Source organism: Macaca nemestrina, chromosome 11 (assembly GCF_043159975.1).
Source record: "Macaca nemestrina isolate mMacNem1 chromosome 11, mMacNem.hap1, whole genome shotgun sequence".
NCBI lineage: Eukaryota > Metazoa > Chordata > Mammalia > Primates > Cercopithecidae > Macaca > Macaca nemestrina.
The window spans coordinates 36,990,018-37,062,106 of NC_092135.1; the positions used below are offsets into that span (position 1 = coordinate 36,990,018).

The 72,089-nt window shown below is 37.5% G+C and overlaps 2 long non-coding RNA genes across 2 annotated transcripts; both read right to left on the reverse strand.

Annotated features, from left to right (window-relative positions):
- Window positions 1–15,608: 15,608 nt before the first annotated feature.
- Window positions 15,609–25,010, reverse strand: LOC105492601 (uncharacterized). The gene is made up of 4 exons (XR_011609725.1): window positions 24,903–25,010; window positions 20,329–20,524; window positions 17,673–17,760; window positions 15,609–17,111 (listed from the first exon to the last, which is right to left on the reverse strand). It is a non-coding gene; the product is annotated as an uncharacterized lncRNA (long non-coding RNA).
- A 13,740-nt stretch (window positions 25,011–38,750) lies between these two features.
- LOC139356964 (uncharacterized) lies at window positions 38,751–42,085 on the reverse strand. The gene is made up of 3 exons (XR_011609532.1): window positions 41,873–42,085; window positions 39,576–39,648; window positions 38,751–38,929 (listed from the first exon to the last, which is right to left on the reverse strand). It is a non-coding gene; the product is annotated as an uncharacterized lncRNA (long non-coding RNA).
- Between the last annotated feature and the right edge of the window lie 30,004 nt (window positions 42,086–72,089).

Sequence of the window (72,089 nt, forward strand, 5' to 3'; positions counted from 1 at the left end):
GAAGTGGATTTGTGAATTTTTATTATGTTTATTGTATTTGTTGCTGTGTTTCTTTGCCAGTCACATAAAAAGTGGTTGTCTTGCTCAGTTATAAATGCTACTTATTGTGACAAATAGCTCATTGAATGACTTCCTTCCATTTTGTAAATTTTCAGAAATTGAATTCTACCAGTTTCTTATCATTTTCATGTTATTATATAATAGGAAAGTGGAATAAAATAATCAATACTTATATAATACTTACTTTTATATTCAGAGAAATTGAATATTTGTCTTAAGAGCTGCAGTTTCCTACCACTGATTTGCTATTAATGACATATTACCAAAGATATTAAACTAAGATCTCAATATTAAGTGCTTTTTTCTTTATTAATAAAATGAATAAGTATAAAGTGAATATATCATTTAATGTAATGAATTTTAGAATATATTCTTTTATAAGGAATGCTTATAACAATATACAAGCTTAGCTGTTACAGGCAAGTTCTATATAAGGTTTCTCTATAAATGATTTATCCATTTTTTAAATATCATACTTTTAGCAACATCAACAAAAAAATTATTAAACTGTAGTGTTCTTGAGATTATGCTATAAGTTACCAAACCATGTTACCTTATTATAATTTAACGTCATAATTTTGGTGGTTCACAAAAGAAACACTCGTAAAAATTATCAGTAATAGATGTGTAGAATTTTGGCAGCTTTTCCCAACAAATTGGTTTTCAAGGAAATCAAGAGGCATGTTGCTGCTCTACATTCACATTTAAAGGATCATTTTCACAGTAAACGTGTGTGATTTTACAATTTACATTAAATTACTTTCATTTTTGAGGAAAAAAAGGAAGATAGAAATATTATATATGAGTACTTATAAGAGGGCAAGTAAACCAGAGATAAAGTCACAGTACTACAATGAGTGAAAAGAAACAGGCCTGAGTGTGCTTTTAAATTGGGTATTGTGAGATAGAAAGTATTTGTGAATGTGGTGAGAAAATGAGAAAGGAATTAAAGATGAATTGAAGACTTTGAACGTGGGCAATCGGCCAAGTGTCTCTGCTGTTGGAGTAATTAGGGATACGTGATTAATAGCAAATGGAGGGAGTCAGTGAAGGATATTTGTGTTTAGTCTCCTAGCTACTGAGATACATAAGATGGATGCACCTTCAGTCAAAAGGACTGAGAGGCACAGATAGATTTTCAGTTCCTGGAGAGTAGTGACCATGTACATTTCACCATTTTTTCACTCTGAGCCTAATGCATACAGAGTATATGTAAATATTTGTGTAATGATTGAAGGAGACACACACAGGCAGGCAAACACACACACATTACACAATTTATGTATATCATATATATCAAACACATATATTATACAACATATCATGTATCTATATCCATATGTACATTGTACTACAGTATTTAAAATTAAAGGCATTGAATGTGACTTTGAGATCATAGGTGAAATCAAGGGAAGTATGAAGATGAGAGTAAATTCCTAGAGGTGACTAAGTAATGAAAGTATAACAGTGAAATAGGAAGAAGTGGATTATTAACCTGATGAACAATTCAGGTTTTTTATTAAAAGGCGACAATTTGAGAAAACTCTTCTAAGGACTAGTTTGGCCTAAGACTGATGATGTTTAATGCAGCAGTCATTGTCCACATGTGGCTATTTAGCACATGGAATAAAGTCAGTCAAACTGAGACATGCTGTAACTTTAAAATATATACAAAAATATGAAGTTAGTAACAAAATATGCAATATCTCATTTATGACTTATATTTACATTATATTAAGTATGACATTTAAAACTAATTTCACCTATTTCTTTTTTACTTTTAATGGGGCTACTAGAAAATTTCAAAATTCAAAGGTAATTTATGCTTCTGGCTGACATAGAAAGTACAGGCTGAGAAGTGTCTTGAAGCTTCTCTTCTGATATTGAAAACTTCCATAAATACGACAGGAGTTAGAAAATGTTTTTAGATTAATAGATTTATAATCCTACTGAGTATATTTTTGTCCTGCAAGAATGTATTTTATTTCTCATTTATAGAAATAAAATCAAATTTATTAGTGTTAATAACTTGATTTGTTTCCCCTATGCCATGAAAATCTAAAATACAGTGATAACAAATATTTATGATAGCTTTTCATTAAAATGATTTAACCTAGGAAAATGTTAAAAGTAATCTTAAAATAATAATAATTTGGGGTTGTTCAGTCGAGAAAAAATATGTTTAAAAGGAAGCAAATGAATTTAGAGCAACTCACTGCTAATAAAAATCAATTGAACACTGAAAATATTTAAGATTTGTTGACAGCTATCACCTCAAAGGGTCCAGTGAATGAATTTAAATTATTTTCCCCAGAAGATCACCTGAGTTCTTTCAATTGATAAAATAATAAACATAAAATATTGTTTCATTACAGTGAACATTAATACTAAGCTGGGGATTAGGTAATCTAATAACTATTCATAGCTTAATTTGCTATGACTCACCATTTCATTCCACTCTATTGAAGTTTCTACACTCAAGTAACCAACCCTGAATGCTACCTCCTACCCACTGAATCATTGTGATGGTTAATACTGAGTGTCAACTTGATTGGATTGAAGGATACAAAGTATTGATAATGAGTATGTCTGTGAGGATGTTGCCAAAAGAGATTAACATTTGAATCAGTGGGCTGGGGAAGACCCACCAACCCTTAATCTGGTGGGCACCATTTAATAAGCTGCCAGCGAATGTAAAGCAGGCAGAAAAATGTGAAAAGGCAAGACTGGCCTAGCCTTCCAGCCTACATCTTTCTCCTCTTTGGATGCTTCCTGCCCTTGAACATCAGACTCCAAAGTTCTTCAGCTTTGAGACTTGGACTGGCTCTCCTTGCTCTTCAAGTTTTCAGACAGCCTACTGTGGGAACTTGAGATCATGCAAGTTAATACTTAACAAACTTCCATATATATGTATGCGTGCGTGTGTATCCTATTAGTTCTGTCCCTCTAGAGAACTTTGACTAATACAGATTTTGGTATTGGGAGTGGTTCTAGAGGAACAGAATATTAAGGATGGGGTTCTTTCACTGGTTTTGGGGTTTCTGGAGTTGGCTGCTTAATATGATTAGACCCCAAAATGCTAAGGACTCTACTTCTAATAGTTTGAAAAACACCGATAGTCCTTGGCATGAACTGTTCAGAGTTATGCAAAATAAGTGCATCTGACATTCCTGATTCACCACTCTGCTTGTGAGAGGCAAGGTGTTAAGTGGCTCTATACATAATACCTTTGATCATATGTGGAGAACCAAGGAACATAACGAAGGTGGTTGGTTGCTCCTAAATTCAGTGGACAAAGTGATGAACGAAAATGATGAACTCGGGGATTCTGTCTCCTGTCTTCACCAGCAAATACTGAACCTCAAATCTCTAAGATTGCCTTGAGAGAGAGTCTTGTCTTCTGTAGAGAAAAAGCTGAAATTGCGGAAAGACAGACACAAACTCTTATCATGAGAGTGGCTAATCTGTAATGAAAGGTGCATCCTCAACAGATGTCTACTGTTAAAGTGAGGGCATTGATTGGAAAAGAATGGAACCCTGCAACTTGGAATGGGGACATATAGGAGGACCCTGCTGAAACTGGGGACATTGAGTGTGTAAAGTCTGATGAAATTTTTTTTTTGCCAAAAGGAACAGTTTCCCCATCCCCAGTAGTAGCAGCATCCCTTCCCCAACCCATGCTGCCATCAGTCTTTCTACCTTAGTCTGAGGAGATAAACCCTGTGCTTCCTGAGGAAACATTGATGGCCTCCCCTCACACACAGTTGCCTTGCAAAATAATGTTGATTCTTTTCAGGTGCCACCCACAACACCGCTGTTTGCTTCTAGACCTATAGCTAGACTAAAGTCCTGGTGGGCCTCTAGAGGTAAGGCTGAGAGTGTGACCCATGAGGAGGTATGCTGCACTTGAAAAGAATTGCTTGAGTTTTCTGGAGTATATAAACAGAAATCTGGAGAACAGTCATGGGAATGGATATTAAGGGTGTGGGATAATGAGGGAAGGAACATAGAGTTAGATCAGGCTGAATGTATTGATTTGGGCCTGCTAAGTAAGGACTGTGCTTTTATTGTTGCAGCTCTGGGAGTTAAAAAAGGTTCTAATAGTTTATTTGCTTGGTGAGTAGAAATATGGATTAAAAGATGGCCCACTGTGAGCAAGGCCTGATCTTCCTTGGTTTAATGTAGAGGAAGGGATCCAAAGGCTTAGGGAGAACGGGATGGTGGAGTGGATTAGGCACTTTAGACCTACTCATCCCAGCTGGGAGGGTCCAGAAGATATACCCTTGACCAATGACTTGTGAAATAGATTTGTGAGGGCAGCACCTGCATCTTTGAAAAGCCCTGTAATTGCTCTTCTCTGTATGTCAGAGCTAACAGTGGGAACCACAGTCACTCAACCACAAAATTTAAACACAATAGAAAAACTAGGATCCTGAGGTGGCAGGGGCCAAGTGGTGCCACTCAACTGTGAACAGCAAGGTTGGCGTGACTACTGTAATGGATAGCAGAGACAAAGCAGCAATCAGAATAGTCTTACTAGTGTAGAACTCTGGCAGTGGCTAATAAATCACAATGTTCCTAGAAGTGAAATTGATAGGAAGCCTACTGCATTCCTACTTAATTTATATAAGGAAAAAACTTCTAGGTCAAATGGACAAAAGACTAATTTGAATTCTAAAAACAGAATCATAGCCCCTCCATCCATTTCCAGACTTGAGCCAGTTTACAGACCCAAAACCCCTTGAATGAAGAGGAGGCTGAGTCTCCTAGAGGAAGGACCCCACTACATTACTGACAATTTATGCAGTGAATCTTTTCCCTATCCTTCTCCAAGGAGACCTCTGGCCTTTTACCAGGGTAATTGTGCAGTGGGGAAAGGGAAATGATCAGACATTTCAAGAATTATTGGACATTGGCTCTGAGCTGACGTTGATTCCAGGAAACCCAAAATGTCATTGTGGTCCTCCAGTTGAAGTAGTGGCTTATGGAGTTCAGGTAATTAATGGAGTTTTAGCCCAGGTCCCACTTACAGTGGGTCCCTGGACTCATCCTGCATTCATTTTCCCAGTGCAAGGGTGCATAATTGGCATAGACGTACCTTGCAGCTGGCAGAACCCCCACATTGTCTCTCTGACTGGTAGGGTGATGGTCTTTATGGTCAGAAACGCCAGATGGAAGCCATTAGAGCTGTCTCTACCAAGAAAAATAGTAAATAACAGGTCAGGTGCAGTGGCTCATGCCTGTAATCCCAGCACTTTGGGAGGCCGAGGTGGGTGGATCACGAGGTCAGGAGATGGAGACCATCCTGGCTAACATGGTGAAACTCCATCTAAAAAATTAACCGGGCATGGTGGCAGGCACTTGTAGTCCCAGCTACTCAGGAGGCTGAATCAGGAAAATGACATGAACCCAGGAGGGAGAGCTTGCAGTGAGCCGAGATCACACCACTGCACTCCAGCCTGGGCAACAGAGTAAGACTCTGTCTCAAAAAAAAAAAAAAAAAAAAAAAAAAAAAAAAAAAAAAAAAAAAAAAAGGAAAAAAGAACAAAACTAAATAACGATATTGCATCCCTTCAGTGATTGCAGAGATTAGTGCCACCGTCAAGGACTTGAAAGACACAGGGATGGTGATTCCCACCACATCTTCATTCAACTCTCCCAGCTGGCCTGTGCAGAAGACAGATACATCTTGGAGAATGACAATGGATTACTGTAAGCTTAACCAAGTGGTGATTCCAATTGCAGCTGTTATACCAGATATGGTTTCATTGCTTGAGCAAAGTAACACATCTCTCTGTCCCTGGTATGCAGCCACTGACTTGGCAAATGTCTTTTTCTCCATTCCTGTCCATAAGGCCCACCAGAAGCAATTTGCCTTCAGCTGGCAAGGCCAGCAATATACCTTCATTGTCCTACCTCAAGAGTGTGTCACCTCTCCAGCTTTGTGTCATAATCTTATTCAGAGAGACCTTGACCTCTTTTTGCTTCTGCAAGATATCACACTGGTCTGTTATACTGATGGCATTATGCTGATTGGATCCAGTGAGCAAGAAGTAGCAAATACACTGGCCTTATTGGTGAGACATTTGCTTGCCAGAGGATGGGAAATAAATCCTACTAAAATTCAGGGAACTTCTACCTCAGTAGATTTTCTAGGGGTCCGGTGATGTGAGGCCTGTCGATATATTCCTTCTAAGGTGAGGAATTCCTTCTAAGGTTCTACAAGGGTTTGTAGGCCCCTCCTACAACCCAGAAAGAGGCACATTGCCCAGTGAACCTATTTGGATTTTGGAGGTAACACTTTCCTCACTTGGGTATGGTACTCCATCCCATCGAGTGACCTGAAAGGTTGCCAGTTTCGAGTGGGGTCAGAAAAGAAGGCTCTGCAATAGGTTCAGGCTGCTGTGTAAGCTGCTCTTCCACTTGGGCCATATGACCCAGCAGATACAATGGTGCTTGGGATGTCAGTGGCAGATAGGGATGCTGTTTGGAGCCTTTGGCAGGCCCCCATAGGTGAATCACAGGGGCGGCCTCTAGGATTTTAGAGCAAGGTCCTGCCATCTTCTACAGATAACTACTCTCCTTTTGAGAGACAGCTCTTGGCCTGTTATCGGGCTTTGGTGGTAACCGAACGTTTGACTGTGGGTCATCAAGTCACCATGCGACCTGAACTGCCTATCATGAACTAGGTGCTTTCTGAACCATCTAGCCATAAAGTGGGTTGTGCAAACCATCATGCCATCATCAAATGGAAGTGGTATATCCGAGATCAGGCTCAAGCAGGTCCTGAAGGCACAAGTAAGTTACACGAGGAAGCAGTTCAAATGCCCATGGTCTCCACTCCTGCCACCCTGCCTTCTCTTCCACAGCCTGCACTAATGGCCTCATGGGGAGTTCCTTATGATCAGTTGACAGAGAAAGAGAAGATCAGGGCCTGGTTCACAGATGGTTCTGCACGATATACAGGCACCACCAGAAAGTGGACAGCTACAGCACTATAGCCCTTTTTTAGATCATCCCTGAAGGACAGTGGTGAAGGAAAATCTTCCCAGTAGGCAGAACTTCGAGTAGTGCACCTGGTTGTGCACTTTGCATGGAAGGAGAAATAGTCAGATGTGCCAGTATATACTGATTCATGGACTGTAGCCAATGATTTGGCTGGATGGTCACGGACTTGGAAAAAGCATGATTGGGAAATTGGTGACCAAGAAATTTGGGAAAGAGGTATGTGGATGGACCTCTCAGAATGTTCAAAAACCATGAAGATATTTGTTCCATGTGAATGCTCACCAATGGGTGACCTCAGCAGAGAAGCATTTTAATAACCAAGTGGATAGGATGATCTGTTCTGTGGACCCCACTCATCCTCTTTCCCCAGCTACCCCTGTCATTACCCAATGGGCCTATGAACAAAGTGGCCGTGGTGGCAGGGATGGCGTTTATGCATGGCCTCAGCAGCATGAACTTCACTCACCAAGGCTGACATGGCTACGGTCACAGCTGAGTACCAGTTTGCCAGCAGCAGAGACCTATACTGAGCCCTCAATATGGCACCATGCCTCGGGGTGAACAGCCAGCTATCTGGTGGCAAGCTGATTATATTGGACCTCTTCCATCATAGAAAGGGCAAAGGTTTGTCCTCACTGAAATTAACACTCACTTTGGATATGGGTTTGTCTATTGTGCATGTAATGCTTATGTCAAGACTACCATCTGTGGACTCACCAGAATACCTTATCCACCATCATGGTATTCCACATAGCATTGCCTCTGACCAAGGCACTCACTTTACGGCTAAAAACGTGCAGCAGTGGACTCATGCTAATGGAATTCACTGGTCTTACTATGTTTCCCATCATCCTGAAGTAGCTGGATTCATAGAATAGTGAAACGGCCTTTTGAAGTCACAATTGCAATGCCAACGAGGTGACAATATTTTGCAGGGCTGGAGCAAAGTCCTCCAGAAGGCCATGTATGCTCTGAATCAGTGTGCAATATATGGTACTGTTTTTCCCATAGCCAGGATTCGGGGGTCCAGGAATCAAGGGGTAGAAGTGGAAGTGGAACCACCCATCATCACACCTAGTGATTCACTAGCAAAATTTTTGCTTCCTATTCTTGAAACATTCAGAAGGAGGAATGCTGCCACCAGGAGACACAGCAGTGATTCTGTTAAACTGGGAGTTAAGATTGCCACCTAGACACTTTGGGTTCCTCCTACCTTTAAGTCAGCAGACTAAGAAGGGAGTTACACTGTTGGCTGGGATGATTGACCTGGACTATCAAGATGAAATCAATCTACTATTCCATATCGGAGGTAAGGAAGAGTATGCATGAAATACAGGAGATCTATTAAAGCGTCTCTTAGTATTACCATGCTGTGTGATGAAGGTCAATGGGAAACTACAACAGCCCAATCCAGGCAGGACTACAAGTCTCCAGACCTCTCAGGAATGAAGGTTTGGGTCACTCCACCAGGAAAAAACCATGACCTGCTGAGGGGTTTGCTGAAGGCAAAGGGAATACAGAATGGGTAGTAGAAGAAGGTAGTCATCAATACCAGGTATTATCATGTGACCAGTTGCAGAAAGGAGGATTGTAACTGTTACGAGTATTTCCTCTTTCTTTTGTTAAAAACATGTTTGTGCATGTATACACTTGTACTAAGAAAATATCTTCATTTTCTTTTCTTTTCTTTTCTTTTCTTTTATTATGTGACATAGATTTATGGACTTCATATCAGCATTTAAGTATTGTTAACTTTATGTAATAGTATTTGGGCTGGGTATTGGTGTGTTTCCAGTTGTACAAAGGATACTTGTATTGTTACGTGTAATTATGACAATTATTATTGTCTTTATTTGAAAATTATGTATGATCTCAGGAGATGGGTATGGGTTCAAGTTGACAAGAAGTGGACTTGTGATGGTTAATACTGAGTGTCAACTTGATTGGATTGAAGGATACAAAGTATGGATCCTGGATGTGTCTGTGAGGATGTTGCCAAAAGAGATTAACATTTGAGTCAGTGGACTGGGGAAGACCCACCAACCCTTAATCTGGTGGGCACCATCTAATCAGCTGCCTGTGAATATAAAGCAGGCAGAAAAATGTGAAAAGGCAAGACTGGCCTAGCCTTCCAGCCTACATCTTTCTCCCCTGCTGGATGCTTCCTGCCTTCGAGCATTGGGGTACAAAGTTCTTCAGTTTTGAGGCTTGGATTGGCTCTCCTTGCTCCTCAAACTTGCTCCTCAAACTTGCAGGCAGCCTATTGTGGGAACTTGTGATGGTGTAAGTTAATACTTACACCTTCTCTAGAGAAGCCTGACTAATACAATTATCTAGCAGTCTAATTGAGTAAGTTGAAATAGCAACCTCTTTGTACCTTTTGCATTAATCACTTCACTGACCCTCTTCATATTCTCTGCATAGAATACTTTTGCTGTCCCCAGTCTTCCTTAACTACAACTAATTCTTCAGAACTCAATAGAAGTAGCCTTATTCTACTTTCTTGTCAAATTCCCATACTCAAAACTTTATTTGTGGAATGTATTATAATTGCAATGTTTCCTGCATCTGTGTGGTATTTTTATGAATGTTCGTCTCTTCCAATAGACTGATCCTAAGGTCAGAACTGAGGTCTTTGTGATGCTCAGTGTTGTACCCACAGCATACCACATTGGTGTCTGGCACATAATGGGGACTCAGTAAATATTTGCCAAAAAAGTAGAGCGTCTATGTTTACGAGATTTAAAATAAAGTACCTGAAGTCTTTCTTAGGTTTCTTACCTAGTGGCTACTTTTAGGTGATATATTTTGTTTAGGCAATTAGGAATTCAATTGATATAAATTATCAAGTCTTTGTATTGTTATATTCCTTTTTTCAAATATTATTTTATTTCTGCACTTAGGGTTATATATTTTGAAGAGTAATAAAATACTTTTCTCCTCTTGATCAGTGACTCTTACAAAAATAAATTAATCAAATCTCCAAAAATATTACATGCTAGGTGTTATGGAGGCTACAGATTGACCTCTTTTTCTTCCTGAGCAGAGAGATATAGAGAATGCAGGTATGTAATATAAATTTTGGTTAGAAAGTGATATTGTTCATAGAGAGGTGCTTTTCAGCACAGAGCCTGGGGAGACTATCTTCAATTAAGGTAATATTCAAGGAAAATTTCAAAATAGGCAGAATTTGGGCTTGCAGAGTGTGTAAGGCAGAAATGCATTTTCTTTGAAGGAAGACATATAAGTGGTGGCATGGAGGCCAGACATTGAGGGACATATACGGATGATGATTATTTCACCATCTTTTTAGCAGGAAGGGCAAATGAATGTGGAATGGTACAGTTGTCTAGAATGTAGACTTGGAAGGCAAGATAATGATTTCAATCTCTAGCTCTGCAACTTATTGTACATGGGACCTTATGCAAATAATACCTCCTCTCTAAGCCTCAGTTGATCCACATGAGAAAAATGAGAGTAAGAATAATATCAATTTCATGAGATCATTGGGAGAACAAAATAAAATAATGTGTATTAATAGTTTAGGACAGAATATCCCAAATAAATCATTAAAACTGCGAGTTAATTTTAAAAAGAAGTTTGGGACATAGTTTTATAAAGGGTCTTAAGTGTTTGCCATTTTATTCTGCAGGCTTTTGTTCTCTGTGGCCTTAGAAGTCATTTTAGTATAGTGATTAGTAGCACAGATTTTTAAAACAGGCCACCTGTTTGAGTTCTGATTTGCTTGTTTGTAGGTATACAACTTTAGGTATTTTTTTCTCATTTATGAAATAAGATGATTATTATGAAGATCAAATAATTTTTTATAATGCAAAGTCTATAGAATAGAAGCTGGTATGTAGGAAGTAGTATAGATAGATAGATAGATAGATAGATAGATAGATAGATAGATAGATAGATAGATAATGTTATCTATTACTATTGCTTAGTCATCAAAAGCATTTTAGAAGAATGTGTCTGAATCAGAGATGTACTTGATATTAAAACAATGACGTGGCCATGTGTATAATAAATTGAAAAGAGAAACACATTAGAAAGCATCTGCAGTCCTCCTAATTGAAGGGAGTGAGGGCATGAATTAAGATAGAAATCGTGAAAAATTAGAATTGAGAGAAGGATTTACAAAATAAATAAACCTTCAAATAGAGAGTACTTGGAAACTAAATGGATATGAGAAAAGAAATAAATGAGTGGTAGATGTCAATATTGAGATATTCAGTCTGAGCATTGAGAGATGATGCCTTAGACAGAAATAAGAGATTGAGGAAATACACAGATCTGAGATGGATGTATTTTGGACATGTTGAGCTTGTGTTGCTTTTGGAACTTTTCACTGGAGATGCCTACGAGGTGAAAATGAAGAGCTAGGGCTAGAGAACTGAAATATAGATTAATAGGTGCTAGTTGAAATTGGAAAATAACAAGGAAGAGAGGTGAGAGACATAAAACAATAAGACTGAAGTTACACATAAAAAATATATCTAGCAGGATGAAGGAAAAAGTAAAGTTACAGAAGTAAGGGATAGAAGGGAATCTAAAAGGCCATAGTTCTATGGAAACTAAAGAGCAGTGTTTTAAGATAGAATTAGGCAAAATATCAACTGCTGCGAGGAGGTTCACATATAATGAAACCTAAGAAAATGTCATTAAATTATAATGAAGAGACCTTGCCATGGATCACATAACATCTCAGCCCTTTTGGTTTTAGCATCCCTGGATGGACAGTTCCGGGCATCATTAACAGTGACACACATCAAAGTCAGGCCAAGATACTTCTCTCTTCTTCGCTTCCTCCTAGACTACAGATCATTCAACAACCTGAAGGCAAACCCAGGAGTGTGGAGGAGTGAATTTCTGAAAGAAAACCTGCAATCAAGGGGAATGTAGTTTCAGGATGATATGGTTTGGATACGTGTCCCTGTCCAAATCTTATGCTGAATTGTAATCCCCCATGTTGGAGGAGGGACTGACTGGGAAGGGATTGGATGATAGGGTGGATTTTTCCCTTGCTGTTCTCATGACAGTGAGTGAGTTCTCATGACATCTGGTTGTTTAAAAGTGTGTGGCATCTTCCGCTTCACTCTCTTTTTTCTGCTCTGGCCATGTAAGGAGTGCTTCCTTCCTCTTGGCCTTCTACCAGGACTGTAAGTTTCCTGAAGCCTCCACAACCATTTTTCCTGTATAACCTGTGGAAATGGGGGGCAATGAAACCTCTTTTCTTTATAAATTACTCAGTCTCAGGTAGTTCTTTATAGTAATGCAAGAATGGACTAATACAAAGGATAAATACCCCAGCGCTATAGTCCTCTGTGGGAAAATGCTGAGGCCTGTTGTACATGACTTCTCAGAGGATATCTAGCAGGAATGAACCCCAGTTTTTTCACATAAATAATCAGCATATTAGCACACTTTTCCCTTTCTGTCTCCCAGGAATCAATGGTCCCACTTTCTCAATTCTGTTGCAGGACACCCAAATGTATTACCTGCATCCAAGTCCTTATCTAAGTGTTTGTTTCCAGGACAAAACCCTAAGTTAAGACAGTTGATACCAGAAGTGGCTTTCAAAATCAGATCTTCATGATGAATTCATGGAATGAATTTATCCCACAGTCAGATGACAAGTAGGACTTCATTGCTCATGGCAAGTGGAGTGGTTTTAGCTCTTGGCATGCACTGACTAACATGAAACTGTGGTGGATTGGAAGGAGTTACAGATGAAAAGAAAAGCATTAGCCAAGCCAAATCTTTACCCGTTGATATTCATGGGCACACAGTTAATTATAAAAATTGTGTAGTTGCCTGACTTTTATTAACTACCCTGGTATCTTGTCAAAAGATGATGACAATTTCAGTTCAGCAAAATATCTACTCAGAGAATGCTGTGAAAGTTGCATGGTAGTATTTAGAGCTATCTTTATCTCTTACGACTAGATTGCAGACAGTGCTAAAAATAAGGCTTTCAAATGAATCATAAAGGTGGCAGAACTTGCAAAGAAGACTGACTTCCTTTGGTTTTAGTATAAATGTAGAAGTTGTCATCAAGGAATATCATTTCAAAATTGAAGATTTTGTCAGTGGATCATTGCTCAGAGGTGGTGAGATTCAAGGTGTAAAGCCAAGGTTATAGGCAGGTGACTTGAAACAATAAAAAAGGATAAAGTTGAGAAAATGAAGAAGCTACAAGACTGTAGTGCTAGAAAATTTCTTGATGAAGGCTTGTGACTGTGACCAGAGAACTCAATGTATTTTATCAGAGTGAATGGAGGGAGGAGCTTATAAAAATATGTAGCATGGGGCCTGTAGGCCCTTTGTTTTGGCCAATTTGTCCCATTTGGAACGACTGTATTTATCCAATGCCTGTATCTCCATTGTATCTAGGAAGTAACTAACTTGCTTTTGATTTTACAGGTTCATAGGTGAAAGGGACTTGCATTGTCTTAGATGCCACTCTGGGCTGTGGATTTTTGAGGTAAGCCTGAAACGAGTTAAGACTTTGGGGGACTGGAGGGAAGGAATTACTGGTTTTGAAATGTGAGGGCATGAGATTTAGGAGGGCCAGGAGCAGAATGATATGGTTTGGCTCTGTCTCCACCCAAATCTCATCTTGAATTATAGCTCCCATAATCCCCACATGTCATGGGAGGGACCTGAGGGCAAGTAATTGAATCATGGGGTTTGGATTTTTCCTGTGCTGTTCTTGTGATAGTGATTAAGTCCCATGAGACATAATGGTTTTAGAAAGGGCAGTTACCCTGCACATGCTCTCTTGCCTGCCACCATGTAACTAGAACTCTCTGCCTACTTTACACTTTTTGGTTCAATCTGCTAATGAATTAAATTCTGATGTTAAAACAAGATTTGCTGCTTGCCACTGTATGTTTCTATATATCTTTGTGCTTTCTACTTCCGTATCTTTTTCTACACACACACAATTATGCAAAAAAAAAAAAATATATATATATATATATATATATATATATATATATATATATATATACACACACACACACACACAGAGAGAGAGAGAGGAGAGAGGCTGGAGAACAGGATGGACAAAAATGTTTTTTCAAGAAAGAAAGTAAGCAATGGGGGCTGGAAACACATTCTTGAATAACAAAAGAACATAACTGAAAAAATGGAGTAATGGAGTAACCTGCAGGAAAATTTCTACCCTGGAATCCTTGTAGAAGTGATATGTGTTCATGATTTCCAGTGAAACATAGAAAATTTGTAACTGAGAGTCTGCATGGTGGCCTGATTCAATATGCTTGGAGACTGCAGTCATTGTAACTGACTACAACTTGCATTCTTAAGGCAGGTGGCAGGATGTAGGCTGGGTTTTCTGCTTCGCTCCAGGGCTCAGTGACATTGGTGTATGAAGTCAAGAGTAAAAGATCTGGTTTAGATGAAAATATATGCAGTTTGGGCATTGGCGAGAAATGAACTTGACTCTTTCAGTTGAGTTCTATAATAGCGGGATTATATTTTTTAAAGAAAGAAAAGAAAAAGGAAAAGAAACAACAACAACAAAAACCTTCAGGTGCTGAGAGGAACGAGTTTTGTAGAGTAAATTTTCACAGGTTAGGTCAGCATCTGAATACTTATTTAGAATTTTATTTCATCACTTAAACAATAGGGAGGCATTGAAGGTGTTTTACTTTAAAGAGATCAATGCGATTGCTGTGTCAGGGCTTGCAGAAAAGAGTCACCAGAAATAGAGGGAACATGAGGAGCCTTTGACATTCTTCCAGAAGAGAATAAGGACTTCGACTCTTAATACTAGGTGTATATGTTATGTAGTATTTTCTGTTAATTAAACTTTTTAGTATAACAGTGCAGAAGGATAGTTTGTTTTATATTTTGTGGATATCCTGGAGTGCTAAGAAAAGGTGAGAATACTCCACCCAGCAATAGTACATAAAAATTAATTTCTGCAAAATTTCATAAAAGCTTGAAGGGATTAAGTGGTCATATATGTACCTTATGTAATCATTCTCTGATAAATCTCTTTGGTTATATGCATCTAAGAGTCACTTGGTAAAATGAGGAAAATATAAGTAATATCTATATGGTTAAAAATCTGATCATATGGTAAAGTACAGGCATTCAATGTTTATAAACTCTGAAAAGGTATCCTCTGTAAATAAGCTATATTATAGAGAAAACATACAAATTTTCCTAACACAGTTGAATATTAACTTCCCATGCATGGGAGGGCAGATTATTAAACAAATTAGGTGTAATTCAGAGACTAGGAAAGTGGGGACAACTGAAATTAATCCGTTAATTATTAGCTGTATCGGATTCTTAAAGAAAATCTTTAGAACAAAATGAAATGGTAAGTTAAATTCCACCTGTTGGAAAGTTGAATTCTGCTGACTTAATTTGCAAGTAAAAAATGTGGATGTAGAAAACGAATCATAAAATCACATATTTTCATTTAGCTTTTCTGTATACCTTATCAGAAAATGGAAAAAGAAAGCCATGCAGAAAAGGACTGGAAAATAATCCTTGTGGTGCCCCCGGTTTGAGCATTGACAGTAAAATATCAATCTGTAGTGTTATGCCCAGACCGTTTATTCCCCGAAGAAGACCACCAGAGTCCAGAGTCAAAGCTAAGCAGCAAGGATCTTTATTACAGGTTCGAACCTGGAACTCTCACTCGCTCGCGAAACCAGACGGGCAGGAGAGCTCCCCCACTGAGCTCCGAGCAGTGTTATATAGTCTAAGAAAAGTGGGCATAGAGTTATTATACAAATCAGATATATGATTGGCTAGTGTTTGAACAAGGCGATTTGGCTAACTATGATTGGTTCCCGCCTTTTCTGATATTTCGGTTCAACCTTTGAGGTGGGAGAGCAGGTTTATGGCAGCAAGAGTTTATCTTACTTAAACATGTCTTGTGACCTTGCCTCAGAACTTACAAAATCTCTGGTACGTGCAGAAAAACAGGTACTCACAGAACTTACGAAATCTCTAGTATGTGCAAAACAAAATCTCTGGTACATGCAGAAAAACAGGTACTCACAGAACTTATGAAATCTCTGGTATGTGCAAAGATTAGAGAGCAGAACAAAGGGTGTAGCGGGGGTGGCGGGTACACATCTATCTTTGTGTCCTTTCAGTAGTAGTGTTTAAAAATAAGGAAATGAAACAAATTAACTACTTTACTTTTTTTTTTTGCTTCAAAACTAGGAGTATTTATATTTTAAACTTGTATTTGGAAAGATGAATAAAATATTCAACAATGCATTCCTTTACTGCTTCCATTTTAAATAAAAATATTTATAAGGGCATGGATATGAAGTTTTGATGTAAAAGCTTTGTTGGAATCTTAAGGCCATGTGCAATGAAGATAAGTTACGCACTGTAGCTTATAAATTAAACAGGACACATTTTTGCTTCTGTGGGACCCTGGCTTCTTCACCAGGAAGTGAAGAATCAAGTGACTTCTTGTAGGCTTTTGTATGTTGACTTTTGCTGTACAATTTGGTGAAAGCATTTCTGTCCTCCAAACCAGATCTCAAAGGTCTGATGTTGAAATGCAGTCTACAAGTAGCATGTATTTATCTCTGTAGCAGTCAAAGGATGTTTCTTTTAAAAACACGTTCTTGACCCTCACTTTTCTTTTTTTTTTTTTTCAAATGGGGTCTTGCCCTTTCACGCAGGCTGGGGTGCAATGGCATGATCAAGTGGGTTCAAGCAGTTCTCCTGCCTCAGCCTCCCAAGTAGTTGGGACCACACGCACGCACCACCATACCCAGCTAAATTTTTGTATCTTTAGTAGAGACGGGGTTTCACCACGTTGGCCAGGCTGGTCTTGAACTCCTGAGCTCGTGACCCACTCGCCTCGGCCTCCCAAAGTGCTGGGATTACAGGCGTGAATCACTGTGCCCGTCCACTTCCTTATAAATTGAACAATTTCTATAAATGAGTGTCAAAATGAAGGCATTTACTCCAACAGGCACTTTTTAAATTTCTTTTTATATTGAGGGTAATTTTTGTTCCCAGTTTTGCCTTTTCTGAAATGAGATAAAAATGTGATGCAAATTCCTTAAAGTTAAGCAGTTCACAGCTCCATTTATAACTACATTTACACAGATTTAAAAGTAAATTAAATTAGTATGTATTATCTGCCCGAATGAACCATATGTCTATACTCAATAAACCAAGAAAGATAGTTTTATGAGCAAAAAAACTTGTTTTATATGTAATATCCTCCTAAATTTAAATTTAAATTTTAGGCAATTTAAAGGGTAGTGAAAAGCATATATTTGAAACTCTCAAAAAACTGAAACAATTATAATAAATCATATTCTTATGAGACAACTAAAATAAATGAAGTATAAAGCACAAGATACTGTGGAAATGTCACAATAGTGGATCTCACCTATGCAGATTCCACTGTACTGCCCAGATGAGGAAGAGAGAAAAGGAGATATAATGTTTTTAGTATGGGAGACTCAGCTTATCTTTTCACCAGTCAACAGGGATGAACTTGGGAAGAGACATGTTACTTGATTCCCCTCGGAGTGTATATAGCTCACCATATTAAAGGTAATTTAGTGCTAGGAAATACTTACCTACTTTTCATCCAACTTGGTTCCAAAACACAAGCTAACCACTAGATGTGATGCTCAATGGAGGAACAGTGACACACTCCAAATCTAACTGGAAAACAAATGCATGTGTTGAATGTTTGTAATTTGGGGCTGGTACTTTATTCTCTAAAGCAGGGCTTCTGTATGCATCTATATGAGTTTTCTCGGGCTGTCAAAATAAAGGACCACAAACTGGGTGTCTTTAAGCAGCAGAAATATATTCTCTCACGGTTCTGGAGAGTAGAAGTCTGAAATCAAGGTGTCAGCAGGGCCGTGCTCTCTATGGGGAATCTGTCCGCATGCCTTTCTCTTGGTTTCTGGTGTTGCTGGCAATCTTGGGTGTTTCTTGATGTGTACATGCACCACTCCAATCTCTGCCTCCACTGTCATGTGCTCTGCTCCCTGTGCCAAGCTGTCTCTCTCCACTGATAAAGACACTAGTCATATTTGATTAGAACCCACCCTAATGATTTCATCTTAACTTAATTAAATCTACAAAGACCTTAGTTACCAAATACGCTTCCATTCACAGGTTCTGGGAATTAGGACTTCAACATATTTTGGGGTAGAGGGACAAAATTCGACACACAACAGGGTCTTAGAGTTAATTTTGACTATGGTAGATTTTTATTTTTAACCATCTATACCGATTTTAGACTTGAATTTCTGTTTAGGATGTGACTCTATAGGATGTAAAAGTAAAGGTACCAGAAATATTTCACAAAAAATGTTGTTTTATCTTCTGTTAAATTTCTCTTCCAGGAAGAAATATTAATTACTGTGGTCTATGAGTAGATTATAAATTTTCCTAAATATCAACTTGTAGTCAGAATTCTGAAGAAGGTACTAGATAGTAATTACTTCACTTGTGATGTGTCCTTAGTTTTTCACCTCATCTGGTGATATTTGTTCTGCCTACCTCTGAGCTGACAGTACAAGAGGCAAATATTTAAGGCTAGTTCAACCACAATTAGCTTTAATCCAAGTATATAACTATGCAAAATGAAAAACTGATCCAAACTAATATTAAATATCCCGAAAATAAATAGCTTTCCTGAATTCAACCAGTTACCACACTTTGATTTTAGGCAGCTTTAAATTTAGTAAATCTTAAAAAGATAAGGCAAAATCCCACAGAATTATGTGAAAATAAGCTGTAAGCAGAAACATTATTATTCTTTTTCAAAAGACTAAATGAGCACTTACGTTCTCCATAACAGAAGAATTGGTTATAACTTGGGTCAAACAGCCCAGGTATAAATTCTAGTTCTGTTACTTACTAAGACAGATTTTACTTCTGTAAAATTGGCATAATAATGATACAAATATCATAATGTATTAAATGAAATAATGGAAGGAGAAAACTTAGCGCAGTTCCTGGTACAAAGTAAGTGTTCAAAATGTTTGCAATAATATTTATATAGAAATGACTCGAGTGAATATTTATTTACTATGTAAATTCTTCCAGGTGGCTTCACTTCAGGCTAGATGCTGAGGTAATTATAAAAAGAATTAGAACTTTTTTCTGATTTCAAAGATCTGTTAATTTAGTGGGGAAGCTCATAATTTTAAAAACCATCACAATCCAAATGTGGCAAATATGGTAAAAAAAAAATAAATAAAGTAAGCAGGGTCTAGAAATATCTTATTTTCTAGGAGCTTTGGAAAGAGCAAGTTATTGGAAACTAGAATCTGAATGTTGTTCTTAATTGCTTCTGAAGTGCCATGAAGAGAACACCTTGAATGTGTCTCCAATAAAATTACATTGGCGTTTTATGCTATTTCCAATTTATTTACATAAAACCATGCATACTGTACTTTATGAGATATTAAAATAATTTCCCAGAGTGGTTTTGGCTGCACATGATTTTTGCCTAATGCCCTGACATTAAAATCAACCTCACTGAATAACGTAATACTCCTATAAATTAGCCCAATCTTACTGAGGAATAATTTTACAATTTTACAATTCATACCAGAAAAATACCTTGACATATAATTCCACTTTGATAAATTTAGCTTCCGTAAAAAATTAAGGATATGTACCAATATTTAGCTATAAGCATGATTATTTCAGGCTTATATACAATAATAAATATTGGAAAGACCAACATCAATGCTCAAGTATGGGGTGTGGATGACTTACTGAACATACGTTTTTATTTCAATAAAATCAATAGAAATACAGTCTTTTAATAATATTGCAAAATTATATGTAACAAAATTCAAGTATACTTGTGATATTTTCAGTAATGGGAGTAGATTGTAAAATAGCAAACACTGATTCTATTAATATTTATGAAAAAAGTATAAACTATATATACACAGGAAAACTTCTGTCAGAAGATATGCTAAGAGTGATTTCTATTTTCTTTATTTTGTTTGTATGTGTTTTCTAATTTTTCTATAGATACTTAACAAGCACAGTTTTAAAATCTTATTACAAGTGAATTGTGTAAGAATTTATAGCCATAATCTGAAACTATGGATTCATTTAGTAGAACAATTAGGCTTTGTTGATTTTGAGTTTTCAAAACCTTATGGTAAAATAGAGTACATATTTTATTGTGAAAACTTTCACCCTCTTATTGTAAAATAAAACATGGATAAAGAAAAATCACACAGAAGATATACGCACCTTAAACAGCTCTTATGTGGCAAACACCCTTGCAACCAACAACTTTGTTAGTCACTTCAGAAGCCTCTTGTACCCTCTGTTCCAATCACAATCCTTGTCTTCTCCTTATATAAGTAACCATTAACTTGATTTACAGTAATCAGTTTCTTGTATTTCTTCCTTGTTGGAAGTCAGGGACCCTGAATGGAGGGACTGGCTGAAGCCATGGCAGAAGAAAATAAATTGTGAAGATTTCATGGACATTTATTAGTTCCCCAAATTAATACTTTTATAATTTCTTATGCCTGTCTTTAATCTCTTAATCTCGTCATCTTCTTCGTAAACTGAGGAGGATGAATGTAGCCTCAGGACCCTGTGATTGTGTCAACTGCACAAATTGTTTGTAGAGCATGTGTGTTTGAACAATATGAAATCCAGGCATTTTTTTTTTTTTTTTTTTTGAGACGGAGTCTCGCTCTGTCGCCCAGGCTGGAGTGCAGTACGGTGGCAGGATCTCAGCTCACTGCAAGCTCCGCCTCCTGGGTTTACGCCATTCTCCTGCCTCAGCCTCCCAAGTAGCTGGGACTACAGGCACCGGCCACCTTGTGAAATCTGGGTGTCTTAAAAAAGAACAGGATAACAGCGATGTTCAGGGAACAAGAGAGGTAACTGAATTGGTGGCCAGTGATCCGGACAGAACACAGCTATATTTCTCCTCTTTCATAAGCAAATAGGAGAAATATCGCTGAATTCTTTTTCTCAGCAAGGAACATCCCTGAGAAAGAGAATGCGCCCTGAAGGTAGGCTTATAGACGGCCCCTTTAAGCCCTGTGGTCTTTTATGGTGGATGCCAAAGGGATGAAAAAAGCCCTGCCTCCTGTGGTGCTTGTCATGTGCGTCCATGTGAAGAGACCACCAAACAGGTTTTGTGTGAGCACCATGGCTGTTTATTTCACCTGGGGGCAGGTGGGCTGAGTCTGAAATGAGGGTCAGCGAAGTGAGATAAGGGTGGGGCCGTATTATAGGATTTGGGTAGGTAAAGGAAAATTACAGTCAAAGGGGTTTGTACTCTGGCGGGCAGGAGTGGGGGTCACAAGGTGGTCAGTGGGGGAGATTTTTGAGCCAGGATGAGCCAGGAAAAGGAATTTCACAAGATAATATCATCACTTAAGGTAAGGACCGGCCATTTTCACTTATTTTGTGGTGGAATGTCATCAGTTAAGACGAGGCAGGGCATTTGCACTTCTTTTGTGATTCTTCAGTTACTTCAGGCGATCTGAGAGTGTATGTGCAAGTCACAGGGGATGTGATGGCTTGGCTTGGGCTCAAAGACTTGACAGTGTTCCCAGGCTTATTAGGACAAGGAAATTCCCACCCAATAAATTTTGGTCAGACAGGTTGTCTGCTCTCAAACCCTATTTCCTGATAAGATGTTATCAATGAAAATGCATGCCTGAAACTTCATTAGCAATTTTAATTTCACCCCATCCTGTGGTCCTGTGATCTCGCCCTGCCTCCACTTGCTTTGTGATATCTTATTACTTTGTGGAGTATGTGATCTCTGTGACCACACCCTATTCGGGCACTCCCTCCCCTTTTGAAAATCGCTAGTAAAAACTTGCTGGTTTTACGGTTCAGGAAACATCAAGGATCCTGCTGACATGTGATGTCCCCCCCCCCCCCCGGACACCCAGCTTTAAATTTCTCTCTCTTGTGCTCTTTCCCTTTATTTCTCAAAGCAGCCAAGACAGTTAGGAAATAGAAAAGAACCCATGTTAGACATCAGGAGCGGGTTCTCCCGATACTTCCTCATGTTTTTATCATCCAAATATGCATTTCTAGACAATCTTCTTTAGTCTTGCCCATTTAGATGGTTAGTTTCAATGTTGTTGATGCCATGAGACTATTTGACAAGTTTCTCAGTGCCCTGTATATCCCGAGATTTGGCTGCGGGATTAAAAGTCCTCATCAGGCTCAGGTTTAATACTACTCTCAAGACTGTGGGGCAATGTGTTTTCCCAGTGGGGGCTCGTAATGCCTAGTTGTCCCACTTATTGTATAATTAGCAGCTGCTGATGCTCTATGATTCATTTATTCACTGAGAGTTGCAAAATGGTAATTTTCCAGCTCTATAATTCCTTTCTCATGTGTTAATTGGACTAATTACATGTATTATATGGATTTTTAGAAAACTATGCTTTCCTCATCTATTACTCAGTAACCCAGTGGTAAAATTCACATAGGAAAAATAAAATAAATGCGTGATTCTTCAATTTTTAGCTTGCTGACTTTTCTAAAGGGGACCAATTCATTTTCTGTCTTTTAAATTATTATTTACAATAGATTTTACCATATTTGGTGGGATCCAATGCATTGCAGTTCCCTGTTTTGAAGCTCATGTTGCCTCAGTTAGTCTCATGTACTCTACTGTCATTAACAGTTATCTCTTTAGCAGTTGTAAGAAGGTTCAGGCTCATCTTGCACATTTTCTGCTTTGTAAATGGATTTAACCATTTCCTCAAGAAGGAAATAGCATTGGGAAATAACTTGGAAAAAAAGCATTTTAAGACCACAAGGTATTTGGATGCTAGAGAGTCTCATTATATTGTGTTGGTTGTTGCTTCTAGGCCTTTTGAGTGGCCAGGCTAGAAAACATAACTGTTAATTCATACATAAACATACACATATACGGTTATCATACATATATATGTATATATGATAAACTCAAGTTCATACTGATAATTCTAAGTCAAATTTAGAAGTATGAAGTTTTTTTTCTTAATCTAGTCTATATTACTTCTTTATTCCTTTCTTTCACACTAAGAAATCTGCTTTTTAAGGACACAGGAGATGGCTGAATCAGACTATCCCATAATTATTCGTTTACTTTATCCATCATTACACACACACTCATCTGAGAATAACTGTACTAATATTATCCCTGTCAAAATAACATCTCCTTAAATATGAATTCCTGATTCTTTCCCCATTGTAATAGTTTTACCATACCCACATTACCTGAACATATAGCCATTTCATATTATATTTGTTAGGCAGGAATCTAGACCCAACATGGTGGCGTTACTCAGCATAGCAGGCCTTTTGTTAAAGACTCCCTTCACCCTTGTACACACCCGCAGACTTACATGCGTCAGAGTTCCAGCTGGGCAACCACAATCCCCCATGACCTGCAGCTCACCTGCATTCCACAAGTTCGTAAACAGCAGTTTCGGTTAACACTTTCCAAAGACCCCTTCCTCGTGACCCTTACTCAGCTCCTGCCCTAGTAGTTTTAAGACCCCCCAGGCCCTGTTTGTACAACCAGTTCTCTACCTCTTGGGCTATAGAAAGCCTCTACCCTCCTCCCTCAGTGCGACTTCCTCAGCCCGCACCTTAGGACTGGGGAACCTCACCTGTGAGTCCTAATAAAGGCTATTCTCACTGCCATTTACCTTGTGTCTTCATTCCCGGTTTGGCTCCAGCCTCAGTTTACCTTTACATTTGGTGCTGAAACCCGGGAGGATATCCCTCCCTGGACCCCTGCTAGGTCGGGCAGACTCTCCTCTCCCTGAGCCGGGATCCCCTCTGCAAGCCTGGAGCCGTCTCACCAAATATAAGTCTCAATTCAATCACTGCTGGTTAAGTTTCCCCCCCGTCCTGAAGGCTACCTCCAGGAGTCCCTGTCTGAAATGCGCAGGCACGTCAGGGGCTCTCTCCGGTCAACTGTGACCTTGGCACTGGGGACTAGGAGACGTCCAACCTCCCCGGAAGCCACCATACCCCGCACTCCGTGTGGCAGTGAGAGGATGCTCCCATTGCCTCCGGACTGCCTGCCTTGAGACCATGGGAACTACCCAGTCCAAACCAAACCAAAAATCCCCTCTGGGGTGCCTCTTGGCAAATCTCCAGACTTTAAGTCTCAGCCAAGACATAAAATGAAAGCGGTTCATTTTCTTCTGCACAATAGCATGGCCACAATATAAATTGGATAATCAGTCTCAGTGGCCTGCAGAAGGCACTCTATATTTTAACATCCTCACGGATCTGACCAACTGCTGCAAGAGACTAGGCAAATGGCATGAGATACCCTATGTTCAAGCCTTTTAGGACTTGTGTTCTCACCCAGATCTCTGCGCTCAATGCTCGTTAGCTCAGGTCCTACTCGCAAAGTCTCTTCCCTCGAGCAAGGAGAGGGATGATTCCTCCTCTTTTTCTGAGCCTCCTGACACCCTATCCCGGCCACCCCTCCGGTCTCCCGCCCAACCTCCTCCTTAGCCTGACCTGCTATGATCCCTGTCCTTGTCAGCCCCTCCCCTCCCTTCCACCCCTCCTGTGCCCTCACCAAACGCAACAGATTCTGTCTCCCCTACCTCCACCTCCTCCCCTTCCTCGCCTGTCTCAGCCCATACTCAGTCCAGGACCGACCTCCTGTGTCACTTGTGAGAGGTGGCAGGCACTGAAGGAGTAGTCCGGGTCCATGTGCTGTTTTCGCTGGCAGACCTGTCTAAGATTGAAGAGCATGTAGGCTCCTTTTCAGCCAACCCCACTCGGTATTTCAAAGAGTTCAGATACCTGTGCCAGGCGTATGACCTCACCTGGCATGATCCCCATGTCGTTATGACCTCAACCGTGTCCCCTGAGGAACGAGAGCATATCCTAGTGGCAGCCAGGCAGCATGCTGACCAGGTTCATTTAACTGACCACGCCATGCCAGTTGGCACTGAGGCAGTGCCCTCAGTCGAGCCCAGCTAGGACTAGCAGGTTGGTCAGGCAGGCCGCCGCTGCCAAGATATGATGGTCCAGTGCCTTCTTGCTGGCATGCAGGCAGCCTCCAATAAGTCAGTCAATTTTAATAAGTTAAAGGAGGTAGTCCAAGGTGCAGATGAAAATCCGGCCGATTTTCTTAACTGGCTGACTGAGGCACTTTCATTTCTCAGTCGGCCCCTGATGTCCAAAAAAATTAAAAAAGGCAGAGGAAGGCCCTCAAACTCCCATCCAGGATTTAGTCAAACTGGCCTTCAAGGTCTACAACTCCAGAGAGGATGCAGCTGAGGCCCAACAACAGGCCAGGCTAAAACAGAAGGTACAACTCCAAACCCAGGCCTTGGTAGCAGCCCTGAGACCAGCCAGCTCCAGGAGCTCCCAGAAAGGAGGTACTACCCGAGCGCCACCTGATGCCTGCTTCAAGTGCGGCAACGATGGCCACTGGGCCAAGCAGTGCCCCAACCCAAAGAAGCCAACCTGCTCCTGTCTGAACTGTCGGCAGATGGGCCACTGGAAGTCAGACTGCCCTGGCCTAAGGATGGTTGCTGCGCCTCCACATGACGACCCTCCTCCAGGTATTGGAAGAGCCTTCCAGCTCCTCGACACCAAAGAAAAGTGAAGAGGCCCAAACTCGGGGGCCCCTCTCACTCTCCCTGAGCCCAGGGTTGTGCTCCAGGTAGCGGGTAAATCCATATCCTTCCTTATGGACACGGAGGCTACCTACTCTGTTTTGCCTTCCTTCAGTGGCCCCAGCCACCCCTCCACTGTCACAGTCATGGGAATTGACGGCACTCCCTCCACCTACCACTAGACTCCTCCTCTCTCTTGCCGCCTGGATGGCTCCCTGTTCTTGCACTCATTTCTCATCATTCCTTCGTGCCCAGTCCCCTTGTTAGGACAAGATCTCCTCTCCAAGCTAGGGGCCTCAGTTCACTTCCACCCAACCCCTCCCCACACCTCGCATTCCTCTTCCCCCGTCTCTCACCTGACAAACCCCACCACGTTGACCCCCAACTCCCGTTTCCAGTCCCCATTAACCCTAAGGTGTGGGACACCTCCACCCCAATCATTGCCCAGCACCACACTCCAGTCTGCATCTGGCTAAAAGACCCTTCCAAGTTCCCCTCTAGACCCTAGTTCCCTATCTCCCTTGAACACTGACAAGGACTAAAACCCATCATTACACGACTGCTCCAACAGCACATTCTAGTTCCAGCCAACTCACCATGCTATACTCCTATCCTGCCTGTATGGAAAAGTTCTGGGGCCTATCATCTCGTGCAGGACCTACGCCTCATCAATGAGGCAGTAGTCCCTACCTTTCCAGTTGTTCCTAATCCATATACACTCCTCTCGCGTGTTCCCCCTGACACCACCCATTTCACTGTCCTTGATCTGAAGGATGCCTTCTTTACCATCCCTCTACACCCAGACTGCCACTTTCTGTTTGCTTTTACATTGGAAGATCCAGACACTCATATTTCTTCCCAGCTGACTTGGACTGTTTTGCCTCAAGTGTTCCGAGATAGACCCCATTTTTTTGGACAGGCACTGGCACGAGACATCCTCCTCTGCCCCCTAACCCATAGCACCCTTCTACAATACGTAGATGATCTACTGCTATGTAGTCCTTCCTGGGAGTGCTACACTTTTAAATTTTCTAGGTGACGGAGGTTATCAGGTTACCCTGGCTAAGGCTTAACTTTGCAGCCCTTCTGTCACCTACCTAGGCATACTCCTCACACCCACTACAAAAAACCTCACAGCAGATAGAATAAGCCTCATTGAAACTCTCCAGCCTCCTCAGGATGCGGAAGAGATCTTGTCCTTCCTAGGACTGGTGGGCACAGTGAGTCTTATCCCGTGGCCCAACTCAGGATCTTTAAGGCCTACATCAAGGTCGTAAGCAGCCTCGTCAGCCTGGCCTCTGACATCAGACAACAGAAGGAAGCCATCTCAGCTCTAGCCCAGGCAGCAAGCCCCAGGACAGCAGCAACCCTTTTTCCTGGCTAACCTTAGTCAGGGAAGGGGCTCAAGTGGTACACATGGCCAAGGTACACAACATCTCTTGTTGTTTCTTGTGTGCAGCCTTGAATAAGCCCCCACTGGTTGTGGTACCCTTACCCAGCCCTTTTAACTCCTCTAACCTAACCCCCTCCTTTCCCCTTCCCAGCCGAACACTACATCAATGAGTCAGGACTAGTAGAAACCAATCTCCTCACTCTAGAAAAGATTCGGGAAAGACTCCACCAGAAAAACCTCGGATCAAGGCCCTCATTCAGGTGGTGGCAGTCGTCTGTGGCTGGTTAAGTCCTACCCTTTTTAAGCCCCTTACTAATCATTGGCTTCTTGCTACTTATAGCTCCCTGTGTCTCCGCTTCATCCAGGACCACATGAAAGAAGTCTCCCAGGTCACTTTCAATCAGATGCTGCTCCATCCCTATACCCAAGTTCCGACCTCCGAAGAACCCCACAATGACCCATACCAGCAGGAAGCAGCCAGATGAACACATCGCCCCATTTTCTTACTAGAAAGAGGTCAGAATGTTAGGCAGGAATCTAGACCCAACATGGCAGCGTTACCTGGCATAGCAGGCCTTTTGTTAAAGACTCCCTTCACCCTTGTACACACCCACAGACTTACATGCATCAGAGTTCCAGCTGGGCAACCACACTCCCCCATGACCTGCAGCTCACCTGCATTCCACAAGTTCGTAAACAGCAGTTGCAGTTAACAGTTTCCAAAGACCCCTTCCTCATGACCCTTACTCAACTCCTGCCCTAGTAGTTTCAAGACCCTCCACGCCCTGTTTGTACAACCAGCTTCCCTACCTCTCGGGCTATAAAAAGCTCCTACCCTCCTCCCTCAGTGCAACTTCCTCAGTCCGCACCTTTGGACCACAGAACCTCACCCGCAAGTCCTAATAAAGGCTATTCTCACTGCCATTTGCTTTGTGTCTTCGTTCCTGGTTCGGCTCCAGCCTCAGTTTACTTTTACAATATTCTTTGCCTCTTAGACCTCAGCTAGTCTTCCTTCTACAAATAGCCTTATCACCACCCAGCCTTATGTCAAGCTTGTATGCAATTCAATCTCTGTAAGATATGTAAGAAAGATTGACAGAAAAAAATATTCGGTGGGTTCTTACGTGTTGATATACATTTGGGTCCATATTTTGAAAGTCAGTTTTCTTGGATATAAAATCATTTATGCGGCCAGGCGCGGTGGCTCAAGCCTGTAATCCCAGCACTTTGGGAGGCCGAGATGGGCGGATCACGAGGTCAGGAGATGGAGACCATCCTGGCTAACACGGTGAAACCCCGTCTCTACTAAGAAATACAAAAAATAGCCGGGCGAGGTGGCAGCGCCTGTAGTCCCAGCTACTCGGGAGGCTGAGGCCAGAGAATGGCGTGAACCCGGGAGGCGGAGCTTGCAGTGAGCTGAGATCCGGCCACTGCACTCCAGCCTGGGCTACAGAGCGAGACTCCGTCTCAAAAAAAAAAAAAAAAAAAAAAAAATCATTTATGCATATTTTAATTTGGGGGGATTACTTTAGTTTGTAACTGTTTTATTCTAACATAAAATGTCACTATTGCAGTGCCTAATGATAATCTAATTTTTCCTTACTTTGTAAATCACTAAATGTTTTTGCTAGAGGAAAGAACCTTTCTTTCTTTCTAAAGGACATTTAGTAATTTTAGTAAAATATCTTTTTATTAGTTTCAGGTATGTGATTTACTTTTTTAATATGGAGTTTCTTTTTTATAATTTCAAAAATGCTTTTATGATTTTAGTTTTTATTCTGTTCTCTTGCTTAAGTTTTCTTTAAAGACCCCTGTTTCCATATGTTAGATCTTCGTCTATTGTTAACATTTGCCCTTTTTTTCAAATCTTTCATATCTTTTGCTTTATTTCTTTTTGATTAAAAAAATCATCTTGTATTTCTCTTAAGGCACCATATTCTTTGTATTCCTTCTTGTGTTCCCTCTAATTTAGTCTTTATTTCAAAAGTTATTTTTTTTCTTTTTTTTCTACTTTTTTTTTCTAATAGTTCTATCATCTTGTTTCTGAGTTTTTCTAATTTTGAGTTTTGTTATTCTTTAATGTGTTGAATCATTTCATTAATGTCTTTCAACTCATTTTCAAATGGAATGTTGTAGAACTCTGATCGGTGGACATGTCTTTCTGGTATTTTGTAATTGTATTTTGTAATTGTTTGTAGGTATTTCATTTTGCTCTTCATTCTCTCCCTCTTTTCTGTGGTAACACTGTTCAGATTTGATTTTCATATTTTTCTGTTGCTCATTTTTATGTGAAATCAGTTTCCTAAAATTTTAGAAGAAAGCATGGTTTAAGATAGCTTCTCTCACTTCATAGACATCTTCTTCTGTTGTTTTTGTAAAGTGTTCAAAATTATGATGGCTTGCTTACATTTCCAGTTCTTTTCCTCATCCCGTCCCTATCATCACCTGCCCAGTCACTTTTATCAGCATATTCTTTTTTTTTTTTTTTTTCAGAATCTCACTCTGTCACCCAGACTGGATTGGAGTGCAATGGCGCAATCTTGGATCACTGCAATCTCCACCTCCCAGGTTCAAGAGATTCTTGGGCCTCAGCCTCCGTAGCTGGAACTACAGGCGTGCGCCACTGCATCTGGCTAATTTTTGGACTTTTAGTAGAGATGGGGTTTTGCCCTGTTGGCAAGGCTAGTCTCCAACTCCTGACCTCAGGTGATCCGCGTACCTCAGCCTCCCAAAGTGCTAGGATTACAGGCTTGAGCCACTGCACCTGACCTATCAACACATTTTCTTAATCTCCTCTAATTGGCCCCTTTCCTGCTCCACTTTAATTTTACACTATCAGTTTCTTCCCAGTGTAAATCCTTGTTCTGGAAGACAGTCAAGCTGGCCAGTTTCAAGGAGTTGTAGGATCCAGACTTCTTCTCTTTGCAGCCTTACCTCAGGCCCTTAGCACTGATTGATTCCTGGATTGGGCAACACTTCTCCCGTTTTAACAGCTGTTATCAAATTGGACCAATGTGATTTCCAATAAGCACCTGCAGGATATTTTAAGATTTTTCTGTTCTCACGGGCATCCCTTGCTCTGTTGCTTCCACACAGATACTATTACCATGCAAGTCTCCTGGCTGTTGGTGAATTCACCTCGCCTGCTTCAATATTATGGTTTGTGGAGAAACTTTGTGGCCTTGTTTTCTAGTAAATACTATCTACAGGTTTTATTCATTTTTTTTTGTTTGTTTGTTTGTTTCTTGCAATATCATTGCTCTGTTCTTATGTGGGATTAGGAGAGAGTCACAAATGTGCCATCAGTACTGCCACTTTCCTTAATTTTTAAACTGCACAGAAGTCACATAGATATAGCCTTGAAAATTGGTTCCTCCGGTCATTATTAACTGGTCAGTCATTATTAACTGGTTAATCATATACTATGTTCTTTAATATGGACAATGGAATTAAAGTAAGGATTTGCCCTTCCTTTTGCATTTTAATGAAATATGGAATTTTTCATTAGAAACAGGTTGAAACAGGTTGTATGTTTTCTGCTGTAATATAATATGATATTGTATTTGAAGAAGGCAATATTCAAAGGACACTAATATTTTTCCTGTATTGTAGCACTTGGGATTAGTTTGGGTTTTAGCGTTTTATCTGCATATCTTAATTAAACAAATTGTGGTGGCTAATTTTATGTGTCAACTTGGCTTGGTCATAGTACCCAAATATTTAGTCAAGCACTGTTCTAGATGCTTCTATGTATGTATTTTTTTTTTGGATGATCTAAACATATTAATCAGTAGACCTTGACATCTTGAATAAAGAAGACTGCCATTTGTAACACGACATCCTATCAGTTGAAGGCCATAGGAAGAAGGTTGACCTCCCCCAAGCGAGAGAGATTTCTTCTAGAAGAGTGCCTTTGGACTTGAACTGTAACTCTTCTGTGGATTCTTCAGCCTGCAGGCCTGTCATGTGGATTTTGGACCTGCCAGCCTCGAAAATTATGTGGACCAATTTCTTAAAATCTGTCTCTCTCCTCTTTGTCTCTCTATATATCTATAAATATTTAGACATAGTTATATCTATAGATGTGTGTATGTATCACTATATCTATATTATCCATATATAAGGTAGTAAATCTATATAATATATAGTATATAGATATCTATACTATATGTATATCTATACTATATATGTATAGTGTAACTAGATCTTGTATCTATATCCATATCTATGCTATCTATATTATGATAAATTTAGTTATCTATACTACATATCATATCTATATCATATATAATATAGATATACTCTCTATAGTATCTATATCTATATACTATCTATATTGTGATAGATGTAGGTATCTATGCTATATCTATATACATTAGTGTGCCTATACTATAGATATACTACACACAGGAAAGTGTACTAGAAAAGGAATATGTGCACACCAATGCAAGTATTCTATAATCTTTTACTACATATGAATAATTTGTGTATGAGTCAGGATTTTTTAGAGACAGATCCAATAGGGTATATGTGTGTATAGATAGATATATCTATACTATATCTATATCATCTCTATAGACACAAATCTATATCTATAGATATCTATATTTACACTATATATCTATATAGATATCTATATAGTATAGATATCTATATCACAGCTATACTCTAGTTATATCATATCTATCATATCAGATATAGATAGATATGATATAACTAGAGTATAGCTGTGATATAGATATAGTACAGATGTATCTATATATACACACACACTTATTCTATTGGTTCTGCCTCTGGACCCCCTAATAGGAATCTATACCACGTAAGAAGAGCATTAGTACAGTTCGGCTTTAGGCTTTGAGAAAAATAATTCTTTTTTTCTTTTCTTTTTTTTTTTTTTTGAGATGGAGTCTTGCTCTGTCGCCCAGGCTGGAGTGCAGTGGCCGGATCTCAGCTCACTGCAAGCTCCGCCTCCTGGGTTTACGCCATTCTCCTGCCTCAGCCTCCCGAGTAGCTGGGACTACAGGCGCCCGCCACCTCGCTCGGCTAGTTTTTTTTTTTTTTGTATTTTTTAGTGGAGACGGGCTTTCACCATGTTAGCCAATATGGTCTCGATCTCCTGACCTCGTGATCCTCCCGTCTTGGCCTCCCAAAGTGCTGGGATTACAGGCTTGAGCCACCGCACCTGGCCTTCTTTTTTAAACTTTATTTTATTTTGGTAAAAACTCTTAATCTGAGATCTGCTCTCTTAACAATTTTTAAGTGTATAATGCATTATTGTCAACTATAGGTACCCTGTTGTATAGCAGCTCTCCAGAGCCTATTCATCTCATTTAACTGAAACTTTATAGCTATTGATTAGCGACTCCTCATTTCCTCCTCCTCCAGCCCCTAGCAATCACCATTCCACTGTAGAAGCATATGAATTTTGTTACTTTGGATTCTTCATGTAAGTGGAACCATACAGTATTTGGCCTTCTGTGACTGGCTTATTTCACTCAGGTAGATAAAATATAAGCTGTGAGGGACCTGTAACAAGGTTGAGACGTAAGGAAGAAGCGAGGAAGCAAAATTCCCAGCTTGCCTCCAGCCTAGACTGTAAATAAAAAGTGACAAAATGAGTCTACATAGGTTGCTTGTGACCTTGCCATGCTTTCCAGGGCAGCAGACCAGAAAAGGATTTGGGGCTAAAACCCCTTATAGCAAAATATAGGATATATTTACAAATCTGTGTCTATATCTATAAATATGTGTATATATATATAATATATACTACACACACACATATTTGTATATAGCATATATTATGCATATATACGTGTGTGTGTGTGTGTGTGTGTGTGTGTATGTAACCAAACATAGATAGGTAATTAACCAAGGATACATGATATTGGAATTCTGGCTATTTTCTCCTGGAAGGCGGAATGACAGTCATAAGTCCTGGTAAAATTGTTTGTTGAACTACAACCATATGGTTAATTGTTACTAATGATTAAAATGAAAAGATTGGCCCAGAGACAGTCCCTGTGCTATTCTATGTATATAAATTTATTTTCTTAATCGTGCAGGAATTGTACTGCAGGAAGCATTATTGTCAACATTTCGTAAACGAAGCAACTGAATTTCAAAGAAGTTACATAACCAGTCCAAGGTTATGTGTGATTATCTTTGAAGAATCATCTTGACATTTCTCCAAACTACATCATTAGCTTCGACTTCTTTCTGTCTTTATTCTTTTTTAAGGGCAAGGGCAAGTGCCAGGACAGATCTTTTAAAACACTCAAGTTTCTAATCATGCTGCTCTGATTCCCCTTGGTCCGCTTAGCTTGATTTCCGGTACATATTTCTCTAATACACTTCTGATGTGTTTTGTAATGTTTCTTGACATGCACCCTGATTAAGCAACTGGCCTGAGATTGCACGAGGATTAATGACAGAACTGTAAATTAAAATTTTTCATTCTTCTATTCCTTTAGTTTATTGAGCTATGTTGCTTTCCCAAAGATGCATTATGGATTACAGCATCTTTTCAAATAAAAGAAACTCATATGGGTTTCCATTCCTATGAATCTATATGAGAAATGCATGGTCACCATAGGCATAATAAAGTTTTAAGGTTAATATTTTCATGCTTACAGTACTCTCAAGAAATTATATCTATTCTCTGGTGCTCATTGTTCAAGTAATCAGAAGAATATTAATGTTAAAGAGTGAAATGAAGTATATTATTATACACTAGTTCTGTATTGCCTAGGGCCTGTCACTCCTTACTTTAAAATTTCATTTGAATATTTGCTGAATAGAAATTGTAGCTAAAATAAAATAATCCCTCAGGCAAAATTAAGCAAGAGATATTTTACATGCACAGAAAGAAAAGGGTTAATTAAACCATCACATTTAGAGCCACTTTTCTAGGACATTTCCTTTTACAGGAGCTATTTGGGTAAATGTATGCAAATTGTACATGGATTTGGTGAGCAGTAAAAGGATATTGTAAAACTTCATTAATTATAAATTCTAGAGAAGAGACAAAAATGGACTTTGAATGAACTGAGTCCATTTGCTCCATTAAGTACATTTATCTGCATATATGTGGAATTTACAGAATTGAAACTCCATTTATTGGACACCTGCTACATGTCACATGAGGCTAAGTGACTTACATTTGGTTTCTCACTTAACCTTTACATTTAATCCATGAGAGTGCTACTCATATCCCTCACTTTATGTGTTAGAAAAGTAAGGCTCAAGTGTATCTCACACAAAGATGCACAGTATGAAGTAGTGAACCAGGCATCCTGAAGAGTTCTGACTTAGTCTCCAGACTTTTCAGGTGATATTCTTTCCTATACACACAGCTTCCATATATTCGTGTGCTTATTTTCTACACAGATGTAGCTATACTCACACATCTGAGGCATTTGCATTTCCTTTTTTGATATGAGGAGAAATACCAATGTTTGCTGTATTTTGAACAAATTACTATTAGTCCACTTAATGGACCAAAATTAACCATTTATCTGGCCCCCAATTTCATGCTCAGCCAATAGTGGACAATAAGAAATATGTTTAGTGTATTTTATAATTTTTTTTTCCATTTCTACCTTATCAAGATTTTTAACAGTAATAGGTAATAAAATGTATTAAATGCTCTTATGGTACATCCATTGAGATGAATATGCTTTTCTTCATACTTAAACTTTCATGTAGTGAGAAAAATCAAAAGACTTCATGATGTTAAACCCATGTGATCATGGTATTTTTCTTAAAAATGCATTTAATGTCTAATAATGTTAGATTTAATTTGTGAATATTGTATTGATGAGCTTTTACATTTGTGCAGCTATTACAAAAGGGACAGTGACAGACAAAATAATGCAAATATGAATAAAAGATGTAAAACACATAAATACCCACAGATGGCTCCTGAGAGTATGACACTTGGTCACCCTTACCATTTGGATCAGCTAAACTACCAGTCTTCAAATCCCACGAAAGTGACCTACAGTCTACATGGAGTGCTGGAGTGCTAATCCACTAAAGAATCACACCTCCTGGGGGTGGGGTGTGTGTGTGTGTGTGTGTGTGTGTGTGTAGGAGTAATTATATGTATTCCTGTGGTCATTCCTAAATGCTCTGAGAAGCATGAGACATGTGACCATTCTGTCTATGAATCCACCAGCTGATCTGGGGAGTCAAATATAAGAAATGTATCTCTATACATCAACTGAAATCAGGGAATATTTTTCTCTCTTGGTGGCATTGAAGTTATGATTAGTCAATTACAAAATACTAATCAGCAAACACAGACAGAGTTCAATCAGAAGCCCTCAAAAGTCAATTCCAGGGGTTCCCCTGAGTTAATGAAATAGTCTTTTATGACCAATCTCACAGCATTTCTGTTCATTCATGTGGGTATGCAATTATGAATTTTTAAAATCAGTTCTAGGTTTTCTTCATGGATTGACTTATTACAACTATTCCAAATATAAAGAAAAGTACAGGTAATAATATTATGAACACCTGTTGGAAGGAATAAAGTATAACAGAATGATTTGAAGTTTTCTTTGTACTCTGCTTCCATTTTCCTTTTTTAGAGGAAAGCGCCATGTTCAAGGTGGTTTGTATCCTTGCTATTTGCATTTCTATGCCACAGTGTTAGTAGTTTACAGAAGTGGTTTTAAATTCTCCTTTAATAACAGCATATTGTAGGTATCATTTTGCAATTTTCTTTTCTCACTTGATATGACATTTTTCAAAATGTATTCCTGTTGATATTTGCAGACCTAGTTTCTGCTCTCTAACTTTTGTATCAATTGTATACAGTTGTGGTTGTGGTTATCACACAGTGTTTTGTACCAAGGGACATTTGGTTGTTTTCATTTTATATTTTTACAACAAAGGTTGCAAAGAGTTAATCACAAATGGCTTCCTATCTCTTGCATGAGAATTTTGCACCTGAAAATAGAGTTGCTGGTGGAAGAGTAAGCTCACATTTAGGTTTAATGTATCTTGCCAAATTGCTCTCCAATAACAAAGGTGGTCCCACTGCGTATCAGCTGGGTTGGGGGAATCTGCTTTGTATTGAATTACAAATAGCATGTTGATCAATCAGAAGTAACCTCAGGGGATTGAGGAAGTGGTTTAAGCATGACAAATAGTAGACAATTGCTACTGAATAAAATCCTTTTGATGTTGCAACTCTACAAAGGGAAGACACTGCCTGTGATGCCCGTGCTTTCCCTCATGTTGATGGGCATTTCTGTAGCAGTTTCAGTCATGCAGAAGCATCAATTCAAATTTTACCACAATTTTATAAACAAGAGAATGAATCAGAATGTAACTAGTTGGAAATTTTTCATGTGATTATTATAAATTATGTTCCTCTGACCCTCCTCGCTCTGCACAGAGCTTCATCTTCTGGAACAGAGCCACCAAACGAGAGCCAGAAGATGCAGCGGCCCAGGCCTCATTTGTATGTGGAGACCTGGTCAGAGAGGCAAAATATCTTCGTCCAAAACACCTCGGAATTGAATATCCAAACCCTTATATAGATAGTGTGCTTCTTAGAATACAAATAGAATTACAAAATACTTCAGTAACCAAAAAGGGACAGCATTGGCAATCAGTTGACATTGAAATGTAAGCATATTTATTTTAAAATTACTCTTTATTATAGCTTTTATTGGAATTTTGGGCTTTATATTTGAAAGTATGTGTGTGCACATGTGTGTTTGGAGAGTGAGAGAGAGAAAAAGCCTGAAAGGACAATGGAGATATATAGATATGGGCATTGTTGGGTACTGTCAAAGTTAATGTGTACTAATTTCATTAATCAATCAGCAGGATTTGGGAAGCAAAATTAAATATACGCAGAGATCAGAAAAAAATCACCACATAAAAGCTGTGCACTTACCTAGTTTCTCTTCAGCCATTTTATTTATTCTGTGGACTTGGAAATCTGACTTAAAAAAAAAAATTCTGCATGATATAAACATCAGCATATTTAACAAACATTTATTGACCAATTTATCTTTATTGCATGCTTCACTTGGTGCAGAAGATTTTATATCAATAACTACAACCAACTGGGCATTTATTCTCTGTCAAAATATTTACATACTTTTTCAATAATCCTAAAATAACTCTATAATAACACTATAAGGTTGGAATTATTAATCTTTCTTTTCAAGAAATGAGAAAGTTGAAAAAATATTCAAGGTCATACCACAGTAGGAAGCAGATCTGATATTCAAAACCAAGACTATCTGATTCCAAAGTTTGTGTTTTTTAAACATATAATTTTTGTTCATAACTGTAAATATATTTCCACCCTTTGTTCAGGCATCTCAGCGACAAATGATTGAAAATATGTGGAACAAAACAATATTACGGTCTGCCTTTGCTGAATTTTTGTCTCTTCTCTTGTATCACTCCATTTTTAACAGCAGCTAGGTGATATTGTTAAAAATATAACCCAGATCATGCGACACTTCTACTCAGACTGTCCAGTGGAAGTCCATTCCCACTTATGTAAAACACAATGTCCTTGAATGACCTACCTGATCCTGCAGATCTTCTCATTTTTCTGATCTCCTGTCTTACTCTCCTTTCTGTTATTACTGCTGCAGTTACACTGTCTACCTTGGTGTGCTTTAAACACACAACCAGGCTTTTGCCTCTGGACTTGCACTGCCTGGTCTTTTGCCAGAGGGTTCTTCCTGACCAATTTTTCTTCTTCTCTATATACTCAATCCCATGAAATGTATGGGTTTTTATCTTCTTTTTTCACTATGATAACTCCAATCCTAGAGGAATGCTTGGCAGACAGAAAGCATGTATTTAGTATGTGTTGGATGAAGATAAATGGATGAACAAGTAATAATGAATGAATATGTGAATAAACAAATACAAACAGTGATGAAATTAGGGTATGCACAAAAAGCTAAGGGCTCTCCAAGTCTGATCATGAAGGCTAGGCAAGGCTTGACAGAAAAGACACTTCAAACAGGGACCTGAAGAATGAGTTGTGGTTATCCAAGTGATATGTTTTAGATGTTTGTCCTTACACAAATCTCATGTTGAGTTGTAGTTCCCAGTGTTGGAGGTGGGGCAAGATGGGAGCTATTTGTTCATGAAGGTTGATCCCTCATGAATGACTTGGGCCATCCCCTTGGTGATAAGTGAGCTTTTGCTCCGAGTTCACACAAGATCTGGTCATTTAAAAATGCAGGGCCCTTTCTTCCTTCTCTCTCTTGCTCCTGCTCTGGCTATGTGAATGCCTGATCCCACTTTGCCCTTCCACCATGATTGTAAGTTTCCTGAGGCTTCCCCAAAAGCTGAATAGATGCTAGTACCATGCTTCCTACAAAGGCTGCAAAACCATTAGCCAATGGAATTTGTTTTATTTATAAATTACACAGTCTTATGTATTTCTTTATAGTAATACAGGACCAGCCTAACCCACTTAGTGAATAAGGAAGAAAAGTGATCTGAAGGCAGAATGAAAAGCATAAGCAAATGTATAGAGAGAATTGGAAGGGCATAATTTGTTTGGGGAACTACAAGCAGGACAATTTCATATTGAATAAACATGAGGCTTAAAGGAAAAAACTCAAATACTAGAAGGGAGCAAGATGATGAAGTACCCTGGATGCCATGTATATCAACCAATGTCTTAGCAAGAGACCCTGTGGAGATGACACACTTGTAGATGATATACTCACCAGGTCCTAGAGCACACATTAATGAAGGGGCTCCTTATAAATGTATGAACAGGTTAAGGGAAACTAATAAGGGATGGTGAAGTACTCCTCAGCTGGTGTCACACATAGGCCTAAAATGGAAAGACAGAAAGTGATTACAAAAGAGTAATTACAGAGAGTTAATTGTAGCCCTAGGAAAGGGTTCCTATTCAGTAGAGAAATATCACCAACTTGCTACCTGGGAGAATTAACACCCTAAACTCATTCTTCTGTTACTTCCAATCTCCTGCCATTACCTCTCATTGCTAAACCCAACCAGAAGCCAGATGGGAAGGAAGGCAACTGATGATGCCAGTGTAAATCAGGCTCCCAGGGCACACAGAGCAGGGTGATGAAGGGTAGACTGTGAATCAAAGGGAAATAGGAAACGCCCAGTAGAGGAATAAGAAATTTCACTGCATAGATGTTAGAGAACCATTAAAAAATTTTAGGAGAAAGTATTGAAGGATCAGATTTGAGAAAAGGAAAGATGACTCTGGCAAGAGAAAAATAATAAATGTATACCACTAGTGAGTCAGGAGACGGGACAGTATTAAGTGGGATTACAAGGATCAAGGTGAGAAATTATGAGGGTCTGCACAGAGCAATGACTGTCAGTGAAGGAAGGAAAGAACCAACATTAGAGACATAATAGCAATTTACATTACAGCTAAAGGCCTGTCACGAATGTCTGAAGGCAGAACCATCATCAATTCCCTGAATTGTGTATTAGCTTACACGTCTAAGATGAAGGATAACTGCTTTTCAGCTGCAGTAAGACTTTGCACCTTGTGTAGACAGGATATTTGCTCTGAAATTCAAACAGTTCAGAAACGATTTCAGTCAAGGCAGAAGGATTGTATCTCTTCAACTAAATATTTGATTTAATGATTGAACTGTGAAAAGTATCCAAGTTCATTTAATTGCTAGCATTTTTTCCTAAGGAACAAGAATTAAGGATAACTGTTATTGTACCTTTAGCTAGTGGGCTAACTAGATGTATAGATAGACAGAGATTCTATGTACATGCAGCAAGTGATGTTTTTGTACTCATGCTCCTTGTACAAAAACAAAACAAAAAAAACACAAAGGCTTCCAAAAACTCATAAGTTGAAAGAAGGCCTCTAAATGTAACAAATCATAAACTTAGTTTAAAAGATTCAAATCGTAGTAAAAAAGGAAAAAAAGAGCTTTGAGTTAGGCCAGACTATAAAGCCTGGTCAAGGTGTGAGAAATGAGAATAATGAGCTGACCTCCTTGACCAAGATTACTTTCAGTGATGGTGGATTTATCACAGAATGTGAAGGGTAAGCAGGAGATCACACACTCATGATTCAGAGAGGAGCTGGGGCTCACCAGTGCCTCTCCTGTTTCTTACTGAGGAATATCTCAGTGTTAGGAGCTTCTGCAACCTTATTCTCCATACCTTGCCCTATGCATTTTCTTCAGGGCTGTCAGCTCAGCAGTATATTTTTATAATTGACAATTTCCAACAGGTTACTGGGTGGGATTTCTATTTCTAGCATTTGTGTTAGGAAAAGTTAAGGAATTCTCATTTTAAGTTAAATGTTATTTAACTCCTGGTCAACTGTATGTAGTATTTGATTATCAGTGATAAACTGTACTAGAATTTCTGATGCTGTTGTTTTGATTTTGGAAACTTTTACATTATGGATAGTTTGGGGAGGGGGTGTATGTATATCAGCTAATTAAACTCTTAGAAAAATTTTTATTTCCTAATGAGAGCTTAATGAGACAGATATCAGCATAAAACTGGCCAGACTCCCTTATAATTTCAGAATATTTAAAAAGGGATACAAAAACGTAAGGGGTAGGAAAACTGAGGAAGGAGTGTATAACAAATAATTTGGAAAATCCTTGATGTTTCAGTTGCACAGGTAAAACTTTTAGGCACTGTGAGGATTAATACTAAGTGTCAACTTAATTGGATTGAAGGATACAAAGTATTGATCCTGGATGTATCTGTGAGGGTGTTGCCAAGGGAGATTAACATGTGAGTCAGTGGGCTGGGGGAGGCAGACCCACCCTTAATCTGGGTGCCCACCATCGAATCAACTGCCAGCATGGCCAGAATATAAAGCAGGCAGAAAAACATGAAAAGACTAGACTGGCTTAGCCTCCCAGACTACATCTTTCTTCAGTGTTGGATGCTTCCTGTCCTTGAACATTGGACTCCAAGTTCTTTGGGACTAGGACTGGCTTCCTTGCTCCCCAGCTTGCAGCCAGCCTATTATGGGACCATGTGATCATGTAAGTTAATACTCTTTAATAAACTCCCATATATATATGTGTGTGTGTGTGTGTGTGTGTGTGTACATATATATAATATATGAGACATATAGCTCTCATTTATATATCATATATAAGATATGACATATATGATATACATATGTGCCATATATAGGATATTACATATATAAATATATGCATACATTACATATATAAATATATATAAAATATATACCCATATATTACATATATAAATATATACACATATATTACATATATACATATATATATCCTATTAGTTCTGCCCCTCTATAGAACCCTGACTAATACAGGCATGAACCCATTTGGCTTATACTTTCAACTGTGCCAGAGGGATCATAACTTCCTGAGGTAAAAGACTTTGTCAGACCTTATCTGACATTTTTCTATCTTGATATACATTATCTTCCCTTCCAACATGACTTTGCTCTTTCAACCCCAGTTAAGTTGGCCCATCAGCCGATGAAAATATGCCCTAAGGGTTCTAACTCATGTTAACTCAGCAGAACTCACTGTTACAGTAGAAAGGAGACTCAAAAATACCTTACAATCAAACTGGCTTTACAAACCGATATTTCAGTTTCTAATCATTCTATAGAAGACTGTCATAATAGAAAGATTTTAGAGAGATTATTAAAATATTCAAAGACAGTCTATAGTGATGTGCGTGGTATACTTTAAGATTCTATTTTAAATCCTCAATTCATGAAAGTAGAACATAAATTATGCATCAATGAAAGGGTCACCTTTTTATCTCTCATGAGATCCATTGAATAATCTTGTATATCCATGAGTAGGGAAGAGGTGTATGCCTACTGCTGAGTGTCTCCCACATTGGTGTCCTTCACAGGAGTCTGGGAATTTTGGATAATTCTTAATGTTAGTACAATGTTTTTATTTATTTATTTTTTGGATATTTGTAGCTTCTTTGGGTTCCCATTATCTGTTGAGATATAGGATGGAGGAGGATAGAGGCTGATATTTCTATAAAAGGAAAAGTATGGCACAAGAGAAAAAACAACTTTATTCTACTCATATCATTTACAAAATTCTATTTGACCTTAACAAAGTAGACATGAGTATTGGACAGAAAATTAGACTCAAATATATTTTATTATCAGAGCTGTTTTTCAGGATTGTTATCCAAGTTCATAATCATTGTACAGAATGTCATCATTCTGAAACACTCTAGAGAAATGCTATTAATATATTCCAAGAAAGATTTTAGCAACTGTGCACAGCATATTTCAGGGTTCTCTCCACCGTATAATGATGTAGAAGTTACCTAGTAAATGTCTTAAAATAGGCATTTTTTAAATCAGAAAGCTAATGAATAATTTTCATTATAATTTAAAGAGAAATTAGAAAAGAGAAATAATTTAAAGTCTACTTAATTCACTCTCATTTCTGATAATAAGTCCTTCTCCACTGAGCCCTGTCTCTGCCCTTGCTTTTTAAAAGGATATTTAGTACATGGTCCTTCTGATTGGGTAACCTAATTGGAGTTGTTTGTTAAGTCATGAGAAAAGAAAATGAGGTCAAGATTCTTAAAGACCATTCACTTGCTGATCCAGAAGGTTAGAGTTAAAGGGGCACTAATATATATGAAAGCATGCTGGTGATTACCGAGGTAGATTTGACTTAGTGTCTTATTTTCCCCTCACATTGCATGAGTGTCACTCACGAGTCAGAAAAAAAAAAAAAAAAAAAAAAAAAAAAAAAAAGATCCCAAAGAGAAAGGACTTTTGGGCATAGTCAAGGACTGGTTTCTACAGGGCACTCTTGTCAGAACTCTGGGATATTAGCTGGGATGGTCCAACATCCTTTCTGCCAATTGAACACACAGATTGCTCACCAATGCTAAAAGGAGTAATGGGAAGGGTCTCTTGAAGATCTAGATAAGATCTCGGAAGAACGATAGGCTTGAGCTCAGCTGCTGTTGTCCAGTTATGAGTGCCAGGGTGTTTTCAGGAAGTCAGGCTTCTATCCTGCCTGTAAATCTGCATAGTTGCAGTGAGACCAGAGTTAGTCCAAGAGAAAATATCTCCAGAGTATTCAGAACATAGAGGAAGGAATGGAAAATATATGACCACTGAGGGGAGATCATTATGTCAGCCTTGTGTAATTAGTGAATCATTGGGATTCAATCCTGATAGCTGACAGATTGGAAGATTTCCATATGCCTAGTATATTCCATAAAGCTGAACTATAACAGAGAATCTGTAACAATATGTTTCTCCAGTGAGTCAGGCCTGTTTAGGGTAAGCTACACATAAGGTAAGACATGTTGTCTTTGGAAGAATTCAAGCTTGGAATGACTAGGGTTCATGTGTTGAATTTGGTACTTTGTAAGCGAACACCTCAGACACATTAATTAAACACATCATTATGAAATTCTTCACCTGTGAAATAAGGTTAGTTCAAATTATTTCCCTGCTGGACACGACACATGTATTTCTCTTAAAGAAGAAATGCCTTTACTTAGAAACAGACACCGATTGGGGTAGAAATGGTGAAGCTTTAAAAACATGATATTGCAGGAGACGAGGGAGGAAACTGACAGCTCATCTTCTCTGGTAAGTTGATGAAAATTGCCAAAGGATTTTATTTGTGTAACAGGAAAATATAGTGTTTTGTTTTAAATAATATTCCGTATAATCTTGCAATGAAGTGCTTGTCTCCATTACCCCCATGAATCTCCTTTCTGCAAAAGCCTATTGCAAACTCTAGATATCCCATGCATGGCAGTTTTTCAGAGGTTGTAGGAATGGAATCAAGAAGTAAAAACTGTATTCCAGGAGGAATTCAATAAATTAACAGAATAAAATGCGTAACATAAAATTGAGAATTCATGAGGAACATGAAATAACATTCGAAAGTGCTAGAATTAGAAGAAATGTTGTAAAAGACACTGGGCTTTCCATGTAAATAGGGTGGAGCTTGAGATGATTCTCCTGAGGTCACAAAGGAAAGGATGACACTGCTGACGTCTTGATTAATTAGCTGATATAATATTGTAATTGAATACCAAATTATATTTCATTACATAATGCATATATTTCTTCAACGACATGGCCACCATCTCTTTGCTCATAAATTTATTGCTTCTTTTTTTCACTTCCCCTGGATTTCTATGCCCATATGCTAAGCATGGCTATTCATGACTTCTACTCTAAGATTCTTCTTGAATCTGCTCTTAGTGATAATATGCCATTATGAAACTCTCAGAGTCTGTATAATTGGTTAATATCTTCCTCAGAAAGTTGCGAGGATTCCGTAAAATAAGATACAGGAAGAAAGCAAGCTGTAATGTACAGTTTTTATATTTAAACCACAGCTCACAACTTTTCTAATAAAAGAATAAACTAAGGCAGAGAATAGTCTCTAAACAACTCCCTCCCCCATGGACAATGCAGCTGGAAAGAACCTAGAGACTCCCCAGCACCTTCTTCATGTGACTCTGTTTAATTGCACACTAGAACCTGAACCCCATCTTTCCCCGAAGTCTCTCTGCAGGAGGCTGTGTTCCCAGTGCCCGCAAATGGGGATGTTATGGCAGTGCGATGACAGAGTAGAGATAGTCCTGCCCCCTAAACCTCATATGTCCAGATTGTCCTTCAAATGTGACTTTCAACTAGGTAGTTACCCATACATAGAGATAGATGCCAGGCATTTAGAGTAAGTGCTTGGATTGGCTAATCTGTCTTCATTTGGTTGTCATGGAAGGACTTGAACTATTTCAGAATTTACTGAATGTGAATAATGGCTAGATTTCCCTTATTTCTTTATATGAGAATGTGGCAACATCGATTTAAGATGGGTTGAGGGTGGGGTGGGGGTGAGGCTTGCCTTTCCTCAGAATGTGTTTTCTGCTGTCATTTAACTCAATTTCTCCTGATTGTGGTCAATGGCAACAACACATCGCTTTGATATCCTTTTATATATGTGTTGACAGCTTTGATGTTTCCACTTTGTCTTCCTATATTCCCCAGACTGAGCACATACAGTTCTCTTAACTTTCCCACACAGATCTTATTTTGTAAATTTTCTACCATCTTGTAGCTTGCTTCAAAGCATCCCATCTGTTTTCCTCTGAAGAAAACCCATGACGAAAATCAAAAGGGCAAGTAGAAATAAAAGGGCAAATATATATTTATAGTTTCTTCCATCTACCTCATTTGTCTTATTTGCCCATTAGCAAGAAAGGGGTACAAAAAAGAAATAAACCTGATATCCAAACCAGCAGTTGATCTTGTGCTGTGGGACAGCATGGCTAAGCCAGGTGCTTCTTTCTGAAACATTACTACTAAGCTTTAGTGCACAGTACAGTAAGTTTGATGCCTGAGTTAAAAAATAAAAAGTTTCTTACCTTGTTGGTACAGAGCTCATTGCACCAGATCTAATAGGCTTGATGTAGATATGAACAGGAGTATGGGTGACCTGTCTTTTTTTAAGACTTTAGTTTAGATAAATACAAGATAACCATAAAACCAAGCTTTACCGAGATTTTTCTGGGAGACTAAATAGATTTTGAAGCCACCCAAGTATTTTGCCTCAAGTTGAGTCTTTCTAGGAAGCTTACTTAAGATTGAACTACCCACGATGGAAAAGTGTCACATACACACACATATGCACAAACATATAACCTCTACTCATTATTTATTCCTTCTGTATCATGTTCAATAATGGACTTATAAGGTGTTGCTCTCTGAGGTTGAGGTGTTTGTTGTTTCTGCCATCTTTTTTATGTGTTTGTTTGTTTGAGGTGGATTCCCACTCTGTCACCCAGACCACAGTACAGTGGCTTGATATCCTCTCACTGCAATCTCCACCTCCTGGGTTCAAGCTATTCTCGTGCCTCAGCCTCCCAAGCAGCTGAGACAACAGGCACTTGCCACCATGCCCAGCTAATTGTTGTGTTTTTAGTAGAGATGGGATTTCACCATGTTGGCCAGGCTAGTCTCAAACTCCTGACCTCAGATGATTCACCCACCTCGGCCTCCCAAAGTGATGGGATTACAGTCATGAGCCACGGCACCCAATACCAGTTTAACAACAATAAGCAAAAGATTAAAAATAATGTGTTTTTGACAAAATCAATGTTGTTAATGTTAATTTACTTAGTGTTGGCATTTCCATAGTTGACTTTCTACACCAGAGATTTTAAGAACTCTTAGAATAGGAATTTCTTTTTTCATTTCCCTTTTCTAAGAATATGTAAGAATGCCAAGAAAAATCTTTGATTTTGATTATAATACTCGGGTGCTTTCAAGAAATGGGTTAGTATAATTTTGAATTGAGTTTGAATCAACTCAGTGAATACAGAAAAATGGAAGATCAATTCCAGAATTAAATTGATTTATAGGAAAACAATTCCCTTCCCTGTTCCACCCTTCCCAAAAATAGCAGAGAAGTGAAAACTTACTGATTTACATGATGTAGAAATCTAGAGTGTGTTTTTCCCTGAATTTGGTGCCAATAAAATTTTTAAGTGATCTTTGCTAACTTATTTGAATGCTCTACAGTAAGAAAAATACAAAAGTGAAAACCAAACCTGTGCTAGTTTTTCAAAGTAATTCATCATTTTTCTTACCTTTATATTACTTCTTTACACTGTGAACATCTGAGATAAATCTAGGTAATATTGTAGTACAGCAGGAATGTGATTATTTGGTTAACCTCACTGCTGCAGATCCCATATACCAATGCCTGAAATTGCATTAATGACATATAATCACTTATTTCTCTATCATAGGTAAGGTTTCAAATGTAAATACTTTGGAAGAGGGTATATGGTATATATTGATTTTAATTTGTGTGAAAATAAATAGGTAGTTTTAGATCCTTTTTTGAATGTTTATTTTCAAACAAAGAATAAAGAGAAAAAATGTGGTCAAAAGGGTGGAGTGTATTGCTGAAGGAGAAAGAATACAGAGAAACAATCCTGAAGGCACTGACTTGCTTCTTTTCCTATTCCACATTGATACGAAGGCCACCCTAATGAAGACCCTCTCTCAAAGCTGACCTGGCGTATTTTCACTCTACTTGAATCCTCAAGAGTGATGCCACAGATAAGCCGCTACCTGCTTTTAAGAGTTAATTTATTTTCTAACTAAAATGTTTTAAATATTCAGACTATTAAACATAGGGCAGTGTGCCATCTGGGACAGCCTGACCCACTATATGAATGCTAGGAGTTGAGTAGTGGGAAGATTCTCTTTCTATTTGAGGTCATTGTAAGCATCAGTACTGGAATATTTTTTCAACAATATTACCTTGTCTCAATTGTTTACTTGTCAGGATCAACTTGACTGCTTTCTGAAGATCACTGTGACATGGTAAATGTGAGAAAAGTAAAGGAAATTCTCAAAAAGAAATGGTTTAAAGCTTGAGTTTTTGTCAGTCACTTAAAAGTAAAAATAAAATCTGTATACATATTTTAATATGTACAAAATATCAAATTTTATTTTACGCTAAACAGCATCCTTATGAGATTAAATAGTTTGGCGGGTAATTTTTGATATTACAGATATAATTTTTTTTTAATTTAACTTTCTGTCCGTCTGGCTAAAACCTGCAAATATCATCACAGATTGTCTTTATTTAACACACTGTCTTGTCCTTATATTATCTAATCATTTCTAAAATCATCAAGAATTAAGAGAACAGTTTATTTTCTTAGTCATATTCCCTCCACCCCAAGTGAATGTATAAAAGGTTCAATGTTCCATTTTAAAATTTTAGGAAAGTCTTTTAATTATCTCAAACTTGGAACTTAATATTCGAAAAATAATCTTTTATGGCATAATTAGTTCATTGCTTTATTTCAGATATACATGTATTCGCTAACTCATGATTGAAACATTTTGTCTAGTTATTGTTTTAGATGCTGCAGAGGAAAGGGTGAAAAACACATGCATTCAGCCCTCCATGAGCTTGCAGTCTTTGAGAGAAAAACATTTATGAAAATTATGAAACCACACTACCACAGTGCTTACAAAGAAAATATGTAGGGGATCTTCCTGGAAGAACGTGTACAAATCCAGAGGAAAAGGCCTCAAATTCAGTCTAGCGTGTAGTGAAGTAGACTGAAAAAATCTGTAAGGTAGAGTGAAGTAAATGACATCTCCATCTTGAAGTGCAAATGCAAATAAGAACTGCTGACCAGTTGAGAGGTTACTACAATAGCACAGGGACCAATGGTAATAATATGTTTCATACCACGGCGATACTTAAGCTGGAGAGACATACACTGAGATAGCTTTGGTAATGTATTCACTAAATCTCAGCTAATTGGATTCAAGGGATTCTATTCTTAATTAGATAATATAATCATAAATAAGCAGAATTCAAGCTCTGAGATTCTAGTATTTATTAGGAAACTATGCTATATTATGCACAGAAATGTTTATTATTAAATAGGAAATATAATATGAATACTTACTGAGAAGTCTCATAATAAATGATAATCACAAGTAAGTTCAAAAACTATAAATCTTCTAGAGTTTCTCCAACCTCTAGATGGGCTCTTTGAGGCGAGATGGCTGTGAGTGACTAGAGCTGTTTCTTTTCTTTTGGGCCACCTACGTTGGAAAATTTTGTTAAATAAATTTTTATCTTGGACAGTTAAAACCCTAAAAAGGCCGAGCGTGAGGGCTCACTCCTGTAATCCTAGCACTTTGGGAGGCTGAGGTAGGCAGATCACCTGAGATCAGGAGTTCGAGACCAGCCTGCCCAATATGGCAAAACCCTATCTCTACTAAAAGTACAAAAATTAGCTGGGCATGGAGGTAGGCACCTGTAATCCCAGCTATTCGATAGACTGAGGCAGGAGAATCGCTTGAAGCTGGGAGGCGGAGGTTGCAGGAAGCAGAGACAGAGTCACGGCAGTCCAGCCTAGGTGACAAGAACGAAGCTCTGTCAAAAAACAAAAACAAAAACAAAACAAAACAAAACAAAATCCCTAAAAAAAAAGTTTATTTGTGGGAAAAAATATATTTATATCTTGGACAGCTAAAATCCTAAATTTAAAAATCTATTTCTAAAAAAGAAAAGTTTAGTATATGTTAAAATTTCATTATGACTATCAAAGAAAAGTACACATACTAATTATATATATTTTAAACAATAGACCAAAGTTCAAGGATAGTATTAAAAATAATTTATCTCTTAATAAAATTTACTTCAGGTATGTTTATATTGATGGAGAGAGAATAAAAGAGAGTAAGAGAAAAAGAAAGTTTTACTGACACTCAACATTGAATCATATCATACTAAATAAAATTATTAATTTAAAGTCTTCACAAAGTTACCAAGAAAAAGAGAAATTGAAGTGAAATTAAAAACATTGCTGAGCTTTTAATAATCAATTCTTCATCCAAGAAATGAAACAAAGCAAAACAAACACTGTCAGATCTTTGGAAAATTCAGGCTACAAATTCCAGAAACTTTATCATTTGACAATTATTTCTTCATCTAGAAACAGATGTGCTTGATAATTCCTTGTGTTCTTTCGGCATGGCATCTCAAGTTGTTAAGTGCTTTGTTAAGATAAGTGCATCACCTATCTATTTATTCGTTAATAAAAACACCTTGTTGGGCATGGTGTCAGCACTTTGTGAGGCCGATGTGGGTGGATCACCTGAGCCCAAGAGTTTGAGACCAGCCTGACCAAAATGGTAAAATCCCATCTCTACTAAAAATACAAAAATTAGCCTGTCATAGTGGCACAAACATGTAGTCCCAGCTTCTCTGGAGGCTGAGAAAGGAGAATTGTTTGAAACCCCCCACCCCCAATAAAAACACCTTAAAGCAAAACCCAATAGTTTTCCACAATGGTTGAACTATTTAAATTCCCACTGACAGTGTAAAAGTGTTCCTTTTTCTCCACAATCTTAGCAGCGTCTGTTGTTTTTTGACTTTTTAATAATTGCCATTCTGAATGAAGTGAGATGGTATCTCGTTGTGGTTTTGATTTGCATTTCTCTAATGATCAGGGATATTGACCTTTTTTTCATATGTTTGTTGGCCACATGAATATCTTCTTTAGAGAAGTGTCTGTTCATGTCCTTTGCCCACTTTTTAATGGGGTTTTTCATTTTTCTCTTGTAAATTTGTTTAAGTTCCTTATAGATTCTGGACATTAGACTTTTGTCAGATTCATACATTGCAAAAGTTTTCTCCCATTCTGTAGGTTGCCTGTTCTCTCTGATGATAGATTCTTTTGCTGTGCAGAAGCTCTTTCATTTAATTAGATCCCATTTGTCAATTTTTGTTTTTGTTTCAATTGCTTTTGGTGATTTCGTCATGAAATCTTTGCCCATGCCTATGTTCTGAATGGTATTGCCTAGGTTTTCTTCTAGGGTTTTTATAGTTTTGGGTTTTACATTTAAGTCGTTAATCCATTTTCAGTTAATTATTGTATATGGTGTAAGGAAGGGGTCCAGTTTCAGTTTTCTGCATATGGCTAGCCAGTTTTCCCAGCACCATTTATTAAATAGGGAATTCTTTCCTTATTGTTTATTTTTGTCAACTTTGTCAAAGATCAGATGGTTGTAGATGTGTGGTCTCCTTTTTGAGTTCTTTTGTCTGTTCCATTAGTCTGTCTATTTTTTGTACCAGTACCATACTATTTTGGTCTCTCCAGCCTTGTAGTACAGTTTGAAGTCCAGTAGCGTGATGCCCCTAGCTTTATTCTTTTTGATTAGGTTTGCCTTGACTATGAGAACTTTTTTGGGGGGTTCCATATGAATTGTTGAATAGTTTCTTCTAATTCTGTGAAGAATGTCAATGGTAGTTTAATGGGAATAGCATTGAATATATAGATTACTTTGGGCCACATGGCCATTTTCACGATATTGATTCTTCCTATGCATGAGCATGGAATGTTTTTCTATTTGCTTGTGTCCTCTCTTATTTCCTTGAGTAGTGGTTTGTCGTTCTCCTGGAAGATGTTCTTCACTTCCCTTATTAGCTGTATTCCTAGGTGTTTTATTCTCTTTGTAGCAATTGTGAATGGGAGTTCGTTTATGATTTGGCTCCCTGCTTACCTGTTGTTGGTGTATAGGAATGTTTGTGACTTTTGCATATTGATTTTGTATCCTGAGACTGCTGAATTTGCTTATCAGCTTAAGAAGCTTTGGGGCTGAGATGATGGAGTTTTCTAGACATAGGATCATGTCATCTGCAAACAAACACAATTTGACTTCCTCTCTTCCTATCTGAATACTCTTTAAAAATAACATTTTAAAAATAAAAATTAAATTAAAAATTAAAAAATCAGAGTCTTTTGAATCAGATCCAGTTGCCTACACTTTCCAGATTCACAAATTACTTATTATGTTGCTTTGGGAAAGTCACTTCATGTTTCTAAACCTACATTTCTTCATATGTAAAATAAAGAATAACAGTACTACTTAATTGAGTTGTCGGGATGATTGAAGAGATAATTTATGTGAAATGCTTAAAATAGGGTGTGCATTATGCACATTCAATTAATGCTACATATCAGAGTAAAGTTTATATGTTTATTTCCTACTGCCTTTCAATGGGCATGCTCTCGGTATAACATTATATTCCACAGATGTTTAATTTTATGTCTTTATTCAAGAGCACTTGGGTAGTGAACAACATGCTGAAGAATTTGCTATGAATTGCTAAATGCCCACATAAAACATAGTTTATAGGAGGCTGAGGCAGGTGGATCACTTGATGCCAGGAGTTTGAGACCAGACTTGGTAACATGGTAAAACTCAATCTCCACTAAAAATACAAAAATTAGCCAGGTGTGGTGACACATGCCTATAGTCCCAGAAATACCATTTGATGCAGCAATCCCATTACTGATTATATACCCCTCCAAAATATAAATCATTCTATTACAAAGATACCTGCAGGTGTATGTTCATATCAGAGCTACTAACAATAGCAAAGACATGGAAGCAACCCAAATGCCCATGACTGATAGACTGGATAAAGAAAATGCGTTACATATACACCATAGAATACTATGCAGCCATAAAAAGGAATGAGATCATGTCCTTTGCAGGGACATGGATGGAGCCAAAAGCCATTATCCTCAGCAAACTAACGCAGGAGCAGAAAACCAAACACTCCATGTTCTCACTTATAAGTGGGATCTGAACAGTGAGATCACATAGACACAAAGAGGGGAACAACACACACTGGGGCCTGTCAGGGGGTCTGCTGGGGGAAGGGAAAGCATTAGGAAAAGTAGCTAATCCAAGCTGGGCTTAGTACCTAGGTGATGTGTTGATAGGTGCAGTAAACCTCCATGGCACATGTTTACCTGTATAACAAACCTGCACATGCTGTACCCCAGAAACTTAAAATAAAAATAAATTTAAAACCAGTTTATTATTTTTCACAATTCTCTCAGTGGGATGGGCATTCTTCTACTAGTTTCCCCTGGACTCACACATGTGGCATCCTTCAGCTGGAGAATCCCCTGAACCTCTCTCCTCATGTGGTCATTGTTCCTTAAGGCCACTAGACAAGACTGGAATTTCTCAGCTGGTGGCATCTGTAGTACAAGAGTGCAGTCCTCAACGTGCAAACACTTACCAAGCTTCTGCTTGTGTCGTGTTGGCCCATGTCTCATTGGTCAAGCAAGTCCCACGGCCAAGCCCAAGATACTGCGAAAGGGACTACATAAGGGCAAGAATATTGAGAGTGGGATTGATTGGTGGGACAATTGGTGATACAATCTACCTCCTTTTCAATAAATAGTACATGCACATTCTAATTCAACTTTTAAAGTAAGATAATAAACTATGCATCTTTGCCACTTAAAAAAAATCTTTTTTATTTTATTTTTATTTTTTTAGTTTCCTTTAAAAAGGAGTTAAAACAAGCTGCTGTCAACCATCTGGGTTACCAAAGAGGATATCTCATCATTGTCTCATCTCTTTAGAAAAGGCCATCTGTCTGCACACCATCAGCGGAGGGTCTCAGCATATCTTGGTGTAGGACAGATGGAGTTTTCCATCTGTGTATTTTTTAATTGAAAATATTAAAAGGTGGCATCCTTCTCCTCCTCCTCCTCCTCCTCCTTCTCTTCCTCCTCCTCTTCCTCCTCCTCCTTCTCCTTCTCCTTCTTCTTCTTCTTCTTTTATTATTGAGACAGGGTCTTGCTCTGTCACTTAGGCTAGAGTGCAGTGCACGATACCAGCTCACTGCGATCTCTGCCTCCCAGACTCAAGCCGTCCTTCCACTTCAGCCTCCCAAGTAGCTGAGACTATAGGTGTTTGCCACCATGGCCAGCTAATTTTTGTATTTTTAGTAGAGACAGGGTTTCACCATGTTGCCCAGGCTGGTCTCAAATTTCTGGCCTTGAGTGAGCCACCCACCTCCACCTCCTATAGACTATGTTTTCTTTTTTTTTTCTTTTTTTTTTTTGAGATGGAGTCTCACTCTGTCACCCAGGCGACAGAGTGCAGTGGTGTGATTTAAGAAAATATCCCTTGATCACTGCTTTGAAGGTTGGGGAAGTGATCCTCTTCCAATTCTTCCACCACTTTTCTTTACTTCCTGCTTCTTACTAGTTATATGACCATTATTACACAATTATGTATAGCATTAATGTTCTCTAAATTATGTTCTCAAAGTTTGTAATTTTACTTAGTAATTCTTTCAGAAAGTTTAGTATAGAAATAAAGAGCCCAGGCCCTGAAGTCGGAATACTTAGGAGCAGAATCCCTCTTCCACTTATTCTTAACTATTTATATTTGGGCATACACACACACATACGCACACACACACAGAGAATGATGCATGCATATATATAGTTTTAGATATAATTGATAACTGTGTGTACTGATATACATACATATATATATGTGTGTGTGTGTGTACATAGTTTTTCCATCATAATAAGTGGTCAAATACTATTCTATATTTTCATTATAGTGTGCAGACAAACTGATTCTTACTAGTAGCTCTTGTACCCCAAAACTTTTACTTTTAAATATGTTTAATTTGATTCATGTCTTAATTGGTTGAATTTCAACTTTAAGAAATTTACCCAACGAATACTCATAATGGCAGTTATCACATTACCTTGTATATAATAGGAGCTTGGTAAATATTTGTTGAATAAATTAGAGCTGGATATTACCTGTATTGCTTCATGGAGTAGATATTTTATGTTTTGCCTTTTTATTTGACTTACATCTTAATTGGATATGATATTTGCAGCTCGAACTTTATTTCCTTGAGAAGTTTGTAGACATTTATGTCATTGAATTTTAGTATGTGGTAGTTTGAGTCAAGCCAGATTTTTTTTTCTCTTGCAGATAGTTTGGGTTTTTCAGCCTAAATGTTTGAAGAATTATTTTTTTAATGTTAGAAGTTTCCTAATTTAACTATTATGCACCTCATTGGTGAGCAATCTGTATCACTTATTTCTTCTTCTTTTTTTTTTTTGACAGAGTCTTGCTTGCTCCCTCGCCCAGGCTGGAGTGCAGTGGCACAATCTCGGCTTGCTGCAACCTCTGCCTCCTGAGTTTAAGCGATTCTCCTGCCTCAGCTACCCGAGTAGCTGGAATTACAGTCGCGCTCCACAGCACCCGGCTAATTTTTGTATTTTTAGTAGAGACGGGGTTTCACCATGTTGGCCAGGCTGGTCTTGAACTCCCGACCTCAAATGATCTGCCCTCCCTGGCCTCCCAAAGTGCCGGATTTCGAGGCGTAAGCCACCACGCCCAGCCTATATCAATTTTTTTAAATGAAACATAGATTATCTTTTATTCTGAACATTGGCTTTTTTATGTCATAAAACGTTTCTGGAAATAAATTTTTCAGTTCATATCTGCCCATTTGTTGGGCGTGAGCCTCCGAAACACCAGCTGTCTTTGTGTTGGGTCCTTTTTGCCTCTTCTTCGTAACTACATTTTCTCTGTCAAAATCTTAGGCCGGGCACAGTGGCTCATGCCTGTAGTCTCAGCACTTTGGCAGGCCGAGGCAGGCGGATTACCTGAGCTCAGGAGTTTGAGACGAGTCTGGATAACATGGTGAAACCCTGTCTCTATCTGGAAAACGAAAAATTTAGCAGGGCATGGTGATGGGAACCTGTAATCCCAGCTTCTCAGGAGGCTGAGGCAGGAGAACCGCTTGAACCCGGGAGGCGGAGGTTGCAGTGAGCCAAGATCACAGCACTGCACTCCAGCATGGCAACCAAGTGAGACTTCCTCTCAAAACAAAACAAAACCAAACCCTTATTAACAGTCTATGAACAGAAACTGCGTAAGCATTTCTTCATGTTAGAATTATGACTTTCAGCCTTGTCTCTTTGTCATTTTAAAACTATTAGGTTTTAAAAATAATACTCATATTTTCAATTAGCAATCTCTTCTATTATCTTTATGTTATCGTATAGTTTTTTGTCCTTATTTTAGTTAGATTCTTGTTATTATTAAAATTTCCTATCACTTAGTGAACTTCTGAGTGATGTTTTTGCTTCTCGTGTTAAGTTTTGATCTTTATTTGGTACTCTTGCAGAATGTCATGCCATTTCTTATCAACTCGCTCATGCCCATGAAATTCCCCAGTATTATATTTGTTGTGTAAAGTGTGGCAGTTTTCTAAAATTTATTTTTATTTTATTTGAGAAGACTTTGTTTCCCCACTAATTTTAGTTTGAGGGTAAGGAAATTTATTGTTCTTTCTACTCTTTTTCCTTCCTTCACTTATTTGGGTCAGAGGACGCTTCATTGAATGCCAGGACATTCACCATTACCTAATAGGATTGGCTTTCCACTTCCTAGATGGAAGTGGAGTAGTGGAGACCATTTAGGAAGCAATGCTAAATGTGTATACTCAAAGCAACACAACCACAAAATAGATGAAGAAAAACTGAGAGGACTGAAAGAATAAACAAATGCACAAAACTATGATTGGGGAAGTTAACAGCTGGTAGACCAAAAATAGAAAAGGATGTAGAATAACTCAATAACACCATCAAATAAAAAGTAGTTAATGAACATTTTTAGAACACTCCACCCAACAGCATCAGAATGCACATTTCTTTCAAGTGTTCAGGAAAGATATGCCAAGATAAATCACATCCTGGGGCATGAAACAAACCTCAACAAATTTAAAGAATTCAAAGTATACTGAATGCGTTCTTTAAATACCGTGGAATCAAACTAGAAACCAATAACAAAGATAAAGGAAAAATCTTCAAATTCCAGAAACTAAACAATATACATCTAAATGATCCATGGATAAATAAGGAAGTCTCAGTGGAAATAAAAACATACATTGCCTGAATGAAAATAAAAATAAAAAATATTTAAATTTGTAAGGCAAAGTTAGCGAGTATTGGGACAAAAATTTACACCACTGAATGCATACATTAGTAAAGAGAAAATGTCTTAAATCAATAGTCTAAACTCCCGCCTCAAGAACTAACTAACTAACTAAATAAATAAATAAGTAAAATAAACCAGGGCCAATCAGAAGGAAGAAAGAAATAATAAGGAGGGGAAATAGCAGAAATTAATGAAATTGGAACAAAAAGTAAATAACAGAGAGAAACAATGAAACAGCTAGCTTGTTCTTAAAAAGACTAATAAAATTCACAAACTACTAGCAAGACAGATGGAGAAAAAATAAAAGAAAAAATTACCTATATCACAAATGAAACAGGGACATCACTATATACTTTACAGACACCAAAAGGATAACCAAGAAATACAATAAAGAACTGTATACATGTGAATTTAGCAATTTTGGTGAAATGAGCTAGTTCCTAGAAAAACACAAACTACTGCAATTCATGCAATATAAAATCAGTAAGTTAAATAATCCTATAACTGTTAAGAAAATTAAAATTTTAATTGAAAAAATACACCAAAAAATCTAGGTTCGGATGGTTTCACTGAAGAATTATTTCAAATGTTTAAAAAATTATTATCAATTCTATACAATCCCTTCCTGAAAATAAAAGAGTAAAGAATACTCCAAATTCATTTATTAAGCTAGAATTGTCCTGAAGCCAAAATCATACAAAGACATAGAAAATACAAAGACAAAATATAAACTGCAGACCAATATCTGTCTTGAATATAGACACAAAAATCCTTAGTAAAATATTAGCAAATATAAATCAGTAATATATTAAAAAATATCATGATGAAGTGGGTTTTAATCTAGAGATACAAGGCTGGCTTAATTTTGAAAATAAAATAATGTAGTCCACCATATTAACAAGCTAAAGCAGAAAGCTCTCATGATCATATCGGTTGATTCCAAATATACACATATATATGTGTGTGTATATGTTTGAATGTTTTTCCAAATTCAACATTAATCATGATATAAACTCTCAGAAAAATGGAAATAGAGGAGAACTTCCTGAACTTTATAGAGAACATCTATAAAAAAACATACAGCTAACATCTACCAAAGGAAAAAGACTGAATGTTCTCTCCTAAGATGAACAGCAAGGCTAGCGTCTCTGCTTTTATTCAGTCACCCTTATTTAACTTAGGACAGGAAGTTCTAGCCAGTACAATAGGGAAAAGAAAGGAATAAAAAGCATGCTCATTGGGAAAGACAAAATAAATAGTGTCCATTTGCAGATGACATATTTGCTTACAAAGAAAATCTCAAGAAATTGTGAAAAACACTCCTAGAACTAACAGGTGATTTCAGCAGTGTTACAGAATGCAACATAAACATACAAAGTTGGATTGAATGTCTACATACCAGTAACAGACATGTTGACATTGAAATTAAAATGTCTTTTCCAATCACTCAAGAAAAGAAAATACTTAGGAGCAAATCTAACAAAACACGTGCAGGAGTGTATGCTGCAAACTGCAGAATGTTGATGAAGGAAATCAAAGGAAATGTAAATAAACATAGAGGGATTTCATAGATTAGAAGACTCAACATCCAGTCTGTGCAACACTGTGAAACCCTCTATCCACAAAAAATACAAAAATTAACTAGGCATGGTGGCATGCACCTGTCTATAGTCCCAGCTCCTCAGGATGCTAATGTGGGAGGATCACTTGAGCTTGGGAGGCTGAGGCTGCAGTGAGCCCGACCACACCACTGCACTCCAGGCTGAATGACAGAGTAAAACTCTGTCTCAAAAAACAATCAAATAAACAAAACAAGACTCAACATGGTAAGGATGACAGTTTCCCCAAATATATATACAATATCTATATAAATATAGATAATTCTTATCAAAATCTCACCAAGATTTCTGTTGATATAGAAAATATAATTCCAAAATTTATGTTAAAAGACAAAAAAGTCTTAATAGCTAAAACAATTTTGAAAAAAAAAAGAAAAAAAATCAAGTGGGAGGAACCCATTGACCTAAGATGCATTTTATAGCTACACTAATCAAGACTAAGTAGTATTAGTGGAGTGAAAGCACAAATGGAGTGAAACAGAGAATGCAGAAATACAGTATATCCCCATATGTATATACAGCCAATTAATTTTTGACAGAGATGCGGAAGCACTTCAATGGAGAAAAGACAACCTTTTCAGCAAATGATGCTGCAGTAATTGGACATCCATAGGCAAAACAATCAAACAAAAAGACCTTGGGAGAAGTCTCATGCTTTATTTAAAAAAACAAAACAACAACAAACAAAACGAAACAAAGCAAAACCTCCAAATGAATTCACAGACTTCAATGTAAAAAATAAAACTAAAATAGTTTTGTTAACAAAAAAAAAAAAAAAAGGAAAAAAAAAAAAAAACAAACCCTGGAAGAAAATACTCAGGATCTACAGGTTGACAGAATTCTTAGCCTTGGTACTAAAAGCACAATTCATGAGAAAAAGTTGAAAAATTGAACTTGATGAAAATTAAAAACTTTTGCTCTGTTAAAGCCCCATTAACAGGGTGAAAACACAGAGTGGGTAAAAATTCTTGAAAAGTACATATCTGACAAAAGGTGGTGTGTAGAATATATTAATAGCCCTTAAAAGTCAAGGGGAAAATAACAATCTGATTAGAAAATGGGCCAAAGATATGAAGATAAATTTCATTGATGAAAACACACAGATATAATTAAGCACATGAAAAAATGTTCAACTGTATAAGCTGTTAGAGAAATGTAAACTAAAACCACAGTGAGATATCTCTATATGCATGTCAAGGTATATTTTCTTATTCTAAAATAAGAAAATAGTGATAACCCAATCATGGCAAGGATACCAAAAAACTAGATCACTCACATATTGCTGTCACTCTGGAAAATAGTTTAGCAGTTTTTTAAAGAAAACTGAACATGCAACCAGAAGCTGCACTACTCTGCTTTATCTCCAAGAAATGAAGACTTATTTTCACACAAAAACCTGGACTTGAATGTTTATAGCAGCTTTATTTATAATAGCTCCAAACCAGAAAATACCCAGATATTCTTTAACAGGTAAAGGGTTAAATAAATATGGTATTTCCATACTCTGGAATACTCAGCAATAAAAATGAATAAACTCATGATGCACAGAGCAACATGGATGAATGTCCAGATAATTATCCTAAGTGAAGAAGAGTCCTTCTCAAAAGGTTGCATAGTGTAATTCCCTTTATAAAGAATTTTTGAAGTGGCAAAATTATAAAAATGGAGAAGAGATTAGGGGTTAACAGGTGCTAAGGAAGTGGTCAAGGCGAAAGCAGAGTAGGTTTGGCTACAAAAGAGCTACATGAAATTTTGTGTGTTGATGAAAATATTGTGTGTTTTAACTGTATTCATGTCATTATCCTGTTTGTGATATTGTATTTTTCAATATGTTACCATTAGGGAAACTGGATTAGGGTACAAGAAATCTGTCTGCATTGTTTCTTAATGATTGCAAGTAAATTTACAATTATCTTAATTAAATTAAGTAAATTAATTGAAAGCTTAATTAAAAAGAACACAACGCATGACTTATAAGATAAATGGGTTGAGACAACACTCCAAAACTTAGTAACACATAATAAAGATAGGAACCTAATTAAAATAGTAGCAGTTTTACACATTTTAAGTGGTCAAGAAATACCTAAACACTATGTTAAATATTCCATTTCATCTTAAAAAAGAAAATTCCTTAAAGCCTAAAGAATCCTGTGCTTACTCAACCACTGGGAAAGGTTTTATAATATGATTAATATGGTTTTCGTAATTTTAAAACTATTACTAAGTTATTATGTGCTTTCATGGGAAGAAAAATATGAGCCAACTTTTTAAACATCTTAACTCTACAATTTTTTTGAGCAGGTTATAGGAATAATCAATAGCATATTATAAACTTACACAAGAATGAAATTCAGTTCTCATATAATCTTGTCATTTATTCAGTTGATCTGGTCTCTCATGAGGTCAAGAAATAGAACAGCTTGTTGAGTATGAGACTGTTATATATTCAGAGTAAAATAATTTGGATTTATAAAGTATTATTTTTTTACAGACTAATCCTGTAGAGATTTGACAAAAATGGGAAAATATAAGTATCTTGGCTTCATTTTAAGCTGATCTTTGTAGAGTTCTTCCAAAGTAAGCATTTATACTACCATTTTGAGGAAAATGTAATATTGAAATCTGTATGACTGTGCATTAACTTAATCCATGTGTGCCTATGTTTAGCAACCAGCTAGAGAATTAATATCCATCCCTTCCCTAGTGATAAAGACTCAAATTTTTTACAACATTGTAAAGCCTTCTTAACTAAATCATGGTTATGCTAATAAATTCATATCTTGAAGGACTTAAACACAAGAGAATAAAAACTTAATAATGAAAGTTAATGGATTACAATCCATTTAAACTGTACATTCAGAAAGACTTTGTTTCATCGAGGAACTTTCTCTAGGTTAATAAATGATAATCTTTTGTCCCGCATGTAAAAAATAACCCTGGATAACCACACAAGCAAGGTCAGCTCACTGATCAAAATACTAACAGGCAAGTTACGGACATGAGGTGCTTTAAGGACAATTTATCTCCAGACCTGGACCATGACCTCGACACAGGACACTTTTTCCCTCTCTTACAAAATAGCTATTTAAAGTGAGTTTGTTTTTGAATGATTCACTTGAGAAAAGAAGTAGCTTTTCATACCTAAAGATGAAAAATACCAGTAAGGGAAACATGTCAAGTTACTCCCTCATCTACTTATTGTTTGTGGCTCTCAAAAACACAAACCACTTTGATAGTGGGATTAAATAAGTCAGGAAACAAAAAATTTGGCCATGAGTCAGTTAAGCTGGGTTTTGGACTTAGGTCCTGTAAACCCCAAGAGATCCTCTTTGTTCCATTGGCAAACCAACTGCCTTACTGCTTTAGAATGCTCTGAAAGTTATTTAACTGACCCGTACCAAACTGACCAGTCACTCTGAACTGGGTGCCCTGCCCCAGGTGCGTGTGTAAAGATGCAAGTAGGACAGATTCACAAATTAACATTTGTGAATCAGAAATACATAAATTGGGGAAATGGACAAGGTTTCATTCAAGAGGTGGAACTGGAAGGAAAAACTGTGACTCCTCTGAAACAAAATAGCCAAAGGTCAGGTGGAAGTCTGGGAGACAGGACCTATCCGCATATTAGAACCTAGAGGCAGAGAGAGCAGGGGTTATGGCTAAGTGTAAGGCTGTGTCTGGCCATTAAAGGACACACACACACACACACCTACCATTCCCAATCCTGAGTATGTAGATTTGGGAAAGGGAGGACCATGACACATGGCAAAGAGCTACATCACTGTGAGCCAGTGATCAGCAGTGCAACAATGTTGTGTAGTGCAACATCCTTTAGAAAGAACTGGTTTTAAACGTGAAGAAAAAAATAAAAATAGTATAACATCAGCACTTGAAAAATCTACCATGACAGAGGTATTGGTAATAGCAAAGATGACCATAAACATATCTGATTATACACATAGGTGGTAAAAATCTCAAGTCACATAATCCAGGTATATTGAGAATGATAAGTTGTTCTATTACTCAATTTTATATTTTACATCCTTATTCAGCTGGAATGGAAGAAACTGAAATAATAATTTCTCAGGGTCTTTCTTGATCCATGCATCTGTGTTCAAGTGGCAGGAGCCTAATGAACTGCCAAAGGGTCATTTCTAGTTATTTCTTCACTCTTGTGAAATGCCAGGTCATAATTTATTGCTCTTTAACCAGCTCTTTTGTGCCCCAGAGCTCTCAGTGACACATTAGTGATATACTTGGGGTCACAGGGATTAGTTTGCCATGTTCTGCTTTCCTGGGAGGGCAGAAGCCTCAATGAGGATGCCGGAAACTTGCTAGCCTAGACCTGCCACTTGGATGGTAGTGGGTCTTGAATTAATCCTGGAGGACTTCCTCATCCCCACGGCTCTTCCCAGAATCCCCATTGCAGGTTCTCTCTGCAGAAGACCCATTAGTATCTAAAGTTTCTCAATTTAGTTTCTTCTCTCCTTTCTCCTTCAAACTGGGGCTGTTTTTACTATCTGGACCACTTCAGGAAATGGAAATAGATTAAACTGCATATTTTGGCGGGAACCTTAGTACCAGAGGTAACACAAGTCTAGCCAACAATAGCTGGAAATGTCCTAGTGTATATACCTGGTGTCTTCTTAGTTTACACTAAAGACCAAGGTTTGTGGAGATAAAAATCTCAAACTACAACTCTTTTTCCCTGTCTTCTAATTGGTTGAATCTTTCTCCTGGAACAAAGAGCAAAGAAAAACCTAAACGTTTTAATATGGGGAAAATGGGTGAGTAGAGGAGCAAAAGGAGAACTTACAGAAGAATCAGAGAAAGAGAGAGAGAGAGAGAGAGGGAGAGAGAGATCAGCAGATAGATCAGCAGATAGATTGGCAGATAGATAGATAGATGATAGATAGGAAGATAGATAAATAGATAGATCAGGAGATAGACCAGCAGGTAGGCAGGTAGGTAGGTAGGTAGGTAGATAGATAGATAGATAGATAGATAGATAGATAGATAGATAGATAGATAGATAGAAAAAATAGATAGGCAGGTAGAGAGACAGATGGATAGATAATGACTCTGCCATATAAGTTAGACTTCCAGCTCATCGTGATGATGACATTCAAGAATACCGAGTTATGAATTACCTTGAAGGCTGTAGTAGCACGCTACTGGATAAAGCTGAGAAGAAATTACATCCATTTTAACCCATTATTTAAGATCTTGTAGTGACCGCCATGGTGTCCTCACAACCCAGTAAATGCTTATCTTCTAGAACTGTCTATAGTATGGCCATTGAAATGCTACTTAGCACTGATCCAGGTGGTCAGAAATTTTAAAATGTGAGAGACACATGATTTTGTTATTAATAATAATGTTAAATAAACTCGATCAATACTTGACCAAAGGCTATGGAGCATGAAACAAATGTAGATCAAAAGCACATAGAGGCTTCATTTATATCTAATTTTTATTTTTAGGTGGTCTTTCTAGTAACCACAAGACAACTAATATTTAATATAGTATTTATTAAAATTAAAAACAAATAGCTGTATGTCACAAGGTATTTCCATTTAGTTCAGTCAAAACTTGTGCATATGGCAACAATTAATGCTAAATACCCAATAGTAGTTGTATAAAGTAGTTAGGTTTACTTGTTTATAACTCCTTTAGGTATACAAGTTAGTGTTAGGGAAACAACTCAATCTCTATAGGAAACTCAAGGTTTCCTACCGCATCTAAGAAAGAGCAAAACTGGTAAGATACAGGGCAAAAAATATTTTAATATCCTCTATAATAGTATCAAACAATTATTATGTGTCAAGTTTTATTCAACATGTAACTCATTTAATCTTTAGTGAGTAATAGACTATAATTATCTTCATTTACAAATAAGGAAGCTGAGGCACTGAGAGGTTGCATAGCTTGTCCCAGTCAGTGGATGAGCCAGGGTTTACAACCTGGCAGACTGCTATAGTCTATGAACTTACCTTCTTCCTTCCACACCCCAGATACTCCAGTTTCCTTGGACCTTGTAATTAACATGAGTTCAGAGACACTAGGGCTTCAAAGTGGCATTTACATTTAAGAATAGTCAAAGGTAATAGTTGTGGTGTTGAGTCAAATTATTAGAGATTTTAAATAAATTTATGTTTACTTATTTGTACTAATGAAAATATTAATTTGTTCACTTGATTGAAGCCTTGACATATGAGGATGTATTATATATGTATATACAGTTGCTGAATATTTCTTTATGACTTTGTCTAAAGATTTTCTCCCTTCTTAGTGACTAGTTATGGACAATTTGAGTTTGTGATAATTTCCAAAGTATCATATGGAAATATGAAGTGCAAGACATTAATTGGGGTCTTTAGGCAAAACCAAAAATGTAAGTTTAATTGACTTTCATAAAGAAATCCACAGATCAAATCTTCCAATCATATATAATTTTAGAAAGTGTGGTGTGTGGTAGGGAGTGAAATTATGAGTCAGTAGACTAGAATGTGTTTGGTTGCAGTGTGACATTGGGAAAGTTACTTAACTTTTCTAACCCTCAATTTCCTAATTGTAAAATACAAATAAAAATGTGAGTCAGATGAGTTGGCTCTCATCCATATCCCAGCACTATGGGAGGCTGAGGAAGGTGGATTGCTTGAGTCCAGGAGTTCGAGACCAGTCTGAGCAACATAGGGAGACTTCGTCTCTACAAAAAAATTATGCAGGCATGGAGGCATGCACCTGTGGTCCAAGCTACTCAAGAGACTGAGGTGGGAGAATTGCTTGAGTCTGGGAGCTTGAAGCTGCAGTGGGCCATGATGGTACCACTGCACACCAGCCTGGGCAACAGAGTGAGACCCTGGTGTTTTTTTTTTTTTTTTTTAAATGTCTATATAGGTCTCTGTGAAGATAAATGAGATAAAATACAAATCCATCCTGAAAAATGGTGGTACCTTCTCAACTAATATTAGCTACTATCCCTATTTGGGCAAGAACATTATAATGGTACCTAGAAAAATGTTTTGTCACCAAATCACTGAGGTCAGCAAATCGGGTGTCTTTTGGGCCTGAAAAGTTCTTGTCATGACTTTCATGAATTGCAGAAAAGTATACCCTCTTTGGTCAGATTGCCTGGATTTATATCCTGTATCTGCCATTTACTAGCTGGTGATTCTGGGCAAGTTGCTTAATGTCTTTGTATTTCTGTTTACTCACTTATTTAATGTGTGTAATAATAGTACTCTCGTTAGTTGTTATGAAGATAAGTTAATATTTATAGATTTTGCAAGTAGTGATTTACACACAATTACTACTACATAGGTGCTTGTTAATAACTACCTTCACAATGTCTTGCTCACTTAAATTCTAATAATGGTATTAGACTGTATGGTTTATTTAGTCACATACATTTCTGGCATTTTTTGGTTTACGGCTCAAATAGAAAATTATTATCATACCTTGTAGAGATAAGCAGAAGTGCAAGCTTTCAGATATTCTGCAAATATTATTTACAGAGCTGAATAGTTCACCTTCATGCTGCTGACAAGTCTTGATTGATTTACTGTTTTTGAAATGTGGTGTCCATTGTGTATTTAAACAGACATAATACAAGTAAAATTTTGAATTTGTTATATGTTCTCAAAGATGTCTGACATTATATATCATCCACATAAGAATTTGTGTTCATACAGGAAGGAGAAAGCCTGTATAAAAGTGCAGTTACCTTGGTGTTGAGGATTGTGATTATTAGACACACACACACACACACACACACACGCACACAAACGCACACATCTTATTTCTGTAATAACAGAGCATTACAGAAATAGGTAACCAAGGATCCGAATTTGCAATTTCCTCCAATCCTGAAGAGTTCTATCTTGCTAATCTGCAAGCTGTTGCTAACCAATAAAATTGCCCCTCAAATATAAACCCCATTCTCCATGCTGGATTCAGAGATTCTAACCCTATTTTTCATCCCAGTGTATGATTAGATGCTGGCTGATTGAGTTTCTCAGACAAGTGATGAGACACCTTGTCAAGGTTACAGTCAGTAACTCAAACACTCATCTCGTATCATTTAGAGTTGGAAGGTAGTAGCTGCATTTATTTCTATTAAGTGAGCATTGGAGATAAATGGCAGGGTTTATTTTCCAACTTAACACTTTTGTGAAGGTGAATAATGGACAGCTAAAAGCATTGGTGATATCTTAACAAAAAAGAATGGGAACTTGGATTTAGCCTGCTTTATCTGTCTAAAATAATATTCCCTATTTTTACCTGTTATTGACCTCTCAGTTGTACCCTATTCTGTGAGCTTATTTTTTGGCAAAAACAAAAAATGTCAGAATCAAAGAAGAGGTCATTAAGTATTTCATTTGTGGAGTGTGGACCATATCATATACATCCTTAATATATTTTGTCAGAAGGTAACATCTACTTTGAGAGTGAAATTTAAAAATAAATCTTTTAAGAATATTGTTATGAATGGAAGCTTAAAAGGAGTGCTTTCCAGATCAAACTGAAGTCCACAAAAATATGATGTGATGATAATATGGCTAGGCTTCAACATAGAAAGAACAAGCATAGTTTCTTTGTAAGAAGCCACTGGTGAGCATCACAATAACCAACTCAGATGCATGTGCTATCAAGAGAGAATACAGCTCTTTCTAGTTTCCTTGTAGAAAATGGTCATTTTGTAAATGGCAAGAAATGACTTTCAAAACTTTGATGGAAAGAATGTGATCTCTGCCTGCAGATACTCAGTAGTGATTCTCCTGACTTGTGCTGAAGGTGGAGCAGGGTGGTTAAATGTGACCAACCCACTGACTTTAAAGCACAACAAAATACGAGTTTTTAAACTGCCTACTCCCTTTGGCCATTCCTGCCTCTTGGTTTAACTATTGATCTCATTAGCAAAGTCAAGCAAAATTACCCTAGCTGCTAAGGTTTGTGAGAAAACACGGTGAGGGAAAGGTTAGTGGAACCCATCTCTTGACTGCTGAATGCCTGGGGTCCTTTTACGTGGCAGGGTGATACATAGTTCCCTGTGCTTTCCTTGCCATAATCCTACTGTTCTACAACCCAGTATATAATTTTTAAATCTATCTCATTATTAGCACATTTCAATAAAGTTCAAATTTGTATAGACTCAAAGCCATTAACATTTTGTAGCACATTCTGGGTGGCACATTTCTCATTCAGAAAAATGTCTACAGAGGAACGCTCTTCTGATATATTACACTCCTTGGTTCATCATTTAAAACTTGAGACATCCACCAGCATATACATCTTATTTAAAGTGTCAAAAGAGGGCAAAAAATTGCACTGACATAAAGAGCCTTGTTACTTAAACTTCAGGGATCACTGCATCCATTTTCCTTTTTCTCTGTTAACCGTTTTTTCCCCTACTTTTCTCTCTGTTCATTCATTTTCAAATCAGAACCAGTAAGGAGACAGAGAGGATGGGTAAGTATCTTTTAAAACATAGTATTCAAACCAAATATTTGAGGGAAAAATATCAAAATGATTTGTTCATGCATAAACAAGGCAACCTAGAAATTTTCTAGATCCTTAGAAGCATTTTTTTTTTTTTTTTGCAGATTCATAGCATTGCAAACTAATAAAATTATCTTTGGATAGATAAAGCTGAAAAAACAATTGAATTATTTTTATTTGTATAGGAAGACCCAATAAAACTGTTAAAGTCTGCAGAGGTTTTTTCTGAGTTTGAAAATTGAGTGTTTATATCTTTTACTACTGTTTAGGGATTTGTTATGGAATAAATTATAAAAGAACATCAATATCATGTGGCTTAGTACAGGCACTGTATAATTGCTTGCTTTATATACATCTGGGTATATTTTGGAATATGATGGATAATCATCTCCAAAGTATCATGGGAAAGGCTCTGCTGAATGACTCTCCATTTTCTTATTCTGATACTATACAAGTTACCACTTGAGATTTATTGTCTGAATGGTTCTCAAACTTTGCTGGACTCTAATTTGCTTAGGAGGCTTGTTAATAAGGATGCCCAGCGCTCAAATGCAGAAGAGCCTGGGATACAGTCTTGACTTTTCAATTTTATACACTTCTTATACGATTCTGATGGATACCACATTTGGGAAATATTGAGTTCATGTAATTCTTCAGGGAAATTCTGTTAAACACAAATGTTTTTGGATATATCATAGCACATTATCACATGCTAGATTTAATACCTTTTCTGATTTATTTCTGCCTCATAGGATGGTGCTCAGGAAAAAGAATAGTGGTGCATGGTAAACTTGCTGGAAGGAGAGACAGGCATTGGGGAATTGAATGGGAGGATGGAGAAAATTTTGATTTAAAGCATTTGCCAATTCCTGTGGTGTATATATTCCTATCATGGCTGACGTTAAGCCATTAATGGATTGAAAACCTGCTCATAAAATATTGGAATATCTAACAATCATCCCTTGTGAGCCAATGAGATTTGGCTTCTGCTTTCCACTGAGACTATGAGTAATTATTTTTCAGAAGAAGAGAAGATAGTCTCTGAATATACGGTCTAAGATCAATAAGGTGAGACCAGAATGTGATGCTGTGTTGAAGACACCTGGGGTAGGACTATGGTTAAAACAAACACACACACACACACACACACACACACACACACACACAGACACACACACACACAAAGGGAACTGTGTTTTCAGCAGGGTTTTATTTGGGGCATGGTTCTCTGGGCCTGTTGAGAAGGCTGTATGGATGGGGAAACTCCAGGAGGATGACTGAGATCAGGATTCAGGTTAATGGTTTTGTGTAGGCAGCTGAAAAAGAGGCATTTTAGAGAAGAGTAGATGAGCCATTAACCAGAAACTTAACAGGTAAAAAAAAAAAAAAATCAAGAAGTAGATCAGTCAAGATGCCAAAACCAGAGAATGTAGAGAGCTAAAGTCTCTTGGGCAAAGGCATACAGAGATAAGAAAAGTTACAGATGAGACTGAATGCCAATTCAGGGCAAATATCAGGAGCCCAGGGACTAATTGCGTGCTACATTCGTGCAGTGTTAAGAGCAAAGGATCTGTTAACAGAGAAGAGCTGTGTGGATAACTAAAATCTCTGAAATACAGAGATAAAATCCATGTAAAGGGGAAACTCAAATTATCTTAACTAGAGTGATGACTTCCTATACTGCAATATCAGTGTCATGGTGTGAACTTTCTGACATACACTGAGGATACCTCTTTAATTCTTATGTCCGTGAGTTGGAAACCACTTTCTGATGAAAGGTTTTCCTTGTGGTTTAATATTTGAGGTTCCTTTTTCAAATACAATATCAAAAAATAGCTGCACAGCTTCCTGAAATAACACTAACATAACATTCTCTGTTAGGGATCTTCAATTAATTTATTAGCCTTATACTCACAGGGGCAAACCCTTGGAATGTCTATGAGCTTTTGTTATTTTATCTGAGAGTCACTTATAAAACAAGAAGGGTTATTACTTTCTCTACTACCCAGTCCCCTCAGGATGAGGAAGTGATCCCTCTTATCTCAGGCAGAAAAATGAAGGATCAATGATTCATGACATCTTAAGAGTACCATAGGGGTTCGTGAACATGATGGGAGGACAACCAGTTTTCCTTTTTCTCAAAGAAATGCCTGTTACAACTGCATAAAAAAACTGATATAATATGTTAGGATAAAGATACTATTTCAAGAAGCAATTTGACTCTTTGTTATAATGAGAATTACTTCATATAATGAATTATAAGGAAAAGGAAATAGAGCTGATTTGTATCCACAGAAACAAATGCTGAATGAATAGCTTTATTACGAATGTATATTCATTTTCTTATTTGATTTGTCCAAATAATTTCTCACCCTGACACTCATCTTGCAATATGATCCAGCATAAGGATTTAGAGAAAAACAGTACTGTCTCTTACTGGTTTTGTATGTGAGCTGCTTCCCCAAACCAAATTGCTTCATGAAAAAGAATAGGAGATTTGATATCACAGAATTAAGAGGAATATGCTATTTATAACTGCCAGCCTTGAGAATCTCAGATCAAAAGCCAATCAAAAAAATACCTTGAGATATTAAGACAGGTTATTTTACACCATAAATTCCAAGAACATACTTTATTTTCCACAGCTTTCCTCTGTCCTTTAATTTGGATCCTACTAATTTAATTTGTGTAATAATCATGACAAGGGTTGGGTTAGAATGCAATCTTTCATTTACAATAATTTAACAATAGTCACAAACAGCATAGTACAAAGAAATTTTGTCTGCCTGATAATCATAAAATAATAATATGAAAAGGTAATTGGACCTTAAGTTTCTTGGTAATCAGGGGAAAAGAAAATATTATTGATTGTATAATTATCATCAGAAGTGAGAAAGCACACCAATTTTTCAGATAAAATATTTTCTCCTTGAATTCTAAATTAATTCATATGGGAGACACTGAATACCATCACAATTTAAGCCCTCAATAATTATTGTAAAGGTAATATGCCCTTAGGTTGATAGTTCCACAAAAGATGAATCATGTAGTTCATACACATGGCTTTGTATTCGGTCAGTGGACCTTAGTACTCTGCAAAAATCAAATTCTATAATAATGGCTAAAATTAGAATAGATAATAGTCTCCTAATTTCTTCATTCTTGGTGGATTCTCTTTTTAAAAAAATAAAAAAGCAAAATCTATTAGCTGGTGATCTTAGTATATGAGAACCCATATATGTAAGAATAGCATCTTCCGACATTATTTTACAAGGGTATGATAACAGACAGCTTTACTTCCTCTTGAGAAAGGATGCCCTATGTGAAAATCTATCTACTTTTCCAGAAAAGTTGTATTGGAGGTCATCAAAGCCATTAGAATTGAAAAGTAAACATATCAGTGAATTTTTATGCATGTCAAAGGAAATAATGCTTCAATCATATTATTTTACAATCAAAAAATTATACTAATTGCAGGTAAGAGACTTATATATCACTACAAATGTTACTTTTTTTTTCCAGAAATACATCAAAGAGGTAATCTTTGTATTCAGAATAGCGCAATAGTAACTTAAATTAATTTTCTCAAGGAGAAAATAAAAATAATTACAGAGAATGAGACGGATTTGGTTGTTTTGCAAATAACATTTGTAGTTGTTTAAGAGAGGACATTTTTGAAAAAAAATTATGTGAGTTAAAAATGACTATGGATAATGGTTCTAGCATTCTTACAGTTTCTAAATACTATATTTTAAATCTATTATCAGTTGTAGATAATTGTTAGAAAGATAAAGACACAGTTCCTAACTATGAAATAGAAAAAATGATGATTTTTATAAAATTTGAAACTTTTTTAGAGATCAAAAATCTGAATATCTGAAAGAGAAGATTTGAGCTTCTATCATCTTGGAAGCTTTTTTTCTAGAAATATCTTTGGGTTTGTGCTGACTAGAGGAGACAATAAGTATAACCCCACCTTGGAGTGACCAGATTGAACAGTTTAAATCCTGCTCATTAGCAAGTGAAGGCTACTGTCAAATAATAACAATACATGTAAATAAAATTGTAACAGCACACTAAATAAGTTCTTTTAGAGGGAAATAGTTCTGTGAGCAGACACTAAATCAACAGTGATTATATTATCTTACAAGTGTCTATCAACAGCTTTTTTGGGGTTACTCTAACATCCTGAGCAAAATACATTACATGCTGAAAAGTAAAAGAGCAAGGTTAAAAATACATTTTAAAACAAAATCCCCAAATCCTGAATTTTGACCTTCTCATTGAAAAAGAAATTGAACTACATAAATTGAACTAAACACTATTATTCTATTAGTTTGCATTTGAGATCAAATGTTCATAGTTGTATATGGATGTAAATCTGTCCCAATAACCAATAAAGAAGCTAGATTGTTCTTCTGTGCCTGGCTTATTTCACTTAAAATAATGATCTCTAGTTTCATCCATGTTTAAAGTGACTGGCTCACATTCTCTCTTATGGCTAAATAGTACTC